Source organism: Nicotiana tomentosiformis, chromosome 2 (genome assembly GCF_000390325.3).
Source record: "Nicotiana tomentosiformis chromosome 2, ASM39032v3, whole genome shotgun sequence".
Taxonomy (NCBI): Eukaryota; Viridiplantae; Streptophyta; class Magnoliopsida; order Solanales; family Solanaceae; genus Nicotiana; species Nicotiana tomentosiformis.
Genome location: NC_090813.1, coordinates 17,750,206 through 17,811,153, shown reverse-complemented (window position 1 = coordinate 17,811,153; position 60,948 = coordinate 17,750,206). Strand labels below are relative to the sequence as shown.

General features: G+C 36.5%; 4 protein-coding genes and 1 long non-coding RNA gene across 5 annotated transcripts; 3 read left to right on the top strand and 2 right to left on the bottom strand.

Moving 5' to 3' along the window:
- Positions 1-2,671: 2,671 nt before the first annotated feature.
- On the top strand, positions 2,672-4,470 carry LOC117280827 (uncharacterized). Its single transcript, XM_033660581.1, has 3 exons — positions 2,672-2,821; positions 4,043-4,191; positions 4,314-4,470. Exons 1-3 carry the CDS (start codon positions 2,672-2,674, stop codon positions 4,468-4,470), a joined length of 456 nt encoding a protein of 151 aa, XP_033516472.1.
- A 2,323-nt stretch (positions 4,471-6,793) lies between these two features.
- LOC104113388 (fructose-bisphosphate aldolase 6, cytosolic-like) lies at positions 6,794-9,569 on the top strand. The gene is made up of 3 exons (XM_009623538.4): positions 6,794-6,953; positions 8,173-8,400; positions 8,530-9,569. Exons 1-3 carry the CDS (start codon positions 6,926-6,928, stop codon positions 9,348-9,350), a joined length of 1,077 nt encoding a protein of 358 aa, XP_009621833.1. The 5' UTR covers positions 6,794-6,925; the 3' UTR covers positions 9,351-9,569.
- Positions 9,570-14,499: 4,930 nt separating this feature from the next.
- Positions 14,500-20,020, top strand: LOC104113387 (uncharacterized). The gene is made up of 3 exons (XR_011413712.1): positions 14,500-14,724; positions 18,609-18,945; positions 19,767-20,020. It is a non-coding gene; the product is annotated as an uncharacterized lncRNA (long non-coding RNA).
- A 2,908-nt stretch (positions 20,021-22,928) lies between these two features.
- Positions 22,929-26,215, bottom strand: LOC104113385 (trihelix transcription factor PTL-like). Its single transcript, XM_033660580.2, has 2 exons — positions 25,481-26,215; positions 22,929-24,002 (listed from the first exon to the last, which is right to left on the bottom strand). Exons 1-2 carry the CDS (start codon positions 25,903-25,905, stop codon positions 23,132-23,134), a joined length of 1,296 nt encoding a protein of 431 aa, XP_033516471.1. The 5' UTR covers positions 25,906-26,215; the 3' UTR covers positions 22,929-23,131.
- An 11,953-nt stretch (positions 26,216-38,168) lies between these two features.
- On the bottom strand, positions 38,169-41,473 carry LOC108943682 (uncharacterized mitochondrial protein AtMg00820-like). Its single transcript, XM_018768022.1, has 2 exons — positions 41,173-41,473; positions 38,169-38,383 (listed from the first exon to the last, which is right to left on the bottom strand). Exons 1-2 carry the CDS (start codon positions 41,471-41,473, stop codon positions 38,169-38,171), a joined length of 516 nt encoding a protein of 171 aa, XP_018623538.1.
- Between the last annotated feature and the right edge of the window lie 19,475 nt (positions 41,474-60,948).

Genomic DNA, 60,948 nt, shown 5'->3' with positions numbered 1-60,948 from the left:
ATATAAGCAAAAATGAACTAGCAACGTTTATATATTTATATAACTGATCCCCCCTGTTTTACAAATGGTGATGCGATCCCTTTTTGGATTATGAATGAGTCGGGTAGGAAAGGTTTAATAAGCTTGCTCGATCGGGTTCACTCGGTTGAGCGCCGGTCGTGCTCCCTGAGGTTGGGGCGTGACAAAAATAAACAAGAATCAGCCTGTAATGCCCTACAATGGTTGGGTGTTGGAGGACAAAGGCGATGGCCTGAACTCTAGTGAAAGAATGGAAGTAGAGAAGCGCATGTGAAAGCAGAGGCGATAGTTGACGAGAGAGACGAGGTGATGGGTTACTTCTGTTGGGGAGGGATTTTATTTTAGATAGAGAGAGAAATTAAGAGATGTTTTATTATATTTTTATACTTAAATAAATAAAAGAAAAGTCAATGATGAATTAAAAAAGAAGATAGTCAACTCACGGTAAACAAGAATATAGTGTGCCTTATGTGTGACTTGTGCGTGTTTACTCTTTAGACTTCAGCAAGCAAAAACAAAAAACAAATATTTTTGTAGTGAATGACAGTACCAGGGTTCGAACTTTCATCTTGCAGGAGGAAAAGACAACATTTTGCCACTGGCACCTTGGATATTTCTGTTAACGCGGGTAATAATTTAATCATTTATATTATTTCTTAAGTATATATACATACATATATAAAGTTTTGATCGAAACCTCGGGACTGAATAGATCCGCCCCTGATCACAAGAGTTCTTCTAGTCTCTTTCTTGTTTTGAACTAAAATATGCCTTAGCTTGGAGGAATTCAATAATAATTATACTACTATTTGCTGATGTGGAAATGGAATTATTAGACCGGAATTTGAGCTAAATAGATTATTGCAAATCAGACATCATATGATCAAACTTAAAAATATAATATTTATTAAGAAGATGTAACCCTAGAATCAGCATAAAACAGCTCAATTCCCAAAAACAATAGTTGAGCAATCCTAAGTCTTTGATTTTAAATTGATCATCTAATAACATTTTTAGGGTAGTGATCTCTTGAGGTCATCCCCAGTGAGAATAATGTCGTCCACATAGACAGCAAGAAACACAGTAGATGAATGTGACCTCTTAATGAAAAGAGAGTAATCATTTAAAGAAGGGAAAATGACCAAATATACCCCTCTACTTTCATATATTGTCTGCATTTAACATCCATTATACTATCGGGCTAAATTTACCCCTACTGTTATACTATTGGATCAAATTTAATCCTACAATCAGTTAACTTTTAAAAATACCCCTTGATCTATTAAATAATCCAAAATCTCCCAAATTCCTTTTATTTAAAGCACTTGTTGTTCTTCTTGGTCTACTATTTTAATTTTAAAAATTACTATTGGTGTGAATGCTAAAGTTATTAGACTATACAAATTATTCATAATTTTTTTTATTACCAATGCACCCATTTCTCCTTTTGTAATAAATAAAATTGGTTAAAAATTTTATTTATTTTTCAATCATATATACATCGTAGAATTTAGTGGGTCTATTTATGGTGTATTATATGCAATTGATCATCATGTATGTACATGTATATTCAAATATATTTTGTCATTGCCTGGTTAGTATAGAGTTCGATCGACTAACTTAAGAGTGCAAAATGTGTAGGCATTTAATTAAAGCAAAGTTGAATAAGACAATATAAAGTCTCCGAGTAACTTCAACTTCAATCACTAATACTTGCAAAATCTTTATACATTTGGTGCAAATGAATTCATTAAAATTGGAATGTTGTAAATACTTTTAGAATTTAGAAAAGCTACATAATTTCTCTAATTCAAAAAGCAGGTGAATGCCAATTATTTCAAAAATAGTGGACCAAGAAGAATAACAAGTGATTTAAATAAAAGAAATTTGGGAGATTTTGAATTACTTAACAGATCAAGGGGTATTTTTAAAAGTTTGCTGATTGTAGGGGTAAATTTGGCCCGATAATATAACATAGGTTAAATATAGACAGTATATGAAAGTAGAGGGGTATATTTGGCCCTTTTCCCTTTAAAGAATGTGTATAATCCCTAGTGCAAAGTGCCCGCGACAGCTTGGCATACCATTGCTTAGAGGCTTGCCTTAAACCATAAAGAAATTTTTGCAACTTACAAACCAAAAAAGAAGCAGATTGGGAAGAGGAAATAACTGTGAGGCCTTGGGGAAGCTTCATATACACCTCCTCATCTAAGTCCCCATGGAGGAAAGCATTATTAACATCCAACTGATACAAAAACTATTATTTCTTAATGGCAAAAGCAGCTAAGCACCTAATGGTACACATTTTAACAACTTGAAAGAATATTTCATGAAAGTCAATTCTTTCAACTTGTATATCATCCCTCACTACCAACCTTGCTTTATATCTTTTTACACTCCCATCAACCTTGTACTTAATTTTATATACCAATTTACACTCAATAGACTTCTTACCCTTAGGCAATTCAACTGTGGACCAAGTGTTATTAGCTTCTAAGGCCTCAAATTCTTTTCTCATGGATTCCTGCCAAACTAAACTGGTAGCGGTCTGAGAATAAGAATGAGACTCAACTTCAGCTATGTGTGCAGCAGAGAGGGATAAAATAGCGGAGCTTGAAATGGAAGGAGGAAGTTGGAAAACAAAATCATTAATATGAGAGGGCAATGTGTGATTCTGATGCTCTTTCTAGGTGCAAGGAGAGAGGAAGAGTGTGAAGGAGCAGAGGTAGAAAGAAGTCCAGAAGGAATGACATTAGTAGGAGGAAAGGCAGAAGGTACAGAAGGGGAAAGGCATCAGCAGAAGGTGTATTATTAGGAGACAATGTATTATCAGGAAAAGAATGGGGATGATTAATATATAAAATAAGATCATCAACATTAGGTGAAACAGGTACAAAAGTAGGGCATGGAAAGTAGCTGGAAGGGGAAGAAGAATATAACATGAAAGGGAAACCAGGCTCATGAAATATTACACCCCGGAGACAAGGATACACTTAGTGGATAAGTTGTACAATTTGTAACCTTTCTTACCAAATGGATAACCAATAAAAACACAAGGTACAACTCTTGAATCAAACTTATTTCTCTCACATTTAGGCACAGTTGCATAACAAAGACACCCAAAAGGTTTAAGATATGAATAAGAAGGCAACTTTTCATAAAACACTTCAAATGGAGATTTGTTATGTAAAATGGTGGAGGGATCTATTTATCAAATAAGTGGTTGTTAAAATACAATCTCCCTAAAATTTTATTGGTAGCTTAGATTGGTACAACAAGGCTATAGCTGTCTCACGTAAGTATTTGTACTTTCTTTCAACAATTCTATTTTGTTGAGATGTGTGAGAATAAGTAATTTGATGAATAATTCCATTATGTGCGAAGTATTGTAGGAAAGAATTGGAAAGTCCAATTTCTAAGGCATTATCACTTCTAACATTTTTAATAGAGAGGTTAAATTGTGTTTTTACTATGAAAATAAAATTATAAATGCATTACTTTTAGCATGTAACAAGTGAGTCCAAATAGCTCTACTATGGTCATCAACAATGGTAAAAAAGTATTTTGCTCTAGAATAAGTCAAAGTATGGTAGGGACCCCATGTGTCAACATGAATTAACTCAAATAAGGAAGCAAAAGTAGTAGTACTAGCTGGAAAGGGTAATCTTTCCTGCCTAGCAAATGGACAAACATGGCATACAAAAGATTGCTTGGAAGACAAATTACCAGATATAGAAGGGATGGTTTTCATCTTAAAAAATAGAATATGTCCTAATCTATAATGCCAAAGAACATCATGTTTATTTATGCTCTACTTATCATTACATAGAATAACAGGAACAATACGTAAAGTAGCCTTATTGTGTGTAGTCTTACTAGAATGGTCAGAAATGGAAGCATCTTGCACATTATTTCTAAAAATAGAAACAGAAAAATTAGATGTTGCATTGAGTTGATGATCATGAAGAAGCTTGTCGAGTACTTGGTCCACTTTATCAAGTTCTAGAAGCTTCCTCATGGAAAGGTTCTTCATCAGAAGAAATTTATTTCTGAGCTAGTTACTGAGTATGGCTATTCTGGTGCTTTTGCTGTCTCTTCTCCTTTTGAGTTATGTGTCAAACTCAAATTTGATGTTGTGCCTTACTACCCAAGCCTAAATCCTATAGAAGTTTGGTTGGTAAATTGAACTTTCCTACTTATACTAGGCCAGGTTTATATTTTATTGTACAACACTTGAGTCAATTTCTTAAATCCCCTCGTGTGCCTCATATGTCTGTTGTCTTACATGTTTTAAGGTATTTGAAAGGTACACCTGATGTTGGAGTTTATCTCAGTGATTCTTCTGACCTCACTATCCAAGCCTTTTGTGACAGTGATTGGGCTTCTTGCCCTGACTCGCGCAGATCAGTTTTTGATTTTTGTGTGTCTTTAGGGGAAAGTTTGATTAACTGAAAATCTAAGAAACAAGCTGTATTCTCATTGTCTTTTGCTGAGGCATAATACTGGGCCATGAGTAAAGTGGTGGTTGAGCTTCCATGGTTGGTTCGTTTGTCGGCAGATTTGGGACTTCATCTGTCCACCTCTATCCATGTCTTTTGTGATAGTTTGGCTGCCTTTTTGCTAAAAACCTGTTTTTCATGAGTGCACGAAGCATATCGAGGTTGATTGCCACTTCATTCGCACAAAATTGGCAGATGGTCTTATTTCCTTTCATCATATTCCTACATTTTCTCAACTTGCTGATATTTTTACTAAGTGTTTGACAGGTGGACAACACAGGTTGTTGCCTGACAAGTTGGGTGTGTTACCACCCTCCAACTTGAGGGGTGGGGAGTGTTGGACTTACCTGATTTGGGCTTACTAATAGTTGTGTTAGGAGTTTGGCCCAATTGTATTTATTAGCCGATCCGGCCCATTCTCTCTTGTTTTGTATTTTTCAATCTGGCCCACTATACTTAGTGAGACTCAGATATTTTGTATCAAGATTTTACAGAAGATAATAAGAAATTCTCTCGAACCTTCTCTCTGCAAACATGCCCAATTACTTGAACTCTAAACCTGATCTTCTCCACTTCTGTTCGATCTACAAATCTTAACAAATTTTTTACTTGGAGTCATTGCACAACATTGTTCTAATGATCTAATCTAAACCTTCCTTTTTGCGACCCGAAAGCTTTTGTGAGGAAGTCAATTTATTACTCGCCATAAAAATAATTATTCTATAATACCTATAAGATCGGGCTGAGAGATGGAGGTTGTCCAACGAGAACATTTCCTATTAGAAGAACTACCAAAGAAGATCTCATTAGAGAAAGAAGATTTAATGCTAGTTATGTTGGTGGCATCTTTCGCGTAAGTTGCTTCTTTTGTAAATTGTTTTTGTTTATCCTAGTTTACTAAGATGGGAATTGAAATAATTATATACAACAATAATAAATTAAACATGTTCCAAGTGGTAACTTCACTATTGTCATCACTTATCATCTTTACTGGAGCTCTTTCTAAGATTTTGGATTTGTGGTACATATGGACGTTAATCTCAATGTGGCTTGCCTTTATAATTGTTTCTATACCTCTTTTTTTGCGACCCGAAAGTTTTTGTAAGGAAGTCAATTTGTTGATCGTCATAAAAATAATTATTCTTTATTCTATAATACCCTATAAGATCTCCCATTTGTCACAAGTAACTAAGGTTCTATATTTTGATTTTTCAAAAAACCAAAATTACAAAAAGACGCTTTCATTGTATTGCTTCTCGAATATTGAAAAGTATATATTGTTTCTTCACTTTATTCTTGTTGATGTACATAATCTGACTTTGACTTCTAAACTATTCCAAAAAGCCTCTAATAATCACAACTCACAAGCATATTAAACTATATTGACTAAATTTTACTAATTTTAGTTAATCTTTAGCTGGTTTGAAATTTGGAGTTTAACTCGCCTTTAGACTATATAAGATCAGCCTTAAACATTTAAAGTGAGCTTGAATTTCTAAGGGGCTACAAAACTAGTCTTAGGTATGACAATTACTATTTGGTACCTCGCATAATAATAGTATTTTTTTAATTATAATTAGGGGACGCTTCGTACGTAGAATAAGGAAAAATAATTTTGGAATTAGATGCGGGATTATTTTATCCCATGTTTGGCTGAATTTTGAATTCACGAATAACTATTTAGGAATTAATTAATCCCACAATTGAGTATTGTTCGATCGCATATATTGAGGGCGGAATAATAATTCCGAAATTAATTAATCACGGAATAAATATTAAAATGATAAAGATGCCCTTCTAAAAGGATCTTCCCTTAAAATTAAAAATAAAAGTTTATCCTAACTTATCTAGTGTACACCAAATACATATTTATATTATACCTCGTATATCACATTTTTAGTCTTATGAACCAACCATCTTCCAATAAAAATATATTTACTAAATAATTCCGTTATTTATTAATCTGCATATTATAATAATATTATTATAATCCCAAAATAACTTGTTCCCTATCAAACAACCCTTAGGGGTCGCTTTATTGGGAATCAAGTTACCCGGGATTAGTTATCCCTCCCTATAAGGACAAAAATAACATTAAAATTAGTTATATCGTTATTTTATTTCAACCAAACATAAAATAAACTCATTTCAAATTTAATTTTGGAATTAATTATCGCTATTTTAGAGCATAACTTGCACATCAAACGATCTAGAATAAAATTCTAAATTTTCTAAGATAAGAAAATAGGACAAGTTCGTAGAGGGTAAGAAGTCAAAGCCGCCAGTTTCGTGCAGAAGGGGTCGCAAATTTAGCGCACTATATTAAACCTAATTTTCCCCCACTCTTCCCTCATCTCTGTCTACCAAACTTGTATCTCTTTTCTTCAATCTTCGCCCAGGCAAAAACCATGTCTTGCTACAAGGGAAAATACGCCGGTAAAATTTCTGCTCTTCTCTCTTTCTTAATTAATTTAGCATCGGGTTGTCTGATTGTAATTTGAATCTTGCTTTGTTTGATCCAAAATCTGTGTCTGTTGATAGAGCTTTAATTTTTTTTATATATCTGGATCGGTCTAATTTTTCTATGTTGTTAGATATCTTGTTCAGATCTTAGGGTTTGCTGTTAAAAGTTGGTTTGTTATGTTCTTTTGAAGTTTGATCTAGTTGTCTAGCTCTTCATTAGCAAAGTCAAATGCTGATCTCTCGTGTGAGAGTGTTGATACTATTTTCACTACTCCGTTGTTTCAACTAGAATGAATAATTTATTTTTCTGCATGCATTAGGACATTTATTTCTTAATTTTTATAAAATAAATTTTCCATGTGTGGAAAACGTTTTTATGATTAATAGGCTTAACTTCCCCCTAATTTGGAATGAGATGAGACAGCATGAGTCTTATCTGTCTCAACTTTTACTTATTAATTTGGAAGTGTTCTGTATTTGCTAAATAGCTAATGATTGCTAATGTTCTGATCAAATGATTATGCCAGTTTTATCACTCTTTCCGATACGGTGTTCTGAAGATTTTGACTATTTCTTCAGGTGCATATTCTTAATAAAGATTCAATATGTTGTTCTCCTTTTGTAAAAGTTCTTTTGTCAAATGATTCTTTGTCTTTTGTGTTTAATTTGTTGCCTTAAGCACAAAATTAGTTTCATTTTGATGTAGAATGTTTTCAGCTCTTACAACTTGTCTATAAATAAGGGGAATTGTGAAATCAAACTAAAGACCTTGATATGGCTGTCTATGTTCTTAGTCCATACTACATTTTAAAGAAATACACAACATTTGAGCATTGAATGGCTTAGAGTAACAAGCGGATTATGTTTCTTTTTGTCTGTTTCTGTCTGTTTCCCTCCAATCTTAGATCTCTGCTATTCGATTTGTCTGCAGCTCACTCAGCTTTTGCCTATCTGTGCTTCCCAGCTGCTTAGATTTGTTCACTCTATGTTATTATCTAAATTGCTTGCTTGAAACTAATGAATGTTTAAATTCTGAATGTCGTGTCCTGTTAATTGGTGTTATATTTGTTCACTGGTCTGTTAGTGTCAATGTGACTACCGTTTATCGTTGATACTTTAATTTTATATGAACTTCAGTTACCCTGTTTTGTTACTTGTTACTGACATACAACGCATGTTGAAATTGATGCAGATGAGCTCATCGCAAATGCTTCATACATAGCCACCCCTGGTAAGGGTATCCTTGCTGCTGACGAGTCTACTGGCACAATTGGCAAGCGTCTATCTAGTATTAATGTTGAGAATGTTGAGGATAACCGGAGGGCTCTCCGAGAGCTGCTCTTCCTCACACCTGGTGCTCTTCAGTACCTTAGTGGAGTTATCTTGTTTGAGGAAACCCTTTATCAGAAGACTGCATCGGGTATGTTCATATGGATTGTAATGTGTATTTTCGTGTGTGAAGAATGGATTAATGATATTTTTCTTACCTGATAATTGCACTTGGGTACTTTATATATGATATTCTGACAGTTTTTACTCGTATCTGCAGGCAAGCCTTTTGTTGATGTCTTGAAGGAGGGTGGAGTTCTCCCTGGAATTAAAGTCGACAAGGGTACCGTAGAGCTTCCTGGAACCGATGGTGAGACGACTACTCAGGGTTTGGATGGCCTTGCCGAGCGCTGCCAAAAATACTATGCTGCTGGTGCTAGGTTTGCAAAATGGCGTGCAGTGCTCAAGATTGGTGCCAACGAACCTTCTCAGCTTGCTATCAATGACAATGCCAATGGCCTTGCAAGATATGCCATCATCTGCCAGCAGAACGGTCTTGTCCCCATTGTTGAACCTGAGATCCTTGTTGATGGAGGCCACGACATTAACAAATGTGCCGATGTCACCGAGCGTGTTCTTGCTGCTTGCTACAAGGCTCTCAATGACCACCATGTCCTCCTCGAGGGTACATTGTTGAAGCCCAACATGGTCACTCCTGGATCTGAATCCCCCAAAGTTGCACCAGAAGTGATCGCAGAGTACACTGTACGTGCCTTGCAGCGAACAATGCCAGCTGCTGTCCCTGCTGTGGTTTTCTTGTCTGGTGGTCAGAGTGAGGAAGAGGCTACCCGCAACCTCAATGCCATGAACAAGCTACAGACCAAGAGGCCATGGACTCTCTCATTCTCCTTCGGACGTGCTCTTCAGCAGAGCACTCTCAAAGCCTGGGGTGGAAAGGTGGAAAATGTTGAGAAGGCCCGTGCTGCATTCCTTACAAGGTGCAAGGCCAACTCCGAGGCTACCCTTGGAAAGTATGTTGGTAGTTCCAACTTGAGCGAGGGTGCTTCCGAGAGCCTTCACGTCAAGGACTACAAGTATTAGGACAATTTTCAGTTTGTGCCCTCTTTTTGGTTTTTGTTTTGATGACGAGGTTGCAGGATGGTTTACTAGGAGTGTCCTTTACTGGTCATAGTGCTAAGGCTTTTTTCTCATTTCTCCTTATGAGGTATGTGACAGGATTTATTTAATAAAAAAGAACGTCGGCTTTGTGACATTGTTGGGGTTTTTTCGTATCATGATAATCTAGATTCTGTTCTTGGATATTTGCCCGTTGATTTGGTTTTACATATTAAACTTCAGTTTTGCATGTCATGAGCTTAATGTTGCTCCATTTTCATAGGATTCTGGTCTTAAATTCTTAGCTATACAATTAAGATGCGGAGGCAGATTAGTTTGTTGAAACGAGCAAGAAATAGTGCCATCATGATGAATTCATGGCCTTTGTTTTGCTATACTATTACAATTCCTTAAAGATTCACTTTCACTAGTGTATAGATGATATAGTAGATGAGTGCTATGTATTACCCTAATGCTTAAGCTGTTTGATAGATTAGTCGAACTTAATCGTTAATATTGGTGATAAACAAGTTGAACTCGAGCTAAATTGAGTTGAGTCCACAGATTCATAATTTTGTTCTCGTAGTTCTTGGCACGACTACTTGCCTAGAGGAAGAATGTATTATTTTCTTATATAAATATATAGGTCAGTTAGATGAAACATACTCATTTCTATACAATGTTATTATTTTTAGGTAATTTTTCCTTTTTTTAGAAAACATGTATAATAGTCCGTCATAATCAGGGGCAGATCTATGTGGAAGAAAGGGGATGGTGTGCCACCTGATCGCTCGGACAGAATTTTGTGTATGTATTGATATTTCACGTAATATTGTTGACAAACGCATCAAGAATACAACATGACACCCGAAGTCAGGTGCCGTGGTCAGAGTACTCTTTGGGGGGAATCTTACAGAAATGTCCTAAATAAGTCATAATTTACCAACTTCTAGCCATTAATCATAGACTTACCAAAATTAGCCAAACACCTATAAAAATTAAAAATCCAAATAAATAAGGTTCTTTCTCTCTAAGAATCACACATAAAGATATCCTTCTATATTTTTAAGTGTGATTAGCAATATTAGATGCAAGATGAAAGAACATTTCATGGATGAAGTAGCAAATAAGGTGATGAAATACAAAAAAATATACATACAAGATTCTAAAAATCTAAGATAAAAAGGACCCTTTTCAATGGGTATGGTTGAAATTCATTGAAAACATATAGATGAGTCAATATACAAAATTTGAGAAAAATTGGAGGTGAGTTGAACCGATTTGGTATCAAAATTCGTAGTTAAAATCGAGTTCAAAAAATTCATCTGCAACACATGTATCAAACATGTATCACGCATGTATCTCACATACAGGTATACATGGATATACATGTGATACAATCCCTTTTCTTTTTTCTTTCTTCCTCTGTTTTTTCCCCTTTCTTCCATTGTCCCGTTTTATTGCCCGGACCAGCCGCCCTAGGCGGCGACCTAGGCAGTTTATGGTTTTTGTCGTATATCTTGGACTGGGCGGGAGAGGCAATTTTAGCTAAGTTTAAGCACACGGGTTCGGGAGGCAGCAACATTCAGCGGATTGGGAAGCGCGTCCGGACATCCCCGACTGTAATCCGGGTTCCTGGAGATAAAGAGGAGTAGGAGGAAGAGGGCGGGGTGCAGGCAACCTAAGTTCAAGTGGGGTAACTTGACCAAGGACAAAGCTCAGGAGTTAGGGGAGAAGTTGTTGGCTATGAGGGCATGGATGAGTAGGGGGACGCGTCTAGTATGTGATTCACGACTGCGAATTGCATTAGGGTAGCTGCTAGAGAGGTCTTAGGGGTCACGAAGGGCTCTCCTAGGGGTCATAAAGGGGACTGGTGGTGGAATGGAGAGGTCCAAGGTAAAGTAGAAACTAAGAAAGATGCTTATTTGAAGCTAGTGGAGAGTACAAATGAGGAGGAAAAAAGGACTTATTGGGAGTGTTACAGAAAGGTAAAGAAAGAGGCAAAGTTAGCAGTTACGACGGCTAAGAACGCGACGTTAGCTCGTTTGTACGAAGAGCTCGGGGGAAAAGGCGGGGACAAGAAGTTGTAGCGGTTAGCCAAGGCGAAGGAGAGGAAAGCCCGCGACTTAGATCAAGTCAAGTGCATCAAGGACGAGGATGTCAAAGTATTGATGGACGAGGCACTTATTAGGAGAAGATGACAGACATACTTCCATAAACTGTTGAACAAGGAGGGAGATAGACGCATTGTGTTGGGTGAGTTGGAGCACTCTGAGAGTCGGCGGGGATTTTGGGTATTGTAGGCGGATTACGGTAGATGAGGTGGAAGGGGCGATACGTAAGATGTGCAAGGGCAGAGCGTCGGGACCAGACAAAATTCCGGTGGAATTCTGGAAGAGCGCGGGGCGAGCAGGTTTGGAGTGGCTCACTGGGCTGTTTAATGTTATTTTTAAGATGAAGAAGATGCCCGAAGAATGGAGGTGGAGTACGATGGTTCTGCTTTACAAGAACAAGGGTGATATCCAAAATTACAATAATTATAGGGGTATCAAGTTGTTGAGTCACAGTATGAAGGTTTGGGAGAGGGTGATGGAGTCCAGGGTGAGGAGGTGCGTGTCTATTTCCGAGAATCAGTTTGGATTCATGCCGGGATGTTTGACTACGGAAGCGATTCATCTGGTAAAGAGATTAGTGGAGCAGTACATGGAGAGGAAGAAGGACTTGCATATGGTGTTTATTGACCTTGAAAAAGGGTACGATAAAGTCCCGATGGAGGTCCTGTGGAGGTGTTTGGAGGTTAGCGACGTTCTGGTAGCGTACATCAGGGTGATTAAGGATGTGTATGATGATGCTAAGATTCAGGTGAGGACTGTAGGTGGTGACTCAGAGCATTTCCCTGTGATGATGGGGTTGCACCAGGGATCGACTCTTAGCCCATTTTTATTTGCCTTGGCGATAGATGTACTGTCGCGACACATCCAAAAGGAGGTACCTTGGTGCATGCTATTTGCCAATGATATAGTATTGATTGACGAGACGCGAAGCGGAGTTAACACGAGGTTGGAGGTTTGGAGATAGACTTTGGAGTCTAAAGGTTTCAAACTGAGTAGAACCAAGACAAAATACTTGGAGTGCAAATTCAGTGACGGGGCCCATGAAGCAGACGTAGAGGTAAAGCTTTATGCTCAAGTTATCCCCAAGAGAACGAGTTTTAAGTATCTCGGGTCTATTATCCAAGGTAACGGGGAGATTGACGAATATGTTGCATATCGCATTAGAGAGGGATTGATGAAGTGGAGGCTCGCTTCCGGTATTTTATGTGATAAGAATGTGCCGCCAATACTTAAGGGTAAGTTTTATAGAGTGGTGGTTCGACGAGCTATGCTGTATGGGGCTGAGTGTTGGCCAGTCAAGAACTCCCACGTGCAGAAGATGAAAGTAGCAGAGATGAGGATGTTGAGATGGATGTGTGGGTGTACTAGGAGAGATAAGATTAAGAATAATGCTATCCGGGACAGAGTGGGAGTAGCCTCCGTGGAGGACAAGATGCGGGAGTCGATGCTGAGATGGTTCGGACATGTTAAGAAAAGAAGTATTGATGCTCCTGTTAGGAGGTGTGAGAGGTTGGCCATGGAGAGTTTGAGAAGAGGTCGAGATAGGCCTAAGAAATTCTTGGGAGAGGTGATTAGACAGGACATGGCGCTGCTTCAGTTCACTGAGGACATGACCCTTGATAGGAGGGTGTGGAGGTCGAGGATTAAGGTAGAAGGTTAGTGGGTAGTTTTTAGTTGTTCACCGATAGTCTTAGTAGCACGCATGTCCCTTCATATTCTTAGGTTTTTATTACGTTATGTGGTTTTGTTCGCCTCAGATATTGTATTCCCTGTTGCTATTATTTTGTACTACTTATCCTTTATCTATCCCTTTTTCTTTTCTCTTCCTTCTTTCTTCCTTCCTTGCTTTCCTCTTCTTCTTCTTACCCCTCCTGAGCCGAGGGTCTATTTGAAACAACCCCTCTACCTGCATTAGGTAGGAGTAAGGTCTGCGTACAGACTACCCTCCCCAGACCCCACCTGTTGGGAATATACTGAGTTTGTTGTTGTTGTTGTACATGTGATACAAATATGATACATATGTGATACACAAATGATACAATATGATAAACATATCATTATTTTTCATGTTCATCTTCTACTTCGAATTTTCAATTCAAACCACCTGAAAACTCCATCAAATCATCCCAAATCTGACATTCAACCTCCTTAGGATGTACCCAATATATTCTAATAACTAATTGACTAATATTAGTAATATTTTATGAATTGGTCAATTTTTGTAATAAGTTATTTACAAATGGACATGAATGGTAGTTTCTCTTTTTTGGGCTCTTTGCCCTACTTGTTCCCACTTTCCATTTTTTCTTTTTCTTAATTTCTCTTATTTTAATTGTTGTATTTCTTCTCTATGTACAATTATTTATTTAAATCATAAAAGTATATTTGCTTCTGGTTCTTTTTTTAGATCTTAAAATAATAATTTGAATATGCGTTGATTATTTTTCGTTTTTATCTAGTTAGTATTATGTTTTCCTTGATTTTGAATAAAGAATCAGACATTTTGAGTTTGGTTATCACGTGCTTGTTTATAAAAAAATAAATAAAAAATAATTGTAAAGCTAACCGAATTAATTCTAAAATGATCGACTTGAACCGAAATAATTCAAAACAGAGCGAATCGACCAGATGTACACATCCTAATTCACTTCCTTGACTTTTGATACGTTTATATTAAATAGTGGATCAAAACAGTGGCACCCGTACTCATCAAATCCTGAATCAGTCTCCGGTCATAATTGGCCGCGAATATATGATCAGTTCTTTTTTTTTTTTTTAGTATTTGCAATGATTAGTTCATTTTTGGCCGCGGATATAGGATCAAGGGTAGCATGTATTGCAAAAGCTCTATTGAAATATTTTTCGAGTGTAGCTCTGCCTCTATTGAAATTTTTTCGAACAAGCCCGTTGTATTTTTGAAAACAAACCATTATAATAAGTTGATCTATTGCAACGGTTACGCAACCGTTGCATAAAGTAGCTCTTCTAATTCATTATTACTCCTGTTAAGCTTTCCTCGGACAACTCGCAAAAGAAAACACTTCCCATTTTAAAAGACTGAAAATTGAAACAAATTGAAGACAAACTTCAACCTAGGGTTCAGGTTTATTCTCTTGTCTTCTCCATTTTGTGGTAATTCTTGTTGGGTAAGACCAATTGTCGGACGAAGCTGTTAACAATCGCTAGAGTCATTGAACCGGTCTTGGGATTAACAATATATTTGTGATTCTGCAGTACTATCAAAGGTATCATTTCAATTTTCATTTCTGATTTTCGTAAATATGTTATGGCCTTATGTAGAGGCGGATCTATGATTTGAAGGTTACGGGTGCCATAATTTTCTTTAATATAGATCTTGTAATAATTAATATAGAGTTTGTTCGGAACACTTGTTTCATTCATTTTTTTTAGTTTATTCGGGCAATTTAATTGGCATTTTTTTATTTGCAAATATGAAAATTATATCTCGATCGTATACTCGACTTGTGAGATTTCACTGGATATGTTGTTGTTGTTGTTAAATAAAAATTACATCTCATACATCAAGAAGCAAATGTAATTAGCATTTTAAAGAAGGAATCACACCTTCATTATTAACAATACAAGTATTCAATATTTTTAATTGGGAACTACATCTTTTTTGTATGCTAAAATAAATCTGCACAAGTAAAATAACATCTCCAATAAGGGAATTTCACCAATCCGAATAAGAATAATAAAAAAATATCTTCAATAGATAAACTATACCCCATGAGTAAATGCAGAATTAGATAAACTACAATATTCCAAAAAGTAAAATAATAAATCTCATATTTTTCTAGGCAATGCTTACGAAATATTCATCATAATTTAATAGTAAAGAGATTTAAGTTGTATTTAACAATTATAGAATAACACAAAATTTTATGTTATAATTAAAAAATTATAAAAATTAAAGTTGATCTCAATCCAAAATTCCTATCAAGACCCAAGTTTTTTGATTTTGAAAGAAAAAAATTACTTTAAAAGATTTGAGATTAATAGAGATGCTTATTTTATGAAATTTTAAATTTTGGAGGCTCTTTTTTGAGTGATCTTGTTAAAGATCACAAATAAAATAATAGAATATAGAAAAAAATATAAAAAATAATAAACGACAAATAGAGGTAGCCAAAAAGGAAAATGATTGGCACAAAGGAAATAAAATGCAGAACGAAAAGGGAAAGTCAGATAAGGTTCAAGATAAATTCGAACTTGAATTTTACACACGAGAAAAACTTTTAAAAAGGTCTACCGGCTATGGCACCCAGGGGCGGCCCGATGGTAAGGCAACTCAAGCAACCGCTTGAGGTTCCATATCTATGGGGGCCCAAAATTTTCTAATATTAAATAGCTGCATATGATAATTTTTTTAAAAAAAATATCTAATATATAAAAAAAAAATACATTTTTCATGAAAAAGGAAATAAGAGATAATTTGGTAATATGAATAGTTACTTTTGGGATTCGCCCCTAAACTTTAGGTGTGAATATGTTTCTTGACTCATTTATACACTATCATCATTATCATGAGGCCCATATTACTTTGATTATTTTGTCTTTCTTTACAAGTTCACTATCTCATAAAACATTCCGTCAAGTAAGATAGTAAAAAGCAATTGCAACCCTTTTTTGTCAAGCTTTCCCGGCATTGCACCAAAAATATTGAAGCAATAAAAGTAATATCAATCTATCTATAAATGTTTGTTAAACCAAGTTCAATTGTTCTGTACTTTTTTTATTACTTTGCATCTAGAATTTATTATTTTTTGATATCTTTTGTTTGTAAGTATATGTATCATCTTTTTATTTATTTATAATCCTAGTCAAGAAATCGATTATAAATAAATTATTAATAATTTACATCTCAAAAACTAGAAAAATAAACTTTAAATATAGTTTTACTAAATGAGTTTTTTAATACTAAATGGCCCCTCATTGAAGTTTGGCTTTACGCCCCAAACACCGTTGGGCCACCCCTGATGGCACCTTTGTCTAGTTTGCAACTGGGGGTGGCGGGATCAAATATTTAACCTCGTTTAAAAAAATTTCTACATAAAATATAATAATTTTGCCAACGTAGCGGGTGCCATACCACCCCACCCTAAAGGGTGGATCCACCACTGGCCTTATGGGTTTATGTTAATTTGGTTTTAGAGGATGTTCTTATTTCGATTTGCTTGCCCATTATGCTCAACTACCCAAGCAGAGCATCAACCTGTTTATAAAGTTAGATGAATCTGTATAACCCTCTCCAGGTTCATAACTCCCATGTTTATCATACGTTTTTAACACATTAGGAATTGAAAAATATTTAAGTAGAAGAAAGCTAATGTTTGTGGTATGTCTCTCTCGTTTATACTTCATTTGTGGTTCTCAACTTGCAGCTTATATGCTAAGTTTAAATCCATTTTGTGGGTTGTCTCTCTTGTTCTTAAACACTTGAAGGCCGTAAAAGCTTTATGGGTTCATTATCATTTGTGTATGTATAGAAGCTTATCATTAACGGTAAAACGAGTAAAATAAAAAGTCTTTAAGTTAAATTGCTTCCTCGTATAGAAATCTGTCATTTTTTTTTGGAATAGACTAATAAGGAAAATATGCAATATAAATTAAAACGGAGGGAGTAATATATTATGTTTTGTACTTCCAAAAGTCTTTGAATGTGTCCTTGAACATGTATTCCTGGTTCTTCATTAATCTGAGATGACTATTCGGTTATTCCTTATGGGCATTTGATTTCTGTCGTTAATTAACTCGAACAAACATTTGATCACCTGTAGTTCAGCTGTGTTGTTTTCGTTTAAGCTCAGTTATTAAGCATCCTCCCTTTTTAAGCTCCATTTCTGCTTGCAATTTAAGGATTAAAGTTCTGAATTGCGTGATTCTCTTATAAATTTTCTGGAATGAAGCTCTTGGCCGGGGAAGAGAGGGTTCTGTTGTTGACTTGGAGCCGCTATTTCCTTCTTCCTAGCATTTTATGTTTGGCTGACATTTGGTTAACGTTGGTGGCCAAGATTCTTATTTACGGTAGCGAAAATTGCCAGTTAGCTTATCTGCAAGCGAGCTATACACTAACTTCGCTGCCCTGGTTGATTGACATACAAATGAATCCTATCATTTAACTTTAGCTATGTTTAAGATATACATTAAAATACTAATGAGCCTATTACTGTTTTTACTAATGAGTACTGTTTTTTGTCATTAAGGTGTAATGAAGATTTACTGTTCTAGATAGTGCAGTGGTTGTGCCATTGCAGCAGCTACTTTTTAGTTGCAGTTTACGTAGTAAGACAATTGTTAGCTGCTGGTTTATGTTTTTTCATTTTTCTTTCTCCTTAGTTGCATCCTGTGCTTGCCTCCAGGATCTTAAAAAACTAGGAAAAGATTTATCCGTTTTTCAATGTCAATTAAGTGCTAGAATGTACTTTGCAAGCATCTGAGCGCCGCTTCAAATGATATTCTGTTTAGTGTGTCCGCTGCCGCTCTAAAAGCAGTAGAAATCATTTGTTCCAACAATTGGTATGGCGGCAGTGTTTCCAAATAATGAAGAATCTAGACGAGTTGAATGCTACACAAATTACTTCTAATCAAATCAAGAAATTACTCAAAAAAAGCCTAACTCTGGCCATCAGACAAGAAAACCAGAATATTATGTTCTATTTTGACACCACGCCGTGTTGAGAATCATGGCATTTAAAAGCTTAAACTGTTAGAAGGGAGTACGACTTTGAATATGTATTTTGGATTCACAATTTCTCTTGAGCTTAATACTTGGAAAATTCTTGTTGATGGGTGGCAGATTTGTACTGTACTTCTGCCAGCTTTGATATTATGTTTACTTGTAGAACTGTCTCATATAAGAGGGTGGTGGTGTCAGGTGTGGGATGGGAGGGATAAGGAACCAATGTTCTGATCAAAAGTGAATAACAAGATGACATTGTTATAGAAGACATCAACAATTCTATATTTCGGGTAGATAACATTTGTACATTTGAAATTTCTTATTCTAGGTACGCATGTGAACTCTTCAAAACTCATTGGTTATATTTAATTTTCAGATTTTTATGTTGGTTTTTCTTGCTTTATGTGATTTGCTTGTGTCACATAGGATATTCAATGGAAAACATAGATAAAAGTTGGATGAATCTTCGAAGAGAAACCGATGAATATATCCGTGGAGTGAATGATTTCCTTGATTTTGCATTTGAACGAGCTGCTCAAGGAAAAGAAATAATGTGCCCTTGTATAAAGTGCATTAATCGTTATTGGTATTATAGAAATGTGGTGGAGGATCATTTGGTTGTTTACGGGTTTGTTAAAGGATACAGCAAATGGAATTTTCACGGGGAAGGATATTTCTGGAGAAAACGTGAACGACCCAATAATGATGATGAAGGTCCCAGCATACATGACGATAATGATGGCCTATTTCATGACAAGGCAAAGTAAGTTTTCCTTGAGATACCATAGAAAGATAAGTTGGAAGCTGCTGAAAATTTTGTTCTCTTTTTTCTTCTCAATCGCTAGGAATTCAGAGAGGATTTATTTTCTGGTGTGTATTGCTTCTACTTGATTTCGAAAATCAGTAGTAAAACAGAGTTTACTACTTGGGTTCTATATACATAGAATAAATGTCTTTAGAATTGGATGTCTTTAGAGATCTCAAATAAACTATGAAATTTTGATAAAGATGTTAAACTCACTTGAGCTTGACATTCTTAAGTTGAAAAGAGCTGTACTAAGCTTTTAAAGTTGTTGATGCAGTAATTGTTTTTGGAGTTTTCACACTTCAACACTTCAATGTGAAAATGCACATCTACACTTGATTGAGATGAACCTACCCCTTTATGTTCTGTACCCAAGTTTAAAATTTACACACATGTTAAGAAACAAAAGAATGCATGCAATTCTTGAAATGAGATTTTATAATATGTCTTATTTATGGTTTTCTACTGTTAATTACTGGTTAAAGTAATTTTCTACTAAGTAAATTTGCTCAATACTTCAAGCTATGATGTACTGAGCAGGTGATGGTTGTATGTGAAATTGGTTGTTGGATATGAACATGTATGATAAAAAAGGTTTACGGGATAGAGTTTTTGCCAAATATATATAGGGGAAACTTTACTGAAAAGTTTATTGATTGGTTAAGTTTGCTAGGATTGTTGTACATTCCTACTCCAACTTTAGTTGTGAAATTAGTATATATGTTGAGAATGTATTTCTTTCCAAACATTTGCTAATATTTATTTATTATCTTTTGTAGGCGAATCAAATGAGCAGAGGGTTGAGAATGAAGACGCTATTTAGAATCATGAGATTGTTGCAGAAATCAGTAGTGTGTTCAAATATTTTATGAACTCTTAGTTTGGAATTTTTCTCATTATCATGTGAGAACATATATGCTCTCAAGTTGCTAGACACTATTTTGCATTTTGCTTTTATTGGTGGATATTTGGAATTATGATTGGTGAACATTTTACTTTCGTGATTTGTATATATTTTGTGCGTCATGTCTCATTTTATTGTGCATAAATAATTATCCAGAACTAAATTTAATAAACAAAAATAAAAACGGTTTCTTGCAATGGCTTATATAAACTATAAACTTTATAAAAATTATTGCAAAATTTTCTGTCTGTTTTAATATATCGCAATAGATTTGAATCGATAACAAAAGCAATTTTTTGAACTCCTTTAATTTGTCATTTCACTTGTAATTTACCTTATATCAAATGGATTCAATAATTTATACAAAAAAAGAAGAAGGTACCTTTCTGCACAATGTAAGTTTTTGGAAAAACGTTTAACAATATATATTTTTTTTAAAAAAAACTTTTTTGCCTTATTTGCAGAATGTAATTTTTCAACGGATGATATTCAATTTTCTCTACCTAACTACGCCCCTGGACTGGTGCATAGAATCTGATCAGATGGTGGTAGTTCTTTTTCTTTTTCTTTTTCTCCTCCTGATTTTCCTCGTCTATATTTTCTGTCTTCTTAATTATTGGGGTTAGGTGTGGGCTTAGGCAAATCCGAAATCCAAAGCGAAATCTTAATTTTTTGGATTTTTGGTTTGGTTTTTCGGATTTTGGATTTAATTTTTAAAATTTTTGGATTATGGATTGGATATTGGATTTGGTACTTCGAATATTTGGATATCCGAAAATCCTAAATTATATTTAGTAATTATCCATATGTCAATAGTAAGAAGTTAAATACCCTACCCATAAGATATTATCTCATATATTCAGTATTAATTACTAAGTTTCTGTCAGAATACTTTTTATTTGGATATGATTTTACTATTGCTACTTCTTATCGACTTTATTAATGTTTGTCTTACATTTCATTGATAATAATTTCATTACTTGAATACTTTATTTGGATGATTGCAGTGAAAATGATGAACTTTTCAAGCAATTTAACATGAGTAATTCATTTGGATATTCATTTTTTTTTTTGTAAAAAGAAGAAATATTTCAACTTATAAGCTCAAAACCAAAAATTCAAAATATCCAAACCGATTAATCAGAAACCGAACTTAAAAAATCCGAATCAATCCGAACTTATTTGGATTGGAATTGGATTGTAATTTCTTTCAATCCGAAAATCTAAAATCCAAACCAAAATTTTCATATTCAATCCGAACGGTCCGAAATTAGTGCTTGTTTGACACTGAAATAAGCAACTAAGTCGTTTTTTTCGTTGCTGTAACTTATCCTTTCATAATATTTCAGATAGCTATTCTCTCCCAAGTAACAGGCTGAAAGCTTCTCGAGAAGGGTAAGCAGGCAAACCCCAAAGTTGCGCTATATTCAAATTTCCACGTCAAGCTAGTCTTTTGCCAAAAAGAGTTAGTTTTTGTTTTCACTCTAAAACTGTGAAAAAACTTTAAAAATATTTATAAATTATGTTACCATAAATATTTTTTATGTATTAAATATATTTAAAATTTCTATACATATAATGTCGGGTTAGTTTGGTTTCGGTTTGACTTTTTTTTAGTTAAAACCAAATCAAACCAAATATGGCCGGTTTTTTTTTCCAACACCAAACCAAATCAAACCAAACCATAGTCGAGTTTTTTCCTCTCGGTTTGACTCGAATTATCGGGTTGGTACGATTTGTCGGTTTTATGTGTACCCTGAATGAATAGTGTGGAAAATTAAAGTTCGCAGACGTTCCTGAGTAGTCAGAACCATGCATTAATTAGAAGGGCTTTTCGAACTGTCGTGTAATAGTGTCATATATATATTCATGGATAGAGTAAAGGAAGAAGCTTCCACACTGATCACAAAGAACTACAAATGGCAAAGCTGATCAATTAGTTTCGCAGCTTTATTCTCTATTTCTTTCTTGTTTCATGAATTATATTATCTCTTTTTCAGCCCTTCGCTTTTGTTACTTCCAATGTTCTCCAAAATTTACAAGAAAATCTACCCTCATTCCAAACAAGTTATTCAAACCACATTGTGGGAATCCTCAACTTATGTGTGGTCAAATTATAAAGAAAAAAGAAAGAAATTTTATGCATGCATGGGTGATATGAATATGATGCCATTGTTTTGACAAGTAACTGAGATAAAAAAAAAGTACTATTTATCTAGTTTTCACCTCATTATCCAACTTGGAAATCCTGACCTTAAATGACAACTCCATTTTCAGGCTTACCTACGAGCCTTGCAGAGCCAGTTAAATTTTTTTTTTTTTTTAAAAGAAAAACTGAAGAATGCATACTATATATAAATGTATATATTGCCAAGTGCTAAGTGAGGCAGGTGTTAACATTTGCGTATTATCTAGTATCTACACAAGCTTAAGGAAAGTAGTTTAGGCCAAAAAAAAAAAAATTAGAAAAAAGAAACAGACGTGAAGGTTTGCTACTTTTACCATACAAAAAAACTAAGGTGTCATCTGATCGATAATTCCTGAAAATCGTTAAGACTTCAAGATCATTACCTAGCTAATCAAATAAATAAGTGAAAAAAATTGCTTGAAGATGGTTCTCATTTAAAAGAATTTCATGCCTGATTTACACATTTTAACATAACAAAAATAAAATTGCATAAAGGACTAATGTGAAGAAGGGTTATGGTTTTAGTTCATGATAGAGGGAACGAACTCAGATATCTCACTAACCACTTACATAAGAGATCCATATATTAACCTAACATCAAAACAAAGCAACTATCTCAAAAATTTTATAAACTCATGAAATATCTTTTCATGGAGATCAAATACATAAGTCCGTATCATAAATATGCTGCTTAAACCCTGGAATTAAGGAAATACATAGAATTGTGCTCAGAAAAGTTCATCAATAAAATTATTTTACTCTAAAAAAACAAAGCAACTAGGGGATGATAAGTCGAAGCCATGTGGAAACCAGCTAATTGACAAAAATTGAAGGAAAAAGCACATCATATCAGGGTCTCAGACCAACATTAAGATAAAGAAATTAAATCTCAAAAGAATATCTGGAAATAATTAAAAATGAAGATAAAAATCGACCCAATTAAATCTCATCTCCTAGGATAAGTTAATTTCAATAATCCCTAAATATTCCACATACCAGTTAGCACCTCATTAAAAAAAAATATCACAATCAAACTTAAATTAACCACTTACCTAAAACATCCCAGGATCCATCATTTGGTGAACATTTGGTACATGTCTTGATGTTTCACAATATGATCTCCCTTCTTCATTGTTCTTGAAATTATAATATGAGCTCAAGGAATTCTCTTTTTGTTTCTTGTTGCACTTGATTCTATTGATGTCATCCCAATTCATGTCTTTACATATTGAAGCATTTTTATTACTCTTTATCAGTTCTTGATCTCCACTTAGTTTACGCAATGCATCAATTAAAGCAGTATCACGAGCTTGAATCCATGCTCTTTCACCAGCCCAAAACTTTTGCTCATTTTCTATCCTAATTGACTCTTGTTTCCTCCATTCTTCTTCCCTTAAAATCCTCTCTTGTTCCTTGTGTTCAATTGTCTTCATCATTTTCTCTAACCAAGCTTCTTGTTTCTCTATTAACTTCTTCATTTGTATGTCCACAAAGTCTCTTATCGTAGCTTTCCAACTCCTTTTCCCCCTTCTCTTCTTCCTCTTTTTTTTTAAATCATTGTCCGTATTGAGTTCGCTATCATCGGATGAAGTAGCGTGATCAGAATCAGAGGAATCAGAGAGATTATTAAGACTATCAGAGAGCTTAGGACCCTCAGGATGAAAATTATGAGCTTCTTGGTTATTGTTGTTTATGGCATTGTAGTGAAAATTACTGCTTCCAATATTGTTGGTTTCTGATATTGAGATTGTATTGCTTGTTTTACCATAAAGTGCTTCGAGCTGTCTAAAGTATCTATAATGTTTGCCATCTTGTCTTCCAGCTTTCCCTTCTTTAGTCTTCTTGTAATATTTGTATAAGTTCTCAAATTTCTCCCTGCACTTCTTCCCACTCCTTTGATATCCATGTTCCTCAGACATAATCCTAAAATTGGAGGTGAAAGAGGCATGCATTAGAAGATTATAGGGTGTTAATTAAGGTTTATAAGTACATAATACTCCATCAACTCCATCAGTTACTTATATTGGTGTTTAACTGAACGCGAAATTTAAGAGCAAGACAGACTTTTGGCACATACCAAAAACACTCTTAGAACTTGGGGTTTTAAATGTATCAGGAAATTTTTATGATCTAAAAAACATGACATTAAAGGTAAAATGAGAAATTTAATGTTAAAGAGTTTACAAAATATAGAAACGCTTCATTTTTTTTCCGAGAACATATTAGAAAAGAGTAACATATAAAATGGAATAGATAGAATATAAAAGAACCCTAGATTAAATGGCTAAATGGTCAGTCCAACAGGCAACAACTTCAAGTGATATTGATTTCTTTTGGGGTACAACTTCAAGTGATATTGATGGAAGCAGCAAAATAGGTACTTGGCATCCAAAAGAATCCTGCCATTTTTCTAGCTAAAAGGAAGTAAAAAGTCTCTTGAATAAAGCCAGCTACTCATTCTTAAATTATGTGATGATCAGAAAGCGAGGTAATGAAACAGCAGAAGTGACGAAATAAAGATGAAAATAACAACTGATTCTCCAACTGAACTTCAATGAGCTGTCATTTTCTAACACACAAATAGTAACCAATTAATTCACTGAGGAGGTTGCTTACAATTGCTGCCTATACAGAAAACCTCACATAAAAGCAACTCTTGTTCTGAACAGTACTGAGAAAATTGGGTATTTCCCATCAAGAAACAACTTAAGACCTCCCCCACACCCCACCCCAAAAACAAGAAAAGACAAAAACAAAATAAAATTGATGACAACTTTAATACAACTAAACATATAAAAAAAAAAAAAATGGGAGGAAGAAGTAAAATAGAGACGTTGGCCATCTATTGAATTTGTTGAGACGACATATATAATTAACACAAGTGTTGCTTTCTCTCCTAGCATAATCGTTTAGATGAGATTATCACACAATTTAACAGAATTTTTAGGCGTGCAAATTAAAGTTTCTCCCTTTATACACTTTTGAGGATGGTTCGGGAGGAGCTGGTTCCGCCTTCGGCTAATGAGGGAAATTTCAGGTAGCTTCACAAGCTGGTGCGTGAAAGCAGAGGTGAACCGGCCAGGATTTGAAGGTCGGGTGTACTTTTGGATTCAATCAAAATCTGCTTTGTATACATGGTGCCCATTACTAATATATCACTATTTTCTAAGGACATATGCATGTATATATGGAGTTTTTGCCGAACTTTACGGGTGTCGTGACCCGACTATAAAAGTGAAAATTGTAAGCTTTAAACCCAACCATTTTTTTGCTACTCACTATCTAAGTAACAAATCCTAAGTCAGTTCTCAAGGCCAGAAGCTCGGGGATTGAATAACCCCATCCGTTGAATTAGGTTAAAGTATTTAGTGGGAGGGTACATATATATATATATAGTATACCTGGAGACTCCATCCCAAAGGGGACCTTTCTGATTAGCTTCCTTGAACTTGGAATCAAGTTGTGATCTAACTTCAAGTAGTGTAAGAGTCTCTTGCCTTGGCCACCGTCCATTGCCGCCGTCACCACCTCCGCGCATAGCACCACCACCACCACCACCACCACAACCCTCCATCTCCGACGCAGTACTAAACGTGACCCCGCCGCCACCGCCACCGCCACTAACACTAGGTCTAGCAGTTGCAGTTGCCGTGGGATGAGGAAGACAATTGTCATGTTGTGGCACAGTAGTAGCCATTACCATCTCATAGTGTTGATGATTGCATAAAAAATCCGATTGCAGATGTGGCTGAATATTGGAAGAAAATATAGGCCTTCCGTTCAAGTACTGTGTTAGATCCATCATTCCATACTCATGATCATCCATTTCCAAAATATTAAAAAAACAAATTAAAAGCGTCAGCAATAAGAAAGGAGGAACTGAGTCGAGCTTAGTGGATTTCGAATAACGAATGATTAAACTAAAAAAAGAAGAATAAGGACAGTAGGAGGAAGAGGTGATGAAAAGAGCGATAGACCCGGATCGTGTCCTTATAGAAATAAAAGCTTTGAATTTCTAGTACTTATAAAAAGGACTTGTAGGGAATATATATGGACCTTTTTCTCTTTGTTCACGGCAGCTAGCTGCAATATAAAGCTCGTTCACTCTTTTTTCTGTCGTTCTTTTGGATGTACATAAATATATGAATAGCACAAGTCATAGATCAACTCAGCACTTGGCCATCTCCAATTTTTCATTTTCCTATTACAAAAAAAGAAAGAAAAAGAGTGAAAAAGTTTATTATAGTACCATAATGCTTTCCTCCTCCTCTTACAGCCTGTATGGGCCAAGTTTCTCAAAGACAAAAGTCATTTTTTTTAATTTAAATTTTTTTTTTTAAAAGTTGAAGTATTTGACCAAAATTTTAGAAGAAAAAAAGTTTTTTTGAGTAGAAGCGGAAGCCGTTTTGGAGAATTAAAAAAATAGCTTTTTTGAAAAGCACTTTTGAGAAAAATACACTAATAGCTTGTTGGGCCAAGCTTTTTTTTGGGCCAAAAGTATTTTTTTTTTGGCCGAAAGCACTTTTAGCCAAAAATTGAGGTGTTTGGCCAAACTTTTGGAAGGAAAAAAGTGTTTTTGAGGAGAAACAAAAGCAGTTTTTGAGAAGCAGAAAAAAGTAGTTTCTCTTCAAAAGCACTTTTCTGAGAAGCACTTTTGAGAAAAATACACTTAGAAGCAGTTTTCAAAAGTTTGGCCAAACACCAATTACTGCTCAAAAGTGCTTTTCAAATTAATTAGCCAAACACAAACTGCTTCTCACCAAAAGCACTTTTTTAAAAAGTACTTTTCAGAAAAACACTTCTCAAAATAAGCTGATTTTATAAGTTTGGCCAAACAGGTTATTAGAAACACTTTTTAAAAGTTTAGCCAAATACTAATTACTGCACATAATTGCTCTCAAATTAATTAACCAAATACTACTTTTTTTTTTCAAAAATACTTTTGAGAAAAAGATATTTCTCAAAATATAATTAGTTGATTTTTAAAGCTTAATTAATGTGGGCAGAGTTTACCCAACAAAAGAAAATTTTTGATACATAAACTAAATAGTATCATGAAAAAATATATATATATATATATATATATATATATATATATATATATATATATATATAAAATTTCTAAAATTTCCCTTACAGTCGACAATAATTAAGTGGTGGTAAGAATTTCACTTGTCATTTTATATTTCAATACTGCCCACAAAAAGGTCAACTTTTATATGACGTCAGTCATAACAGGTCAGATAAAATAAAATGATAAGATTAAATAGTTTCAAATAGAAAGAGCTACGACAATCTTTTTGAGATATACCTAAAAAGAAAAGTGTGCTACAAAAATTGAGTTGAGCAGTTAATAGTACTATGATACTCAGATCCTACGTAGTTAATGTAGTACGTTGGAGTATATAATTCCCTTCTTTCCGTTTGCTTTTCTGTTGATTACATTATTACTCTGTTTTGGGTACTGACTTTTTAGACCGCTGTCACTTATAACAGCAACAATATCGACGAACAACAGCTGTGGCGCTCTGTGTATTTAGCTACTAGCTGTGTACTGTAGAAGAGTACAATATTTTGGGATATGTCTGAGCTTTTTTAATTTCAGACATAAAAAGCTCTTGTATACGTTGTAATGTATTACTGACTGATCTCTCGTAGAGTCCAGAACCAAAATAATGCATTTTTGGATTCAAGACACAAAAATAGGTGAAAAACAAAGTTAGTAATCAAAATACATATAACGCCATTTTAAAGGAAAAAATGGCGTTATACCTTAACAGCCGTTTGCCAGTTAAGGTATAGCGCCCTTTAAAAGGGCATTGTACTTGAATATGAAAAGACAGGTAAGTATAGCGCCGCTTATTAAGGCGCTATACATATTTTGTGGTCACACCAATAATTATTCTGCGCTTAATTGACATAACAATAATTCAAATAGGTATAACACCCTTATTTAAGGCGCTATACCTCAACAAATTCAACCCCCCGGATTGGGCATTGCATTATTTAAAGACATTGCAGGGATATCCCTTAGTCATCGGGTGGTTATTTTGGAGCAGTTTTAGCCGAACAGGTTCCGGCTGAAAGAGTTTGTCCTGATCTAAACTTATGTCCACGGGCGAATGAGGAACACGAAAATAATTTCTCTCCTACTTTATATGATCCACAAGACGAGTGGTAAACTTCGATTTCCCTTTGTGTTACGGTGTTTATTTTTGTTGTATTGAATTTGTATTAACACTCATATATTCCATAGGGGGTACCGGCCAGATATGAATTTTACAAGTTATGAACCAACGCCTAGTTAGAATATGCGTAGTTCTTGTGTGTTGGATCATGGGAGTCCATCCGGGAGTCATCACCAACAGGATGATGTCCATTATGGGATGTCAACACATTACGATTTGTAAGAGAAGTGACATAGCTATATGTAAAGTATTTATCAATTTGAGTAACTCATTATTTTGTTGGTGAGGTTGTGGTGGCGAATAACTCAGTAAGCTATAGTTTATCTCCACAGTGTCATGTTAAGTTGCCACTTACAATGGAGTATGATAGATTGGTATCGTTGTTATATAAAAACAATGAGTGTGAGAAAACGTTCGGTGAACCTTAAAGTAACCGGAAGATATCCGTATTCAGTCACTCAGTAAGGGGTTGCTTGTTATGTGAGTTTAACATCGAGGATGATGAAACTCTAAGTGATTTTTTGAGGATTCCGGATGAATACATGGAATTATTTTTGATAAAAATATTGGAAATGTACGTCAAGGCTGAAGACGTTCGCAATAATGAGGTTGCGCAAAGCAGGGATATCCCTCAGTCATCGGGTGGTTATTTTGGAGCAGTTTTAGCCGAACAGGTTCCGGCTGAAAGAGTTTGACCTGATCTAAACTTATGTCCACGGGCGAATAAGGAATACGGAAATAATTTCTCTCCTACTTTACATGATCCACAAGACGAGTGGTAAACTTCAATTTTCTTTTGTGTTACGGTATTTATTTTTGTTGTATTAAATTTGTATTAACACTCATATATTCCATAGGGGGTACCGGCCAGATATGAATTTTCCAAGTTATGAACTAACGCCTAGATGGAATGTGCGTAGTTCTTGTGTTTTGGATCATGGGGGTCCATCCGGGAGTCATCACCAACAGGATGATGTCCATCATGGGATGTCAACATATTACGATTTGTAAGAGAAGTGACATAACTATATATAAAGTATTTATCAATTCGAGTGACTCATTATTTTATTGGTTGTGCAGTGAAAACGAGCAACTTGAACGTCCTGTCCTGACTCAATTGCCCAAAGACGACATATTTAATCAGGATCTAGGAGATGCACAGAGTCAGGAAGAGAACAGTGATTATGACAACAATGCCGATGAGTCCGGAGATGACACACCTTTCCCTGATGAGGGTGATGATGGGGAGGAAGAGAATGTTGGACCTGATTTGACAAGGGAGCATGCTCTACCCCCCGTTAGACCAAGAGTGTACGAGTTCCACGTGTCATTTCATTCAAGAGAGATTCCCTACCTTGATCATTTGCCAAGTATGCCAGATGTGGATGCCCTCACAAGGGATACTGACGAAATTCGGACAGCAATGTGGGATGAGTCTAGACCAAACGGTGCTGTCAAAGGGCATGCTTTTTCCTGATAAAGTGCGCCTAACGAGGGCGGTGAAAATATACAACGTAAAAGAGTGTCGTGAGATGACGGTATGGGAGTCAACTCCGGATGTATACAAGTTTGTTTGCCGTAGATGGTTTACGGGTTGTAATTGGATGCTGCGTGCGAAGAAGAAGAAAACAAATATGTGGGTTGTGGGTAAATACATTGGCACCCACAATTGTGGAATGGACACATTCAGTGGGAATTACTTCAACTTGGATGTTGACTTGATTTCTCTTGTCTTGATTCCACACATTGAAGCGTCCATAAGGTACAATATCAAACAGTGTATTACATCCATCCACCAGGAATATGGGTGCAACATTGCCAAAAGAAAGGCATATCTCAAGCGCAAACGTGCGTTTGAAATTATTTATGGTAACTGGATAAGTCATTTGCATCTCTACCCAGGTACATGGCCGCATTGCAACACTTTAACCCCGGGACTGTTGTTGAATTGAAGCTTGAGCAGAGTCTAGTAATAGCAGAATATATATTCAGATACGTGTTCTAGGCATTTAAACCAGCAATTGATGGTTTTGTGCATTGCTGGTCGGTAATATCCATAGACGACACTCATGTCTATGGAAAGTATGATATTAAGATGTTGATCGTCGTTGCAGTAGATACTAATGGAAGTATATTCCCCTTAGCTTTATCTATTTGTGCCAATTAAAGCCAAGAGACGTGGACACTATTTTTGAACCACTTGAAAGAGCACGTTATCAAACAACGTTCAGGTATTTGTCTAATATCTGATCGACATGGTGGTATTTTAAGTCCTATACAGAATTTGTGTGCATGGCAGGAACCGTATGCCTACCACCGTTACTGTGTGAGGCACCTGAAGGCCAATATCTAGAAGGCATATCCCAACAAGGATTTGCATGATTTAATGTGGATGGCTACAACAGATCACCAAGAGTGTAAATTCAGGAGGCGCATGGAATCTATCGGGCAGGAAGACGAGGGAGCCTATCATTGGTTGATACGACATGAGCTTGACAAGTGGACTTTGCATGCGTATGGTGGCAGAAGATGGGAAATTCTGACTACAAATGTGTCAGAGTCTTTCAACGGGTTATTGAAGTCTGCACGAGGATTGCCTGTCACTGCCATAGTGCGAATGGCATTCAAGCTGATAGCGGAGAGGTTTGTTGAAAGGGCTACAGGTGCATCGTCATTGATAGAAAGGGGTGTTGAATTTATGTCAATACCAATGAAAAGATTTGACAAATACAGGAAGCGAGCATATTGGCATTCATTTTTGCAGTATTATAAAGAGCGAAATATTTTTGAAGCTCGCACCGCTATCCATCACAACCGGGGAAATAATACACACACCGTAAATGAATCCAGAAGGTTATGCTCTTGTGGGAAATGGTCCATTTACCACATGCCGTGCTCACATGCCATCAAGCGCTTTCAACATACAGGTCTAGGGCCAACCAACTACGTTGATAAAGAATATAGTGTTGTTACATTCTTAAACACCTATAGTGGGCAGTTGCAGCCAGTGGGTGCTGAGCATTATTAGCTGTCGGAACCATTTAAAATAGTGTGTAACAAAAAGTTTTTGCATCAGCGACAAGTGCAAAAATGAACGCGTATATGGAACCAAATGGATGTTGGTGATACCGTTTATGCACGCAAATGTGGCATATACTCGCAAACAGGACACGACCATCGTAAATATCCTTCAGCTGGTTTGGGTGATGGCGGTAATCCAGCTCCTGGTGGAAGTTCATCTAATGTGCCCAACTATCAAGGATACACATAGTGTTTTGTTTCCGTAATGTAGTTGTAATAAGTGTATGTACTTGTTTATCTTGCAGAATGTATGAAATAAAATTATGTTTACATTGTTGTTAAATCTTATTGATATTTAACATTAATACTTCAGTACAACAATCTAACATAAACCCTTTTTTTTTCCTAAAAACAATTGTCTTGTTGACCTGAAAAAGTTGTTCGCGTGCAAAAGCTATCTTCTGGAAAAGCTGCATTGTACCGGAAAGAATCTTTAACATGCGAAGCATAACGCGGTTAAATACTACGTTATGTATGTTGTCTTGTCATCCTGAAAAGCTGCTCACCTGCAAAAGCTATGTTCTGAAAAAGCTGTATTGTACCCGAAAGAATCTTTAACACGCGAAGCATAGAGCAGTTAAATACTACGTTATGTGTGTTGTCTTGTCTACCTGAAAAGCTGCTTGCCTGCAAAAGCTATTTTCTGGAAAAGCTGTATTGTACCCGAAAGAATCTTTAATACGCGAAGCATAGCGCGGTTAAATACTACGTTATGTGGGTTGTCTTGCTTATAAATAACTAGCGCATTTTAATTATTATCTGCGCTTAACCATAACAAATAGCAAAACTTTCCATACATTTTTCATTTTTCTTGCATTAACAAATGTCTGGACGCAATGACCAACCAAGGTGCTATTGTGGCAAACGTACGATTATGAAGGCATGTTGGTCCGATTGTAATGTTGGGCGCAGATACTGGATGTGTCTATACAAGTTTGAATGCAATGACGAAAATCATTATATGTTTGAGGAAGGGTATGATGAACCCATTAACCAGGAATACTATAAATCATGTTTGCAGTATGTTTGCAATATGAACAGTGAATACCAATGCCAGATCTCTAAAATGCAACGAGAAATTGCGGCATTGTAGGAGAAACTAAAAGAGGCGGAAGAAGAAAAAAATAAAATGGAAGAGAAATCTAAGTGGTTGGAGTAGAGAATAATAGGCGGTAGTGACTAAACAAACACATGTATGTGTTGAGTGTAGTATTTTATCTTTATGTTTTCCGTGTCATGTATTTTCATTAGTTGTACTAAATTTAAATTATGTTAAGTTGCTATATTTGTGTTTGTGTTGTAGTATTAAATAACGAAGAACCGGAGAAATAAAAACATAATGCGCATATAATGTAAACAATAAAAATTATTGCAATTATTTACTGAATGGCATATGTACATAAAATACAAAAATAATCAATGCGTCCCACATCCTGTATGCTTTAATGCAGCTGTTGGCCTGAGGCGCATCCTATCCCGCCCGGCTATGCTATCAGGATCATCCTTATCACGTCACCTCTTTATCGGAGGATGCACTGCAGCATGATCGTTAGTAGGGCTGGCAGGCTCGGTAGAAGGGGTCGTCTGTCCAGTAGTAACCTACAAAATAATAAGATATTTTAGTATATGAAAATATATATTTGTAATATACGTGTTAAGTCACAAAAGTTTAAATTGTCTTACCATGGTCTCGTCGGGCTCTTGAATATAATCATCCGCCGCAGCCATGTGAGTATCACACAATGTGGCCTCCGTGACGGGTGAGGACGGAGCCTTAATAAAAAAAATATAAAGATATTTATGGCTAATCAATGAGATAAAATAAATTTAAATGTAATAGTAATACAAACATACCTGCGCCTGTGAAAGATCCCCAGCATCCCTCGATGATGAGCCATAACTCAGCCGGCGCCCAATATCCACATCTCGTGTTGGTCGATCATTAGATCAGGAAAATACAAATCCCGATCTTCTCACGTAATGCCCGTGCTCGTGATCAACAATTGAGCTGACAGGGTCACCTGCAAAGTCCCTGGAGTGAGCTGAAGCTGAAGACTGAACGACGGTATGCTGCTGTGAGAGTTGTTTTGCTCATGGAGGTCACCCGGTTGATCAACTCCAACATCCTCAACAGGTGCCTCAATGCCCCCTCGCTGGGGACCACCTCCTCATCGACCCCCACGACCTCGTGGGATACCCTTACCTTGTGGGGCATGCCTGCCACATCGACCACATTTTGGCCCCACCGGTGGCCCACGATGGTACTGCTCTGGCGCCACATACTCAGCCTCGTATCCTAATCGCCCATCATCTCGGGCTTGCCTTAACGTCCGGGAAGCCAAATCGGTAACCTGCCATCCATACTCGTGTAAAGTGGCTGCTCTCTCGCCGATATGCTGCTGCATCTGCAGTCCCAACTGGTGGAACACATGTAGGCCAATAACCTGCACAACATGTAAAATATAAATTATGAAATACTAGGTTAACGTTATAAGTAAGTATACCAAATAACATACCAGTGCCTCATGCCTCCCGGCGTATGGAACATACCGACCGCCAGCGCGATAAATGAGATTCCCGACGAAAAGTCGGGTAATGCTGCGGTACTAGCCCATATAATCATGCTCAGTCTCCGTCCAGTCAGGTGGAGGAGGGGCGGAATCAGGTCATGTCACTGGTCCCAAGTATCGAGCTGCGCCTCTAGCCATGCCATATATGTCTGGTCCACCCTGGAATGATCATCCCGCTGGTAATGTGTGATATGCCAGGCGGGCGATGGCGGTACAAGCTGCAGGCAACCAAACTGGCGAAGTACTCGCTCGATGGCATGATGCTCCACAATATCAAGGCACATCAACGGGACAGAAGAGCTCCACATAATTCGATCAGTTGAGCAATAATCGGGCAAACTAGCTTTTAGCTCGTCGCTGTATGGCCTCCAAATGAACTATTAAGTAACAACAGAAAATGTGAGTATATGCAACACATATGAAGCCAGGCCAAGTAAACTTAGCTATACATTTACCTGTGCGCCCTACAACAAATCCAACAAATCCCTGCACAAAGGGAGATTATGTCGAGCCTCATACTCTCGTCCATATCCCCGCCTATCAAGCCACCTCCTAGCTAGAGGGAGAAACAGAAATGGTGCACCCGGAGCTAATGGTTGTAGAGGTAGCTGCAACTGCAGGAACCGCTCCCAGGCCCAAACCTAACATACAAAGTGGACGTAAAATTTAAGGTATATTTTTACTAAGTATGTTATAATGAATAGAGTATTCGAATATGTTTTCACCTGTAGCAGCGACAAAGTTTCAACAACGTCACGCTGGGTGCCCATGCTCGCCCGGCACATCTTCTTGTACAAGTAGCCGAGAACAGCAACCCCCCAGTTGTACTGGGTAAATTATCTAGCCACTCAAGATGATAAAGAATTCTCAAGATGACTAGATTCCCCGAAGAGTTCGGGAACAAAACCCCTCCAAACATAATAAGTAGCAGCAACTTCGTGTACCGGTGAATATGAAGCTCCGGTGTATCGTCTGTGATGTCAAGGTGCAATGCCTCCAAATGCTGTCGGACAGTCGTCAACTGCAGACGACTGGACCCAACCAGTGCAGTCTCCTCCGGTGGCTGTAAATCGGTGAACCGCTGCAGCATGTCCAGGTACTGCAAACTTGTCTGCTATCTCATGGCATGCGGCAGAGCAACAGGGTGTCCATCAACGGGCAGCCCATACATGAACTCCACGCCCTGCAGCGTGATGGTGGCCTCGCCAATAGGCAAATAAAATGTGTGCGTCTCCAGTCGCCACCGCTCTATCAGGGCCGTGATCAACGACCAATCAAGCTGCAGCCGGCCGATCTCCACAATCCTATAAAAACCCGTATCCTGGAGGCGTCTGACTATACAGGGATGGAGAGAGTGGTCCCTGAGAAAGCCCCACATATCGTCTACTCTCCTGGTGCGGAACGTCTGGGCCAGTAACTGTCCCTCCCATATGTGGGACGACCTATGATCGCCATGTAACAACACTAGCTCCAGGCTGGCAGGTCCGGGATGCAAAGGCGGAACCTCCATATCGTCTACTGTAAATTAAACAAGATTAATTACATTATTTTACTTTAATATGTTAGTTTTATTATTTTATATGTTTGTTTGTAAATTAAATAATTATTTTTATAATTATACAAGATTTAATTATTAAATATTCATATATGGGTTCCGGGCTCAATATCCTGAATTCTTGTGTTCATGATGAGAAAATTTTCTCGATTTATCACTCAACATGTCCGTTATTTTAAATGTTAGTTTATTATTTATATGTTAGTTTAATATTTTATATGTTAGTTTTATTAATTTATTTGTTAGTTTTATTATTATATATTTTTATTTATGACTCACTTATTTTTTACTATAATAAAATTAAATAATTAATTTTTATAATTATACAAGATTCAATTAATAAATATTCACATATGGTTTTCAGGCTCGATATTTGAGGCCCAGTAGCACCAAGATATCCTGAATTCTTGTGTTCATGATGAGAAACTTTTCTCAATTTATCACTCAACATGTCTGTTATTTTAAATGTTAGTTTTATTAATTTATATGTTAGTTTTATTATTATATATTTTTGCTTATGACTCTCTTATTTTTTATTATAATAAAATTAATATTCGAAAAATATTGTTATTTTCTCATATTATTTTCTTACGATGATTGACTAGAATTGGACAGAGTTTATGTTTGAACTATCAGCTATTTTGATGTATTTTTGGGTATAATAGATACTTAAATGATTAATTTCAATAACTACAAGGATACTATGCTAAAGGGCATTACAATATACTATGCTAAAAGGGTACTACATTACAAATACAAGCACTACATTAGGCCACAAGATACCTCTAGAGGGAACTAAAGTAACAATTTATCTATTTTACTACTCTTTAAGCAAATAAATAATCTAAACTAGATAAAAATAATAAATAAATTTAATCATAAAACATTCACAAAAATACATATACCATAGTAAAAAGTAACTTATTAACATTTTTTTTAACAACTAATAATAATTTCTCTATTTTTACTAATTTTTTAGCACACTGATATCATAGTCCGGATAAAAATAACAAAATAGTTAAATAGCAAAACAATCACAAAACAACATAGAACACATTAAAAACAACTAATATGCATTTTTTATACGAGTTTCAACAAAAACTAAGTCGAAATCCCTTGATTTAAGGTTTTTGAAAAGTTGAAGATTTGACGATTTAGATCCGAAACGAGCAACACACAATGAGAGAACGCCTTAGCTTGGAAGTGAGACCGAGAATCTTTACTTTTTGTGGGACGGGTGGGGTCCACTCGAGGTTTTTTGGTCGTTAATGGGGGGACCGCCTTTTTTTAAGTTTTAATGGGGGGAGGAGTTCTGGTTTGGTGGGGAAGGGAAGGGGACGATTTATTATGTAGGTATAACACCGTTTATTAAGGCGCTATACTATAGCGCCTTAATAAACGGCGCTATACTTACCCGTCTTTTCAAATTCAAGTATAACGCCCTTTAAAAGGGCGCTATATGTATTTTGGTCACTAACTTTCTTTCCACCTATTTTTGTGTCTTGAATCTAAAAATGCATTATTTTGGTTCAGGACTCATCTCTTGTATACGTTGTACCGTAGTAGACAAGCAAAGTGATAAACTATAATAGGAGTAGTAAATTTTTAGGCTTTCTGTTGTTGCTTTAAATTTGCTCGTAGCTACATTATATTATTTTTGTTTTCTTCTTCAACACAACAACATTTTCTAATTGGGTTTCGAAAATTTTGCCTGGTGGAGTCTGTCGTCCTTTTGAGTTTTCTTCACTAAGTGAGTACCTCTATCATTGTTTTTGCTTTCCGGTAGAAACATACGTGTCCTGAACGGATATATATATATATATTGAGTTTATAGATTTTGGATTTTATATATTATTGAGTTATGGATAAATTATTTATACATATTAAGTGAATTTTTAATACAAATATAGGGTCTAAAATTTCCCACCTTTTCTTTGCTGATGATTTCACACTCTTTGCTAGAGCCAATAAGAAGAACTATGATGCTATCCTAGCAACCTTAGATGAGTTTAACATTGCCTCAGGCCAAAATGTTAACTTCCAGAAATTGATGTTATCTTTTCAACCAATTGTAAAGAGGATTGGGCTAATTAATAGCTGCAGTTCAATGCTAGGAATTAGGAAAAACAGTGATTTTGGTACCTAGATTTCCCAATTTTTTACAAAAGACCTACAAATGGAGATTATCAATTTATTATTGGTAGTTTGAATACTAGGTTGGCTGGCTGGAAAATAAAAGTGTTAAACATGGGCTGGCCATAAAACTTTGGCCAAAGCTAAGGGAAGCATCCCTATCCATGTGATGAATTATATAAAGTTACCCTCCCATCCAAAAGAACTTTATATGGGGCACAACAACTGAGAAAATGAAGTTGCACATGATCAAATGGGATATTATTACTAAATCAAAGAACACGGGGGCCTGGGCCTTCAACAAGCCCACATGAAAAACAAAGCTAGCCTGACTAGTATAGCTTGGAGATTATACAAGAACACTAATACAATGTGGGCTAGGGTCCTAATAGCGAAGCAATGTAGTGGTAACCAGGCTAGAGCTAAACCTAAGAGTAGGACTTGGCAATGTATTCAGGAAGGTTGGAAAGTCTATATCAAGGCCTCTAGATGAGTTGTTCATAAAGGGGATAGAGTCAACTTCCTTATTGACAACTGGATACCTAATATGCAGCCCCTTAACTCAATCCTCCATGGGCCTTGGCACATTTCTGATTTGACCACAAAGATTAGCTCCATATTCAGCAATGGGGAATGGAACTTTGATGTTGTCCACTACCCCATCCCTAGGGACATTAAGAGTGTTATTCACTCCACCTTCTTCCCTGTTTCTTGCAATTATAAGGATAAGCTTATCTGGAACCTCAATGAAAATGGCTTTTTTAGCTTCAAATCTGCCTACAACCTCATTAGTTCTGAGCTAAACCCCAGTATTAGCCATGATGATTCTTTTGGCTGGATTTGAAAGCTAAATGTCCCTAATAAGATAAAAATATTTCCACTGCCAAGCACCTAAACAACATAGGCTTAAATATAAACCCAATGTGTCATTTCTGCTCCTCTAGAGTGGAACGCATAAATTACATCTTCTTTGAGTGTACCAATGCTAGAGCATTCTGGCTGTCCCTAACCCTGAAGTGTACAAACCAGGTTGCCTATCCACACCTTGTGTTTTCAATGATTCACTAGGAGGAAACATGGCACAAGGTCAAGAACATGCAATTCAATAATGTTATCAACTGGAAATCCATCCTTCCTTTATGTTTTTGGAGCCTGTGGCTCACAAGAAGCAATAATCTTTTTGAGAAAAAGAAGAACTTTACCCCTGTTAAACAAACCATTGTCAGAGCTACTGAGTACTATCATGTAGTTGTCCACCACTAAAATAAAGGAGAAACTACTGCAGTTCACACTAAATGGGAGCCCCCACCTAATGGCTCTTATAAGCTAAACATTGATGGGGTTTCTTGCCCAAAATTAAGAGTAGAAGGGGCTGGGGGTGTCTTTAGGATTATCAGGGATGACTGGTTGCTAGGTTACACACGAGGCTTACCACATACCACCAGTATAGAGGCTGAACTCCAAGCACTATGGCAGGGCCTCTAAATAGCCCTTGATCACAATTTCACACCTCTACAAATCTGCATTGATTCTGAACAAGTTGTAAGGATGCTAAATGAGGAAAACCTATATTATAACTCTATTATCTTTGAATGCAGGTCATTCATGGAGCAACCGGGGAATCCAGCACTAGGACATAATTTTAGAGAGCTGAATCAGGTGGCGGACCTCCTCACAAAGGAAGGAGCAGCAATGAAATTGTTTGATAGGACAAAAATTTTGACAGCTCCTTCGGTGTTTGTAAACAAGGTCCTGTGGGCAGAATCCTAGGAACTAATTTTGTACGTAAAACCAGGGGGAATCCCTTTGTAATGCAAGACAATGACAATGCAACTCTCGAGAGCAGTAGCTCTCAAACAATGATGCAACCATTTTTATTATATTTATATATAATTATCTAGTTTACCAAAAGAAAAACACAAATATAGGATCTGATCCAAAATGTACTAGATTCTGCTGAACCCGTAAGTAGAGATATTGCTCACCATCTGTAAGGCGTACTACACAACCTCTAAAGTCAAGCAAACTGACCAAATAAGTATGAGAGGGAGGCATTCTCAACAAAAGAGTTGGCAAATTATTTTGTATGACAAAAAAGTAATAGTACTAACAGTAGAATGATTTTACTTTCTTAGCTTGAAACTGAAATACTTTGTGATGAATGATGAAGGCTAATGTATGCATAAATATGGGTAACAACCTTATATGGAGTCTAAATTGTAGTGGTCTCTCAACCACCTCTTGCTATAATAATGAGGATATACCTCAAAAAGATTTTATGTGGATTTAGAGATTACATTGTCCAAAAAAAAAAAAAAATCTTCATATGGAAATGCTACCACGATAGACTCCCATGTAGATCGCACCTATCAAAATAGGAATAAATAGAGATCTCTCGTGCCCAGTCTGTAGAAATGGTGATGAAACAATCCCTCACATCTTCTGGGAATGTATTATCGCAAAAATACTGTGGACCACCATCGGGATAATTAGCACATCATCACAAGTCTTAAATCACTGCATTGATTTAATCAAAAATGCTCAAAATACGCTGTCACATAAATACCTAGATCGGAACGATGTATTCCCATTTCCATTATGGCACATTTGGAAAATTAGAAATCAAAATTACCCTAATAATACGACCTGCCATATAGAGATGATTACTATCTTCAACCATGCTTTGGAATATATACAAGATGCTAACATATAAAGCAATGACCAATACCATCCACAAGGCAATCCGAGTAACATGGCACACACCTCCAAAGGGTTGGTTCAAGCTTAACATTGATGGGGCATTCAAAATCAACAAATGTGAAGGCGATATAGGAGGAGTAATAAAAACCAATATAGGTCAGTGGATTCTGGGCTTCACCAAGAAAATGAATGAACTATCCATCATCCATATGGAGCTCCAAGCACTCTACAGGGATTACATGTAATACTGGAGCACAAACTATTTCCAATGAAGATAGAAACAGACGTATCAGAGGTAATGAGTTTACTAGAAAATGATTACTCTACTTAAACCTAATTAATGATTGCAGGTAATTAATGCGGCATGTGAGCCGATGGGAAAAGTAATTATTGAAAGGGATACTGATTCTGAGTTTGAGAGGATAGAAGAACAATCGAAGATAGAGAGAGAAAACTATCTCTATATTACCTAACTAAAGAATATAAAAATAAAGTAATCAGTTATTATACTTGTACCCCTTCAGCTATTTATAATACTACTTTTACACCTTAACATATACATTTAATTAACTAACCAATCAACTATCCTTACAACTAACTCTGTACAACCACACCTGCTTATGTACAACATTTGCTGCTATGATCTATTTCAACATCCCCCCTCAAGTTAGGTGGTGAGAGAATGTTTATCATCCCCAACTTGTAAATCATTTCACTATGTAACTGCTTTCCAAGTGTCTTAGTCAGTATGTCTGCGATTTGGTTCCTGCTTGGGACATGTGTTATTTTATTTAATCGACCTTTGTTGTAACTTTTCTCTAATAAAGTGACAATCAATATTTATGTGTTTCATGCGATCATGATACATTGGGTTAGATGCAATTTGTAAGGCTTCTTGAACAATGTCCAATCATACTGAGCTGTAATAGCCACAATACTTCTGATAGTAACCATCTTAACTACATGGGAGAAGGTCTCATGGTAATCAAGACCCTCTTGCTGAGTAAATCTCTTGGCAAGAAGTCTTGCCTTATACTTTTCCATTGTCCTATCAGCTTTATACTTCACTTTAAAAATCCACTTACAACCAATTGGAGTTTTGTCTGCAGGCAAATCCACTAACTCCCAGGTGTTATTGTCAATGAGAGCATGAAGTTCAAGGTCCATAGCCTGAATCCAACTACTATCATTAACATCATGTTCAAAGGATTGAGGTTCAACAATATAAGAAAAAACAGTAAGACATGCCCTGTAAGAAGAAGATATGGTAGAATAATAGAGAAAAGAAGAAAGTGGATAAAGAGTATTGGAAGGGTTATTGTTAGGGACATAAATTATAAGCCAAATAGGAGGTTTAGAAATTTTGAGGGATCTCCTAAGACCATCAGTTGGTGGAGGAGAAGAGTGACGCAAAATAGGTGAAAAAGACTAAGAAGTAGAGGACAAGAGTAAGAGGTAAAGGGGAGGAGTTAGAGATAGGACTAGAAGGAATGACAGAGGGAGAAGATGAGGAAGGGAATACCTCAGGAGTGGAAGATGAAGGAGTATTTAAGCCAGGCATGGAAACTGCAGAAAATGTGTCATCAGTGGGAGAAAAAATAGATTTTGGAGAAAAAAGGTGAGTGGAATCAGAAGGAGGATGACACAAAAAAGTTGATTTAGGATGTTTGAAGGGAAACACATTCTCTTTGAAAGATACATCCCTACTGACAATGGAAAGGTTGTAAAGCTTGTAACCTTTCTGTGTCTCTGAGTATTACATGAAAATGGCAGGAATATCTCTAGAAGCAAATATTTCAAGGAGACGAGGAGTAGTAGCATAACATAGACAACCAAACACTTTGATGTGATTTCAAGTAAATGCCTATGTTTTCTTTCAGCCTCTCTATTTTGTTGTGGAGTGTGTACATAAAGAATCTGATGAACAATCCCAAGAGTGGTAAAGAGTGTTGAACTTTGTGAATTAAAAAATTCAAGACCATTGTCAGTTCTAATGACTTTAATAATGGTAGAAATTTGTGTTTTAACTAAAGTAAGAAAAGACTGGATCAAAAGAAAGACATCACTTTTCATTCTCATCAGATAAAGCATGTCATTCTAGAGTAGTTATCCACAATAGTAAGTACATTGTCTATATGGATCCACAATTTATATCCATTGTAAGTACATTGTCTATATGGATCACATACATTCATATGTGCAATATCAAAAGGGGATACCATATTCTTAACACTAGTAGGAAAGAGAAATCTAGTTTGTCTGGCTAAAGGAAAAACAGTACAAGACATAATGTCTTTATTCAACAATTGGTTCTTCAAGAAAAGTATTTTTTGTATGATTGTTATTGGTGCATGTAAAGTCTTTGATGCCAGATACTGCAGTGACTGGATTGCTTTGATGAAGAGTGAGGTGAATCTGAAACTGATGTGTGAAAGACTAGAGTAGAACTGTTAGGTGGAATATATGTACTGAGTACTGAAAAAGAAGATTGTTCAGATCCTTTGACTTGTGATAGCTTCTTGGTAGGTTGAAGCAGGTAGAGACCATCATTCTCTTTATCAACCCCCTCACATTGCTAGTGCTAAGGTCCTAAAAGATACAAAACTCAAGAAAGAATAAAGCACAACATTTTAACTCCTTGGTGAGCTTAAAGTCTGATATTAGTATGTATTAAAAGTTTGGAACATGCAACATATTATATAATGAAAGGTCATTTGGAAATGTTAAGGATCTTGTATGTGTTACTAAGGTTGTGTTCCCATCAGGCAGATGCACTTTATTAGAATTAGATTTAATAGTAGTAGATTTGGTTAAAAGATTCAGGCTAGAAATTATATGGTTTGAGGGTCCAGTGTTAATCACCCAAGAAGTACGTTCAGAACCTACAAGCAAACAAATATCAAAAAGTTCTTTTATACCTACTATATTAGCTCTTGCCTCTATAATAGTGGGCTCTTGGTTGATCAACTTCAAGAGTAGTTGATACTAATATGCAGTGAACATTGGCATGGTACTATGTGCTGATGTATTATTTGTTTCTGGTTCCTGGACATAGTTGACATTATTTGCTGATACTCCCCTGCGATTTCCTGAACCTTGTGGCCTGTCAAAGGTCCTTTTTATGTGAAATTTATGACCTGGAGGATATCCCACTAACATGTAGCAGTTCTTCTTCATATGCCCCTTCAAATGACAATAGTCACAGTACAATCCATTATTCTTCTTGAACCTAGTATTCTGTGTAAAAGCAATGTTGTTGGATCAGTCATATTCATTTGCTGAAATGTTGGGCTAAGTTGTGAAATCATGTTAGATTATGCTTTTTGGCTCTCATCTTGCATAATTATGTTGTAAGATTGATTAGGTGTAGGCACTGGTACAATCAATAACACTTGTCTCCTCGCTTGTGCATATGTTTTATTTAATCTCATCAAGAATTGTACTAACTTATGTTTTTCCATATGTTCGGCATACTTCTTATGTTTCTCACAAGCACAAGGTAGAGGTACCATTGACCAATACTCATCCCAAGCATTTTTCAGCTTTGAATAGTATTCTGAAACTAAAGTCGTCCCTTGGCTCATGGTGCAAATTTCACGTAGTAATTGATACACCCTAGTCGGATTTTTCTTATAAAAAATCTCTTTCTAATTCACCCAAACATTACGTGTGTTGGTCGAGTACATTAATCCATTTGCTAGTTCTTTTGATACATAATTAGTAATCCAAGACAACACGAATGTATTGTATCTTTCCCACTCATGTTCTAAGTCACCTTTGTAATGCTCTTTAAGACAATTGCCATCTACAAACCCTAATTTATTTTTCGTCAATAGTGCGACTCTCATTAAATTACTCCATGCAGTGTAGTTTTTAATTTCAATTAATTGTTGCGAAATTAAAATGCTACATGGTGTATCTGGCGGGTGCAAAATAGAGAGGATGACGGGGATGAATATCAGTAAATTTCTCTGAATTTCTTTTCTCCACTTCCATGATTCCTTGCGTCATTTTCGAATCAAATCTCTCAGCAATGGACACAATTAGAAAGAAGAACCTTTTTTGGGTCGTCATTACCAGTGAGATTTAGGGCAGAACAACCTCAATTATAGCAATTACAGAAATTAGGGTTTGCTTGAAATTAATTCTCTCAATTTTTCGAATTTTTAATCAATTGTGGTAGAGCACTACCAGCTATCCTCCGTTTCTCAAATTCTCAGCTCAAAAACGCCATGGATTCACAGCTCTGATACTATGTTGAAAGGGATATTGATTCTGAGTTTGAGAGGAAAGAAGAACAATCGAAGATAGAGAGAAAACTATCTCTGTATTACTTGACTGAAGAATATAAAAATGAAGTAATCAGTTATTACAGTTGTACCCCTTCAACTATTTATAATACTACTTCTACACCTCAACTTATACAATTAATTAACTAACCAATCAACTATCATCACAACTAACTATGTACAACTACACCTGCCTATGTACAATATTTACCGTGATGATCTATTTCAATAGTAATCCTCAAGCATAACTTCAGGCAAGGAAATAAAGTAGCGCATATTTTGGCTAAGGAAGCTCTACTGCAGTCCAACGTAAATAAGTTGTCTATCTTTGCCATCCCTCCAGAATCGGTGATGGAAAAGTATCAAAGGGACCCCGGAAGGTTTTTCTTGTGTAATATGTTTCGTCTAGTGTATGGACCAAGTTGCCTGCCCTTAGGTAATGACAATGGCTCAAAAGGCTGTAGCTTGTATGTAGGTGCCAATAACGGAATTATGGGTTGTAATATTCTAGGACACTAACTTTGGTTTGTTTTCGTGTGTGTACTCTCCTCTTGAAAGTCGTACGGATGAATAATATTTTTCGCAAGCAACAAAATTTATTTTGTGATCGTCACAAGATATATAAAACACACCTAAAAGATATTTATAGATAACTTCTCATAAAATATTTGTAATTTTAAGAAGTTACTTGCTACAACCAAAAGGTGATTGATTGTGTAAAATCTTTGTACATTGTCCATCTATATAAGTTAAATTCTTTTAGAAAATATTTTTAAAAAATGTCCATTATCTTTATATAATTGTCGCATTTGGTCCTGGTCAAACAAAAAGATATTTCTACTAACGAAAATGTACTAAACTTAACATAAGGACTTGGTCTAAATGAATTTTCCACCCAAGTAGGATTGCTCGAATGCAATAATTTTTGCTTAGACTCTGTATTTATATTAAAAATTTATTAAATATATATAAATATTTAATTGAATCCTGAGTTATGAGTTCGATGACAAGTTTAAAACTCAAAAATTTCAATTCCTGGCTTGGACTTTGCTTATAATTGTCCATAAGAAATTAATGGAGGAAGTGTAGCAACGCATATGTTGCTAGAAGAATCCAAACCGCCCCAAATCCAAAGCTAGTATGTATCAGCTGTCTCTGCTTCCCTCTTAGAGACATGAATTCAAAAACTGCCTATCTTTATCTTTGTGTGGCTGGGAGAGAAAGAGACACCGATTTTCAATTTTCAACGATCACAGATAAGTACTGGTATAGAACAGTGCTGAGACTTCTGATGACTTGCGATTGAAGAGAAAAGGTTACATCCATGCATCATATAGTGATAAACATGTGGATATGTAGTGTATACTTAGCTTAACTTGCAGATATGTGAGTTTGAGTGGTTCACAGAGGGTTCTGCAGCAGTCTCAACTCAGTCGAAGTCTGCACCGTCTTTTCTCCCTGCATGGCATGTAACTTCTATAATAATATTCCTTCAATAGAAAAGGTGGAACCGGGATTTCAACCTGAATTTTAGAACAAGACTAAGTGTTAATTAACAAGGTTTTAAAGATGATATGTATAAATATTTAATGAGTTTCTTAATATAAATATACTATTTGAATAAAAGTTACTAGTTTCGGGCGAATCCGTAAACTTTTGCCTCCGCCATTGCCTTCCTAATAGGACTAGATTGCCTTCCTAATAGGACTAGTTTGAGATAGATAGTATTGAAATATATATAACCAGCGTGAAATAATTACTACGGTATACTATACTCTACTTAAACTCTTTCCAAAAACGTTTGTCGGTCAAAGACGATTGTGTGACACACTTTCACTTCTGTTTTTTCTCTGTATGCCCCTAAACCTCGCATAAAACTTTCAATTTTTTATAAAAAAATAATAAACTATCACTAAACATTTTTGTCTCGAAAAAACTTTTCCAATAAAACCAAATTTCACTCTTAGCAGCCCAACCCTTATCCCGTCTCACCTCACTTTTTCTCCTTAGTTATGAGTTAAAGTTGAAATGAAATTGAAAAGATTATAGTACAAAATTGGTGCTACGAAAAAAACAATAAAGTTGCATAATTGAGGGCCTACTACCTGACATAGAAAGTTGATATATGGATACAAAGAGGTAAGACTTTTAAAGCAGTGGGACGGGCTATATGCTAGTTTTTGCATAATAGGAAAGTATGGCCTACTCACTTAGCTGGCTTTTATTTATAATGTCCTCGTCTTTTATCATATAGGAGTATCTTAAATTCAATCGAGCAATATTGTAGATGGATTTGATGGAAAAACTCTGGATACCAATATACCGCCGGTCTATACGTTTATAAACAATTACAAAGAGATAAAGGCATCTGATAGCACTAGATATATGGACTTAATTCTGCTTTAACTTTCGAGTAAATTAATATTTGCAATATTAACATACATTTTATTCAGTTCAATTAGCTAGTAATTGTTAATTTGAGTGCGGATTACTAAAGAACGTGGTTTATTACCTTACTCCTTACGCGTAAAGTAAAAATAAGCAGTAAAGTAAACACATCAATTTTTTACGTGGAAAATCACCCAGCTCAGAATGTACAAAAACCACGACCTACCACGTATGATTTTCAACTTCAACTTCATTAGAACAATGAGCCAAATGTATCGATTACAAATCTATAACTTAATACTCTCCGGTTCTTCTACTCCAACTATTTGATTTACAAGTTACTCTAACTTGCAAAACCAAACACTCACTCTAACTCACTGATTGTATATGACATTTTAATTACAACTCAATTTCCTAAAATACATTTACTAGACTGACTCAAGAAGAATACAATACTAGTACTTGACTTGAGTATATAAAATGTGGTTCTTCAGTTGATGTGTAAAAGGATAGTATTTTAAATTCCTTGGACTTCGAGATCTTTTAGGAGTCCTATGCATAGTCAGCTTCTCGTTTGATATGACTCCTACTGCTCCAAGGACTCCACAAGTCTTGGGACTCTTATCTCTCACTTATACTTGCGAATCTTCTTGGACAATAACCCTTATCATGTTTAGCAGTCTTGGGTAACTTTGAGATAAAGTTACTGTCTTGCAAAGACGTACAATCATCAACCTTGAGGAGCTGGTTCTTAGAGCAGTTAAGCAGTCGTTGAGGACCTGGTTCTTAGTATGTTTCATCTGAACAAACTTTGTTAATCATCAAAATCTCAATACTCAACAGTACTATTCAATGGTTTAACATTAGTGTTAAGTTTTAAGGTTTGAGTATACAGTTAACTTGCTATTGTAAGCGCGGGGTTTTTGAGTTGGTCGTGTCTATACCACAGTCTACATAGAAGGGGTGATATAGTTGAAACTCATCCACTCTTAATCTGCAGTATCGGATTCGAGCATTATAAATGAAAAATTTCTTGGTAAATAACGCGAATCCAAATTATTGGGGCTAGTGAGTTTGAAATATCGGATGAAAAAAATTGATCATGCATGTATGATGAATGGCTTGTCTCAAAAGGATTCACTTTGTTCAATTTCCAAACACCGGTTAGCTAATTTCCTCGTGTGTTTTGGACACTGATTAATCTAATTTTTTTATTATGAAACATTTACATTTGAAAATTTATAAAAAGGACATTAAGTATGTCAAAAGCAGAAAAAAAAGAGAGAATACACCATGCATAGAATGTGTTAAAGTACGAATGAAATCATTTAAGTTTTAAGAGGGCAGCTTCTTTACGGGGGCAACATATGCAAAAGTAAGCATGTTGGTTCCCGAGTCGCAAGTATACGTGGCCGTCAAGTAATAAAGTGATTCGAAAGTCAGATGTCGAACCCACATAGACTTAGATTAATCGTTAATTAAGTAAACTAAAATCAGTTTAGTGTCCAAGATAATAAAAAAAATATTATTTTTCTACTAAACTACTATTATAAAAATTAAACAAGTAATTAGCTAAATTAATTAGGAGCAAGCAATTATGGTTGGATTTTAATCAATGGAGATGAAGATTCCAGGGTTGTGGTTGGTTTGTTAATCCTATTGGGTTCGTAATTATATATGCTAATCCAAATTATCTATGATTGCTAGTTGACCAGATCGTTTATATAAATAGCATGCTTCCACAATACTATCCGTCTATCCACAATATATCAACCCTATATTCCTATGATATTGAATCTATCATGAATGAATAAAATACGATATTGAATTAAGCAAGACTGTTAGGTATATTCCTATCATAACCGCTAAATATTTTCCCGAGCCACGGGTTCAAAAACAAGCTCTCTAATTCTACTCTAATCTAAACACGGCTTTCCCAAGTATAGCATAGATAATAAATAGAACTCAATTGTTGGCTAAACAATTAAGCAACTATGCACATAATTAGAGAATCGATAACTCGAATTAACGGTAATGTAATTAATAAACTTTAATATTCATGACAACCACAATCCTAGAACGTGAAGTTTAGCTCCATATAGACATGATAGCAAAATAACAAATCATCCAAAAAACGTAAAGATTACTAAGTTTGATAGAAGAAAGATGAAATCTGATGAATTCCGGCCTCCACAGTGGCCCCGTACTCTCCCTTGGTCCTAAGTATGTTCTCTCCCTCAAAAGCATATTTCAGGATGTATTTATAGCGACTAGGGTTTGTATGGACCGAATTGGGCTTCTCCTAATTCGGATTGGAGAAGCTGATTTCGTCTGCTCCGGTCCCGGTCTGGCGCAGGAAACCTCGCTTTGTTGTCCGAGACTTTTCTGGTTTCTTCTGCCCCGGTCCTGGTTTAGCGAATTGAACCTCGCTTCGCTAAAGATTACTAAGTTTGATGGAAGAAAGATGAAATCTGATGAATTCCGGCCTCCACAGTGGCTTTGTGCTCTCCCTTGGTCCAAAGTATGTTCTCTCCCTCAAAAGCACGTTTTAGGATGTATTTATAACGACTAGGGTTTGTATGTACCAAATTTGGCTTCTCCTAATTCAGATCGGAGAAGCTGGTTTCGTTTGGTCCGGTCCCGGTTTGGCGAAGTGAACCTCGCTTTGCTGTCCGGGACTTTTCTGGTTTCTTCTGCTCCGGTCTCGATCTGGCTAAGTGAACCTCGCTTCGTGTTCAGAACCTGGGCACCAAACTTTTACTTCCTCCAAACTCTTCCGTTTTTACTTCAATTTGCATGCAAACTTTCCAAATCACTTTTAATTGACTCCTACACATATAAATACCGTTATTTAGCTCGAGTCACAAATATTCACACCACAGTTAACAAGATCGAGGCATAATGTAAGAAAAATTACATGCAAAAATATGAATTTTTAGCCAAACATCACCACCCCACACTTAAGCTCTCGATCGTCCTCGAGCAACATAAAACCCTGCTAACCAAATAATGCAACGCAAGACATCATACAACGGAGGAATATTTAGCAATTTAACATACTACGACTATGACCATGGTTGATACCAACAATTAAACCATTGCATACGCATTCATACCTTCCCCAACTTTCTCATGCCTGAAGAGTGGTAAATAATTTAAAACGCTCAAACAATCTGCCTATAACCACCCAACCTCAAAGACCGATTCATCGCCAATAAATACTCTCAACTTGTGCACTCACCCAATATGAGATATTTAATATAGTCAACTATCCATCATGGAATCATGTGCCTTACCAAAGAATAAGAGAGTATTCCATCCACACATTCAAATGTACATTCGAATATAATTTAAGGACATCACATACACGAGCAAAGAATCACCCACTCTCACAAAGAAATTCGTGTGCGACCCGTGGTCGTACCATAGGCTTGCCCGTAGTGTATATCTCTACTGATCTAAGCTTGCAAAGTTTAGGATCAATTAGGTCTTTACATATTGTAATGGAGGCAGAAGGACAGGTAGGATATATTTTGGTATAGTGACTAACCCTCCTAAACACTTTAATACACTACATTTAACTTTCAAGAGCACACTCTTCATGACCAACTCGAGCCATGCCATGAAACCATACGCAATTTAACCCTTTCTCTTTAAACACATCTATACATTTACTAGCCCAGATCAAGATGGATAGGAGATATATTTTCTATATATTTTTTTTTCTCTTTTTTCACTTTCTTTGCTTTTCTTTTTTTTCCAACACTCTCCATAAATTTAACTGTGCTCGGCTAATGATCTTTCAAAATGTATGCGCACTCTTTGGTCTTTTTATAGTTTCACTCAAAAGCTAACCCAACTCTCACCTTATTCTTCAGCAACTTAAGTGCTTTCGGAGGCAAAGATTCGACAAGGTTCAACTAAGAACAAAATGAGATTCGGCTTGTAATATGGGTGCCAAAGATAAGGTTTATAGGTTCAACTGGGCTATCTAACGAGACTTAATGATTTCTTCTTTGACTAACACACGAGGCAAGTTCTAGACTAACACATGATAGCACAACATACAATCAAGACCTCACATCACACAATGCACATGACCCATCCCGGACGGTTCCGTTCCAACTCTCAAGTCAAAGCAAGTAATCAAATAGTCAAGAAATATTAAGCAATAAAGCACTACATGAACAATGAGTCAAGAAACTCAGAGAGGGCGTCATAAACAAGATGTTCAATTTATCTAAGGCATCAATTTTCGTCAAAACATATTAGGGAAGTAATCTGCATGCTACGGCCTAACTATGCTAGCATCAAACAAGTCAAAAGGCATATAGGAGCAATCGAGTTTTCTTCCTTTTATTTAAAAAAAAAAAAATACCCGGTTCAAGATACATCCCGTGAAAAAGAACTGATGCCCAAAGAAAAATCAAGGAGGATTATTACCTACCTACAACTAACTAAAAAGAAAGATATTTTTTTTCTTGGATTTTGCATTGGACCTTAATCCCTCAAGAAAGCTGTCCAAGAGATCCATAGTCGGGAAAAGTCCAAAATATTTTTGATGTTTTTAAATTTTTTGTTTTTTTTTTCGATAAAAGCTACTAAAACTAGTGCTAAAATACTACACTACTAATTCTACTAACTAGGAAATAAAAATAAGAAGCTAAAAATTAAAGACAAGAAGTTAATGTTAATACAACTATACTACTATAATCTGACAGTCCCCCACCCCAATGCACAAATAAAGCGAAAACAATAATGAGGGTGGACGAGAAACTTCCTGAAAGGCCAAAGGTTTAAATAATCGCGGATTACAAGGTACTCAGACTTTCCCTAGGCATGGTCCTTTGTTCAGGCACCTCACACTCAGTTCTTACCATCTAGCTCACTTTTGCACTCTTCAAATGGCTTTGTTTCCTATACTTGTAATCCTACAAAATAAAAATAAACACTACAAAAAATATTACAAAAATATAAAATAAAATAAAGTAGTAAAGTTGGGTTGCCTCCCAACAAGCGCGTAATTTAATATCGCGGCACGACTTGAACTACTTTTTACCTCCACCTCGAACTTATGAATTAAGCCCACAATTTGGCGTCAAGCTTTTCTCTATGCTCTCGGGGTGGTGGGACAAATGTAATTGGGCCAAGTAACCAATTTCGCATTCTACACTTCTTGGCCTTCAGATGAAGTATGTAATTATGTCTCTCTGGCACGATAAATTCCAGAATGTAAGCACCTTATTCCTTGTCCGTTGGCTCCTCCAAAGGCTCGTATGACACAATTTTCATATCATCATCCAAATACAATATCGAAAAATACATGAAATGAGGACCAATACGCCCCAACTCTAGAATCACATTATCTTTAACATCCTCACTTTCACACGCACTAAAGTTATCAATAATAATATTATCCGCTTCCTCACTTGACTCTAATGCAATTTTCTCAACTTTCAGCATTATCAACAAAAACATGGTCGAATGATTGATTCTCCACTTTTAGCTCCTTAATTTGGCGTATAAACTCCTTTTCAACTTCACACAACTCATAACTATTTTGTTGGGCGTCAGGCGCATCAACTTTTGCATTCAATTGAGCTCCCAAGTCGTGAATAGCAGTGCCAAATTATTCGATCTCTTGTCCTAGTTCAGATCTTCCTTATATGAAGTGTTTCATCCCATCAGTAATTTTCTCACGCCGAGCCTCATATATTTCTAATCGTTTAGCTTGTTCCATTAGCCAAGTTTGGCTCAAAATCTCCACTTCTTCAAAATTTTCTTCTTGATAGAACTCGCTCTCTTTACCAAAGTCTTTTGCATTGGCCTTCATTCTGGTGATGGATGTACTCATTCTTTTTATAGCTTCCTTGATCTCATCCTGTTGCTCTGCTACTTAATTCAATATATCCCTAATACAGGCATCACGTTCGATATCCTGTACTTCTTGGAATTCTACTTCTTGCATCACAGATATGCCCTCAAATTCTTCTTCAACTTCATAAAACTCGTGACCACTATCCTCTACAATTGACTATTGGACCGTACAAGGCTCGACCATTTCACTCACTTTAGCCTCCATTCTCTTGATTGTTGCCTTGAGATTTTCAAAGTCTTTTCAGCGTTCAACAGTTTGTTCCACTAATTGCCTCAACAGGTCCATAGTCTGAGCATCATATTCTACATTCTCCACTTTGTTCCTATCAAACTCATAAAAATTATCAGAAACATCATAATAAGAGCTCGAAGAAGGATAAAAATAATTAAGACAACCATCCCAATGGCCATTTTGACCACCACACATATTACAAATATTTCACTCAAAGGATTGCGATTGTGCACCGAACTCGCTCCTGGAAATATGTCGACAATTTTTTCACTAGTGGGGTTTTCCACAATATGGACAAGGATCATCAAAGTAAGAATAACCATCATTCAAATAATTTTCATTCCAATATGCCATTTCAAAATAAGAAAAGAAAATACTAACTAAATAAGAAAATTAAAAACTTAAACATAAATCAATTAAAGCTTAACTGTCAAGACCCGGAATTCCAACCTCGGGGTCGTGATGGTGCCTAACATCCACTTTCTAGGCAAGCCGAGGTGAGATAGTTAAATAGCCAATTTTTAACAGTTTAAACAAAGTGATGATAAATAACGAGAGAGAGAAACTCCATCTAATTAAATATCAACATAAATCATGTATTAGTATCTACTCCCAAAGATCCGGAGTCACGAGTACACGGGCTACTAGAAGTTTTACAAACAGAGTCTGAATTAAATACAACCGTTTCGTATGAAATGAACGGCAAAAGAGGGAAGAGGAAGGGGACTCCAAGGTCTGCGGATGCCAGCAGATCTACCTCAAGTCTCCGTATGCAATAATCCGAGCTGACGCACCTCACGCACCACTGGGACCAATACCAAAATCTGCACAAGAAGTGCATAAGTGTAGTATGAGTACAACCGACCGAATATACTCCGTAAGTATCGAGCCTAACCTCGACGATGTAGTGACGAGGCTATGACAGGACACTCACGTAATTAAACTTGTACAAACATATATATATGTACAAACAACAACAAAACAGAGATTTAACAATGTACAATTGGGAGGGAACATGCGAAAAGGGGAAAAGATAAGATAACTATAACAAGTATGATATCACAAGAAAACCAAATAACTCATCAACCAATGAAGACAGATAAACATACGGTATAAAGATGGCACATCATCACCCTTCATGCTTTTACTGTCATCCTTACCATGAAATGATGACATAAGTAAAATGAAATGGCACAAAATCACCCTTTGTGATTTTATTCTCGATTTGCCCATGTAACAATGAATATTTGGGAAGGATGGCATGACATCACCTTCGTGCTTTTACTCTCGATCTCACCATGTAACAATGAAGAAATGATATTGAAGGCACGACATCACCCTTCGTGCTTTAATTATCTTCCTCACTATGTATTAATAAATAAATGAGATAATGCAATGGCACGACATCACCCTTCGTCCTTTAACACTCTCCCTTACCATGTAGTAAAGACAATATAAATTCTGGAGGTAAATAGCGAGGAGAATGTGCTTTACGTCAAATATGATGCCAATATACCAAACCTCAACTTCCAAAATGCTCATTCCTTACTAATTAAGCAATAATTACAGAAGAAATGATCAAATAAGTAATAATCTAACCTAAGCATGGATATCATAATTTTAAAAGGCAACAAATCACAAGGCAACAGGTTCCACCCGCATGCTTTATCCCATCAACAACGCATAAATGCTTGTCACATCATATATACATTGTACCCACATGTTAATCACGTAGAAAATAAGCAAACAAGTCCTAATCCCTCAAGTCAAGATTAATCACGATACTTACCTCGCTCTGCAATCCAATCAAAGCTCAATCGGGGCCTTTCCTCTAAAATTCGCCTCCAAACCAATCGAATCTAACCAAATATCATTCAAATAATTCAAAATAAGTTATAGAAACTACCTATGAGTGAAAAAGATTCAATCTTTAATGATTTCGTAAAAAGTCAATAAAAGTCAATCCCGGGACCGCTTGGTCAAAACTCAAGATTCGGACCAAAACCCAATCACCCATTCTCCCCCGAGCCCAGTTATATAATTAGTTTCGAAATCCGACCTCAATTCGAGGTTTAAATCCCAAATTTACAAAAATCCCTAATTCTACCTAAATCCCTAATTTCTACCTAATTCCCTAATTTTTACCATGAAAATCCTAGTTTTGATGTTGAAAACTTATGAAATGTAATGGGTAATTGAAAATAAATAGATTAAAGTCACTTACCAATGAATTTAGGAAGAAAATCTCCTGGACAAATCGCCTCTAGGGTGTTTAGAGTTGAGAGTTTGAAAGAAATGAGTTATATCTCATTTCCCCCCCTCTTTTGTCCAGGCGCCAATGTTGCAATTGCAACATGTGGTTCGCAATTGCGAACCCCACAAATGCAAAAAAGTCCTCGCAAATGCGAAGCTTTCACATCTCTGCTGCCATCGCAATTGTGATGGTTTGTTCGCAAATGCGAACACTGGAGCTTTGCAAAAGCGACCAATTGATCGCAATTGCGATCCCTGTTATCCCAGCCCCCTCTTCGCAATTGCGAAGAAGTTGTTCGCAAATGCGCACCTGACAGAGGCCTTGTATTATCGCAAATGCGAACCAGACCTTGCAATTGCGAGGTCTGAGACATGTGCACCAGAACCACCAAAGTCCTAAGATTTTTAACACCCCACGCGTCCGAAACTCACCCGATCCCTCGGGTGTCACGACTTAATTTTACCTATAGGTCGTGATGGCACCCAACACTACAGCTAGGCAAGCCAACCAGTAATTTAAAATAACCAAGAAAAATAAGCAACTCTTAATTCAACCAATGTGTGTGCCAAGACCTGGTGTCACAAGTGTATGAGCATCTATTAGATTATACAAAACTCCAAATACTGTCTGAAATAAAATAGAAAGAATATAAATATAATAAGAGACATTGGTAGCTGTAGAACGGCTTAGAAAGGCAGCACACCACTATACCTCTGGATATCGTGGGTTTAAGATGATAGGTCCCCCACTAGTACTTGCCTCAGGTCCTCCACAAAAAGTGCAGCAAGTATAGTATGAGTACGTAAACAACGTGTACCCAATAAGTATCAAGTATAATCTCGAAGTGGTAGAGACGAGATAGCCGACTTTGACACTCACTACGGGTCAATAATAATAATTGAAATAAAACTAGAATATCTAAATTAGCATGATTCACAGAATATTACAATAATTTGTTTAACTAGCAGAAATAATTAAATTTCTTCAATTTTAAAAATTCTCATTATATTAATTAAATTCCTTCAATTCCCAATAAATTTCTAATTATCAATTAGTCTCATTTACAGGAATAACAATAATTCCTTAACAAGCAGGGATAATAACTAATTAAATTTCAAAGATTTTTAATTTATCAATTAGCTTCACAAGTTGCAATAAACTATCAAAGTATCGTGTAATTATTATTATTAAGCACGATTTCTGCCGAGGTCGTTCGGCCCAATCCAGAGTGTCGTGTACACTGCCGAGGGACGTGCGGCACGATCCATAGATGCATCTATCATGTCGAGGCATTCGGCCCGCTCCACAAGAAAGGAGAACATTTTCTTATGTACCTCCGGAAAGAGAGTACATTTATTAAGATAAATTTCGGGAGAAAGACCAATTTCTCTTAACAATTAATTAATTTAAACAGAAAATTTAAGCATATGAGATTTTCATCCTTTAATATTTTTATCTAACCATTAAAAATATATAAATATATATCAAATAATATTAATTAAACAAAGAATACAATTTACACAAGTAATTCATGCTTTGAGTCCTAAACTACCCGGACTTTAGTATTAATAGTAGCTACGCACGGACTCTCGTCACCTCGTGCGTACGTAGCCACCACAATTAGCAACAATTATTACTTTAATTAACAATGGGGTAATTTTTCCCTCATAAAATTAGACAAGAGACTTACCTCATTTTGCTCCAATTTAATCTACTAGTAAGCCTTTTTCTCGATTATCCAACTTTGACTGGCGTGAATCTAACCAAAAATAATTCGATACAATCACTAAAATTTATAGAAATTGATTCTATAAGAAAATACTACATTTTCAATAAAATCCCGAAATTAATTAAAACTTCATCCGTGGGGCCTACATCTCGGAATTTGGCGAAAGTTACGAAATCCGAGAACTCATTCAATTACGAGTCCAACCATACCAGTTTTACTCAAATCCGACTCCGAATCGATACCGAAATTTCAAAAATTCGTTACTATGAGATTTGTAAAAATTTTCCAAATTTTAATCTCAAAACACTAATTAAATGGTGAAAACAATGATATATTTGTGTATGTATACCAAATCCGAGTTAGAATCACTTATCCTAATGTCTTTCCCTTGAAAATCTGTCAAAAGTCGTCTCTGCTCAAGCTCAAGTTCGTCAAAAATGGTAAATGAGACAAATGCCCTCTTTTATAAATCTGCCCAGGCAACCTTCGGAATTGGGCCTCGATCGTGGCTTCGATTGTGGCCCTCGAGCCTGGGCTTCAGTCATGGCCTCGAGCCTGGGACTCGGTTATGGCCTCGATCGTGGCATCGAGCCTGTGCCTTCGATTGTGACCCTCGATCTTGGGTCTCGATCCTGGCCCTCGAGCCTTGCCTTCGATCATGGCCCTCGAGCTGGACCTTCGATCGTGGCTTCGATACTGAGCCTCGTCCCTGGCTTCGACTCAGGCCGTCGACCCTCTGCTCGATCACATCCCAGAATATCCGGCAGAAGGAAAAATTGCAGCAGCTTTTTAAGTCCAATTTTTGATCCGTTAACCATCCGAAACTCACCTGAGGCCCTCGGGACCTCAACCAAATACACCAACAAGTCCTAAAACATCATACGAACTTATTTGAAACCTAAAATCACCTAAAACAATGCTAAAACCATGAACTATGCTCCAATTCAAGCTTAAAGAAACTTAGAATTTTCAACTTCTACACTCGATGCCGAAACCTATCAAATCAAGTCCGATTGACCTAAAATTTTGCACACAAGTCATAAATGACATAACGGAGCTATAAAAATTTTCAGAACTGTATTCCGACTCCAGCATCAAAAAGTCAACTCCTCGGTCAAACTTCCAAACTTAAATTCTTGTTTTAGCTATTTCAAGCCTAATTTCACTACGGACTTCCAAATAAAATTTCGATCACGTTCCTAAGTCCAAAATCACCATACAAAACTGTTGGAATTATCAAAATTCTATTTCGGGGTTGTTTGCACATAATTCGACATCCGGTCACTATTTAAACTTAAACTTTTAATTTTACATCAAAATTTCATGTATCGGGGTAGGGACCTCGGAATTTGATTCCGGGCATATGCCCAAGTCCCAAATCACGATACGAACCCACCGAAACATTCAAAACACTGATCAAAGTCCGTTTGCTCAAAATGTTGATCAAAGTAAACTCAATTGAGTTTTAAAACTCTAATTCACATTTTAATCCATTTTTCACATAAAAACTTTTCGAAAAATTTTACGGACTGCGCACGCAAGTCGAAAAATGATAAATAGTGCTTTTCGAGGTCTTAGAACACAAATTTAATTATTAAATTTAAAGATGACAAATTTTGGGTCATCACATTCTCCACCTCTAAAACAAACGTTCGTCCTTGAACGAGTTTAGAATTTTACCTGAAGTGCTGAATAAGTGTGGATATCTGCTCCGCGTGTTTTTCTCGGCCTCCCAAGTTGCTTCCTCGACTGGTTGGCCCCTCCACTGGAATTTTACTGCAGAAGTCCTCTTGAACCTCAACTGGCGAACCTGTTTATCAACAATGGCAACTGGCTCCTCTTCATAACCCAAGATATTATCTAGCTGAACTGTGCCAAAGTCTAACACATGTGATAGGTCGGCATGATACTTTCGGAGCATAGATATATGGAAAACCGGATGAACTCCCGATAGGCTGGAAGGCAATGCAAGCTCATAAGCAACCTCCCCAACTCGTCTCAACACCTCAAATGGGCCTATAAACCTTGGGCTCAACTTGCCCTTCTTCCCAAATCTCATGATTCCCTTCATCGGTGAAACCTTCAAGAGAACTTTTTCACCCATCATAAATGATAAATCTCGCGCTATCTAATCTGCGTAACTCTTCTGCCTGGACTGTGCTGTACGAAGTCGCTCCTGAATCAACTTTACCTTTTCCAAGGCATTTTCACCAAATCAGTACCATATAATTTAGCCTCACCGGGCTCAAACCATCCGATGGGCGGATGGCATCGCCGACCATATAAAGCCTCAAATAGAGCCATCTCGATGCTGGATTGGTAACTGTTATTATAAGCAAACTCGGCCAAAGTCAAGAAACGATCTCACTAACCTCCAAAGTCAATCACACATGCCTTGGGCATATCCTCCAAAATCTGAATTGTCCGCTCTGACTTCCCGTCGGTCTGCGGATGAAAGGCTGTGTTGAGCTCTACACGGGTCCCCAACTCACTCTGTACTGCTCTCCATAAATGTAAAGTAAACCTAGGACCTCTATCTGATATGATAGAAATTGGCACACCGTGCAATCGAACTATCTCCTGAATATAAATTTGGGCCAACCTCTCTGAAGTATACATAGTCACAACCGGAATGAAATGTGCTGACTTAGTCAACCTGTCAACAATGACCCAAACTGCATCAAACTTCCGCAAGGCCTGCGGCAACCCAACTACAAAGTCCATAGTGATGCGTTCCCATTTCCACTCTGGTATAGTCATCTACTGAAGTAGGCCACCTGGCCTCTGGTGCTCATATTTAACTTGCTGACAATTTAGACACTTAGCTACATGCTCAATAATGTCTTTTTTCATTCGTCGCCACCAATAATGCTGCCTCAAGTCACGATACATCTTCGTAGCACCTGGATGAAAAAATACCGAGAACTATGTGCCTCCTCTAGGATCTTTTTCCTTCATCCATCCACATTAGGGACACATAGACGATCCTGGAGTCGCAGAACGCCATTCACTCCAATAGTAACTTCCTTGGCACCACCCCGTAGTATCGTTTCTCGAAGAACTATTAAGTGTGTATCATCATACTGGCGAGGCTTGATCTGTTCAAATAGTGAAGACTGAGCTACAATACATGTAATAACTCGGTTGGGCTCTGAAATATCCAACCGTACAAGTTTGTTGGCCAAGGATTGAATATCAGAAGCCAATGGCCTCTCCTCTGCTGAAATGAAAGCCAAACTACCCATACTCTCCGCCTTTCTACTCAAGGCGTCTGCAACCATATTTGCTTTGCCCGGATGATACAGGATAGTGATATCATAATCTTTTAGTAACTCAAGCCATCTGCGTTGTCTCAGATTTAGGTCCCTTTGCTTGAACAAATGTTGCAAACTGCGATGATCAGTGTAAACTTCACAAGATACCCCTTAAAGATAATGCCTCCAAATCTTAAGAGCGTGAACAATCGCAGCTAACTCCAAATCGTGTACTGGATAATTCTTCTCGTGGGGCTTCAGTTGACGTGAAACATATGCAATAACTCGCCCTTCTTGCATCAATACACAACCCAAGCCAACACGTGAAGCGTCGCAATACACTATATACATCCCCAAACTGGAAGGAAACATTAACACTAGTGTTGTAGTCAATGCTGTCTTGAGCTTCTGAAAGCTCACCTCACAATCATCGGACCATCGGAACGGATCACCCTTCTGGGTTAATTTGGTCAAAGGTGCTGCAATAGACGAAAAACCCTCCACGAACCGACGATAATAACCTGCTAAACCCAGAAAACTCCTAATCTCAGTTGCCGAAGTGGGACGATGCCAATTTTGAACTGCCTCAATATTTTTGGGATCAACTTTAATGCCCTCG

What these genes read in the sequence shown, in the direction of transcription:
- LOC104113388 (XM_009623538.4), top strand. Translation starts at nt 6,926, where the DNA reads ATGTCTTGCTACAAGGGAAAATACGCCG. An exon ending in CTACAAGGGAAAATACGCCG is followed by an intron (nt 6,954 to 8,172) that starts GTAAAATTTCTG and finishes AAATTGATGCAG; the next exon opens with ATGAGCTCATCGCAAATGCT. An exon ending in TTATCAGAAGACTGCATCGG is followed by an intron (nt 8,401 to 8,529) that starts GTATGTTCATAT and finishes TCGTATCTGCAG; the next exon opens with GCAAGCCTTTTGTTGATGTC.
- LOC104113385 (XM_033660580.2), bottom strand. Translation starts at nt 25,905, where the DNA reads ATGGATGATCATGAGTATGGAATGATGGATCTAACACAGTACTTGAAC. An exon ending in CTTTGGGATGGAGTCTCCAG is followed by an intron (nt 24,003 to 25,480) that starts GTATACTATATA and finishes CTCCAATTTTAG; the next exon opens with GATTATGTCTGAGGAACATG.
- LOC108943682 (XM_018768022.1), bottom strand. Translation starts at nt 41,473, where the DNA reads ATGGACCTTGAACTTCATGCTCTCATTGACAATAACACCTGGGAGTTA. An exon ending in CAAATTGCATCTAACCCAAT is followed by an intron (nt 38,384 to 41,172) that starts GTATCATGATCG and finishes ATGAGGTTGTAG; the next exon opens with GCAGATTTGAAGCTAAAAAA.
- LOC117280827 (XM_033660581.1), top strand. Translation starts at nt 2,672, where the DNA reads ATGAGAGGGCAATGTGTGATTCTGATGCTCTTTCTAGGTGCAAGGAGA. An exon ending in GGGAAAGGCATCAGCAGAAG is followed by an intron (nt 2,822 to 4,042) that starts GTGTATTATTAG and finishes CCTCATGGAAAG; the next exon opens with GTTCTTCATCAGAAGAAATT. An exon ending in CTAAATCCTATAGAAGTTTG is followed by an intron (nt 4,192 to 4,313) that starts GTTGGTAAATTG and finishes ACATGTTTTAAG; the next exon opens with GTATTTGAAAGGTACACCTG.